This window comes from Neolamprologus brichardi, chromosome 15 (genome assembly GCF_056152115.1).
Source record: "Neolamprologus brichardi isolate AB-2024 chromosome 15, ASM5615211v1, whole genome shotgun sequence".
In the NCBI taxonomy this organism is placed as follows: Eukaryota; Metazoa; Chordata; class Actinopteri; order Cichliformes; family Cichlidae; genus Neolamprologus; species Neolamprologus brichardi.
The window spans coordinates 25,022,734-25,094,822 of NC_142118.1; the positions used below are offsets into that span (position 1 = coordinate 25,022,734).

Genomic DNA, 72,089 nt, shown 5'->3' on the forward strand with positions numbered 1-72,089 from the left:
AACAGTGAGATCTTGAGAGATCCACAGCCTATGGCTCTTCAATGGGGTGTCACAGGGTCCCCAGGAAAAAAAATTGTAAATGTAAAATAAATATTCTTCTGTAGCAATAACAAAGTATAACATAAATTATTCTGTAGCAATTACACAAGAATATCCAGTAATGTCCCTGCCTACAATTAAACACATTCAATTACCGAAAATCGGGGGCATCTGCTGTGGCAAATGGGTGCAAGCCTTTGACCACAAACTTAGTCACTGCTCGGTGAGATTCGTCTATCCTGGCCTGAAAGGAGACGCTACCGGTAGACTGCAGTGAGAACTGCCAGCATCTGAGCCAGCCAGACTCTGTCTGTCTCTCTCATCATTGTCACCTAAATGGCAGGTTTTGTAATGAGGCAGATCGCGCTAACATAATATGCACTGTTAGTTGATTATTTACCTGCCGCATTAACGGGAGAGGACGTGTAAACGTTACCGCTGCTGCTGGGTTGAGATTCACGAGTCCGGAGCGGAATTAAAAACACGACATTCATTTGAGGTTATCACGTTTTTTGTGAGCAAATGCTTTTGCATATTCGTAGTGTTTCCTCCCTTAAATGAAATATCTACTTTGCAAGTATTGCAAGTTGCCCTGTTGTCATCCGTTCTCGTAAAGTATAATCAAACTTTTGAGCGTTTGAGCCGCTTAGTCGCCGTGTTTCCTGCCAGGTAAATGACGCTCCGCAATGTAGTGACGTCATTCGGGGTGACTGGAATCGATAAGGGAATCAATTGCAAAAATGGCAAACAATTCCAAGGAACTGAAACAGTGGGAACCGGTTCTCAACAAGAACCGGTTTTCGATTCCTATCCCTAGTGGGCGCCATCTCTGCTGAGTACTTTTTCACTTTTACTAGTGTAAAGAAGTTGTATCACTACTTCAACTTTAATTACAGTATTTAAAACACTAGTATCTGTACTTCTACTTCAGTCCTGAATGTCGGTAATCTCGTCACTTCTGCTGACGACCCAGACTCACCTTTATTAACACTCACAGGTGTGAAACATCACCAGGCCACATCAGAGATGAGCGCTTCACTGCAGACACATTTAAGCTCCCCCTGTGCGCTCTCTGTGAGGTCAAAGGTCATGAGATCCAGCAGTTCCTGCAGATAATCAGAGCAGATGTTAGATCAGACGTGATGTCTGAGACTTGATTGGAGCTCAGGTTTGTTTATCACAGCACTAAAGTTGTTGTTGTCCTCCTCCTCCTCGTCTTCATCAGATTAAATATGGATGCTCTCGTTGGTTTTCTCGTTGCATCAGCCTTCGCCGTAGCTGACTTCCTGTTTGATCAGACGTGCCTTTAAAGCGGTGACAGCTCAGTTCAGCCAGAGTTCAGCTGATGCATTAGAATGAACAAATTTTAATGGCAGAACTCGGAGACGAAGAGGAAGACGAGCTGCTCGCTGTCCTTATAGCGACATCACCACGATGCTCAAACACAACCTTTCATCACTGAGCTGTCAGGAACCTGAAGTCTGCAGCTCAGACTGAAACGTCAAACTGCTGCTCCACTTCTTCAAAGACTGCTGCCGTCAGCACACAGAACACTCTGCAGACTCTGAATGACTCTGATAAATGGTGATGGCGTCCAGCATCAATGCTGAGCCGATCCAAATCGCTCCACATCAGAGGCTGGAAGCAGGCCGACTGCCTCACTGTTACGTTTTTATTGTTGCTGGACGTCAAAGGTGAAAGTGCTGGTCCAGCCTCAACGATTAAAGACGATCCACACAGAACCAAGAGGAGACACACTTCCACTGTCAGGACTCACCTATACCATCACTAAAAGGACAGAGGTCAGACTGTATGGAAAGGCAAGAGAGCCGGAGCTGCAGACACATCTGATTAAAATGACACAAAACCAAAATGGTGTCTTTGCCACAAACTAAAGTTTTAATGTGCCTGTCTTCTTACAGTAACGTGTTCGTGTTACCTGTGCAAACCTGTGAATATTCAGTCATAAGCTCCTCCCACATTTCTGACCGACAGGTGTCAGACTAACTGACTAACTCCTGAGATTTGCCTGTTTGTCTGTAACTGCACCACCTGAAGTCTGAACGCACCATCAATCCACCCACCTGTGCTGGACCTTCACCCTGCAGCAGCATCACTGGCTCGTACACTTCCTGGTTCAGCTCTGGTTGGCTGTTTGAGGTCAGGGCTGACGTTGGTAACCACTGGTTGCCAAGGCAACATGTAACGACTTGTCAGCGAGACTTTAAAAGTGTGACACAAACCGGAAACAGAGGATGTTCCCCTTCAAAGTAAATGCATCAGGATGAGCGATTTCGGAGTGTTCGCTCCCGACTTCCTGTGAAGTTTGCACTGTGTGAACATTCGGGGTGAGCTAACCAAAGTAACCTGCAACCGCCACACACAATCGGACTGACAGTTCAGCAGTAGCACCGAGACCATGGCGTGCTTTTACAGCGACTGTAAGTTACTGAAACATCATGTGGTTGTCATCTGTGACACTTCACAGATCTGGATCCCTTTGACATCAGAATCCGAATCTTTTATTAATACCTAATTTATGAAACAAATGAAAACTTTCACTGATCTTAAATGCAAAGACAAAATGTTACATAATCAAATCTGGAATCTCTGAAGCGGCTCTGCTTATATTAATGATTATTGTGAAATGTTTCCATGTATTTGTACTATTAATTATTAATAATGCTGTTTCCTTGTGTCTTTAAAGCCTAACCAGGGTCCAGGTCTCATATACATATGCACTGATTAAAGCAACGTTAACATATCGCTCCTGTAGTATAAATCAATACAAAAAGGCATCCACCATTTCCAGTTCTTCTTTGTGTAGTGTTAGCAGCGTGTTCCTCCAGATCATGGCAGCAGTCAACGGGTGACCACGGGCTTCGTCTAGCAACCACTCGCCAAACGGTCGGGGTCTGTGTGACTGAGACCTGGACACAGCATGTCTGTCCTCACATGTCCATCTTTAAACCCAGGCCATGATCACATCACGGGTCAGCTGTGTTCACAAATATTCCTCTCTGTGAACATCTGTCTGTGATGGCGGCGTCAGACACGCCACACAAATCTATGCAGTGACACAAAAACCATCAGTGATGCTGAGTGAAATCGTCTCTTTAAACCCAGGTCACAGTTTATAATCAACTGACAGCGAGCGTTTCCACAGCAATCAGGTCAGGTGACAAATGCTAATTACGAGCCATCAGTGAGGAAGAGTGGAGGAGGTGAGGTTGTTTCCACCTCCTGAACGACGGCTAATTTAGCAGAAACGAACTGATAAAAAGCTTTTTCATCTGTGTTGCCATGGCTGCGTGAAGCCTGGTCAAATGAATTAACAGGAGCCTTTGATTTAGAGCAGGAAGATTATTACTGAAAGGTGAAGAGAAAAAGTCAAGGAAACAGGGAAACTCCACTGAGCAGGAGACAAACGGACGCTCGGCCTCCGAGATGTGATTGGACAGAGGCCAATGGCTCACATGCCTTCAGAGGGAGCTGTGATCTAATCCTTTCAGGCCCTGCCCACAAACACTGAGCTGAGGCGGAGACTGAAGGTCAGTCTGGTGCAGATCTTTGGCGGTGCAGGTGGATGTGAACTTCACATAAACTAACATGTTTGAAGCAGAGCCGATGACACCTGTCTGCACACCTGTGGGCATGCTCAGTCCGGCCTCACGTCCTCTTGTCTGACATTTGTAGACGTTTTACCTCCTCATACTTGACCACTGCCACCGAGGTGTGAAGTCACATGACAGAAAGTGAAATGTCAGGCGTGTGAGAGACCTGGAGATGAGAGGAGCAGAAACTGTCGAGGAGTAGGAGGGGAGGAGAAGGAGGGGAGGAGGGCGAGAGGAGGAGGAGGGGAGGACAAGAGAAGGATAGGGAGGATAGGAGGAGGAGAAGGGGTGGAGTAGGAGGAGGCAGGCAGGAGGAGGAGGAGTGTTTCCTGAATGATGATGTCTCTTGTATGGAGGACTTTAAACAGGCGACCTGATGAAGCTGAGCTCTGTTGGGTCAGGTTTGATTTACAGACTGGCCGTATGCTGACGTGCGATTGGTAAGTGCTGCAGTGTAACGAGTCCACCAGCTCAGCCTGGAGCACAAAAAGAGTTCACCAAATAACAAAAACATGAGATGAAATCTTTGAATCTTTATTCATGTTCCTGATGCTGCCTCTGCGCCGACCCACGCACTCCTCTTTTTTTTTTTTTTTTTTTACAAATAGTTAGAAAACTGTACAATACAAAAACAAAGAAAAGGAAACAGACGGTTAACACGCCACATAAGCAGAGCGATTTCATCAATTTAAAGAAAAACACGAAACCTGATGAACAAAAACAAGAACACAATGCAGAACAATGCTTCATGCAGCCACTTCAGAAAGGGCCTGAGACGGGAAACGTCGTCCACTCTCGACGGACTGAGTCTGAATCTGAATGTGTCAGTTCCTGCTGCACGTCACACGTGTGATGGAAATCTGCAATGTGAAATTTTACATCCTCACAGCTGACTCTGAACTTTTATTTTGTATTCTTCAGAGAGTATAATGTGTTTGGAGGTGGGGTCATGTGTGGAGCTCAGAGTTTGATGTTCTTCGCTCTGTCTGAGAAAGCATCTGGGGACAGTTTGGAGTTTCAGAGACATCCTCATATGGCTGTAGAACTCGTGGACGAGAAAAGATTCCGATGCATCATGACAAGCTAACGTTTCAGGGTCCAACAGGAAGTGAGTGTGCATAAACGTGGCCGCAGACCATCGATCAGCCAACCACAAGTGACTGACAGTTTATAAGTGGGTGGGGCTTCAGTCAGAGATCTGCAGGTTTTACACATCAGTGTCTGGACCAGGGGTCTCAAACTTAAATGAGCTGTGGGCCACTCCTGGCACCGTCATCTCATTGGAGGGCCACTTTAGCGTTCAGGTAGTAAAAAAGAAACAAAGAAACAAGAAAACACCCACAAATATTTCTGAAAATGTAGTATTTTGTTTGTTTGTTTTTTTTACATTTCAGATAGTGTATAACAAGACAAAACTGCAAACGTGAACACAGATTCTTTTCCTCACTCTTAACTAACTAAAGCCTTTCATTGAACTACCAAATAAACACATTGGTCCTCTCTTTCTGGCCAGACACGTGGCAGCACTTCTGCTATCATTTTGTTCGTATTTAACAAAATAAAAATGCAGACGTAAGTATACACATTTGTTTTTGACTATCTCACTGAACTAACATAGTCAATCTCTTAGTATGTTTGCATTCTCTGCTCATATTGCCTTCATATTAAATCATTTTTGGCTTTTTAAAGAACTTATTTTAACATTACACTTAACAACAAACAAATCCTCCCTAACAGAAAAAAACTGAATTATATTTCTTCACATCAATATACGGACACCCCTGTTCTGGACGCTTCGACTTAAAATGGGCAACTTGTGATCGTCGGTCACGTGATTCGTGACATCACCTGACCGAGATTCTAGCTTTTATTCAGTGATTTTAAAATTGGATACTGTCAGAACATTGTTCTCTTTTAGAAACACATCCGAGTTGTTATTTACCGAGAGGAGACCATAGTGTTTCAGTGTTTCACGTCCCCTTTAATGTGTGTTTGTCTGTCTGTACATCTGTCATTTAGATACCATTCCTGCTCTGTGGTTCTGGCTGCAGTGCAGATGATGTCATCATGTATGTTGCCACAGATGTTTTACCTGCTGAAACATCTGTTTGAGTCACTGAGAACGTGAGCAGGCTGAACACAGGGTGGACGAGGCGGTTTCCTAAAACCAACTTCAGAGTTCGTTCACTTCAACTCGAGTGCTTAAGTCGTTGAGCGGGATCAAACCCACGGCCCTGCTCTGGGTTCTTCAGGTTTGAGGCTCGGGGGTGGAGCTTACAGGTGAACAGAGTCCATGCTGGAGCTGAATCATTTTTCCTAAACTCGGGTCTGCTGCACAACGGATGAATTCAACACCATAAAAAACACCACGACAAACAAGCTCACAGAGTCGTCGAGCTTGTGAATAGAAGGCACTTGATCTCCGATCAGCCATTTGCTGCTCTGCTCCTACAGGACATCTGCTTCAATCTTCCGTTGGTGAGTCAGCGAACCTTTCACACCTCCACCTCCTGACGGCCCCCTTGCGCAGCGTCACCTGCCGTCATCACGGTGATGTCGAAGCAGGTCTCCATCATGAGACGGGACTTGCACAGGTTGACGCAGTACTCCAGCTCCCCCGTGGCCTGAGCCAGAGCCTCTAGGTACTCCTGGGACTCGCAGTCCAGGTCCTGGTCCACGTCAACTGCAAACACGGAGAGAGCGGTTAGTTATTTAGATGCATGCGGGCCGACATTTGTACTATGACATCACCACGCTGCCTCAGCTGCTTGTGCACAGCATCTCTGAAAGCTTGGCCCGGTCTCGTCGGTAAGTTCAGTTAATGACAAACACATGAGTAATCTATTATATGAGTACCAGCTCCCTCCCGCTGCAGCTCATACTCACACTCTCCACTCCACCTGCTCGGGTGGAGCATCAGCCAGCTCTTGGCCTCTTCCAGCTCTGCCTTCAGCCTGTCGTGTTTGCTCTTCAGCTCTTGGATCTGCTGCTGCCGCTTCTCCAGCATCCTCAACCGGGCATTGAAGTAGAGCAGACCCTGAGGAGCGAGCTCACAGTCAGAGCCTCGAACTGCACACACCGGCTTGTAGGGGTGTGGACGAGGACGAGGAAGAGGAGGGGGGATTAGCACGAGGCTTCGAGACTCCAGCCTGTGTCTGGCTTTAATTAGGAGTCAGTGCAGTGCTAATCTGTGATCAGAGGAGGATTAAGGACAACTGAGGACAAACAGGTGACAGAGAGGTGGTTCAGACCTGCGCTTCATTACAGCTGCCCCTCAGAGAGCTTTATTCTGAAAATCCTGGGATGTTTCTATTGTGAAAGTCTGTAAATGTGGGCAGCTGAGCAGTAAAGAAAGAGTTGATCATCCAGATGATAAGTGACCTGAACATTAACTATGTGTTTATGTTTCATTTGCAGCAGCTTCTCTGTGACACGCAGCCAATGAAAAAGGCCAGATTCTCAGGTGAAGTCAGACTGACTGACTCCAGTTAGACCATCACAAATTGTTCATGTGGGGCCATGACACAGGCGTGACCAACCTCAGCGAGGCCCATGGGAGGGGAAAACCAGTGAAACCAGCGAATTGCTGATGTAAAGCCAACTCAGGTCTCCGTGTCAGCAGCAAGAAAGCCTTGTTTCATTTGGAGCTACAGGACAAGTTGGGATTTGGGGAAAGCATGCAGGTGTAAAATTTACATGAACAGATGCAGCAGGACAGGAAGCACCTCCGACGGGTGAAGCGAGCAGAATGAATCCAGTGTGAACAGGTAAACACAAAAAGCATGACAGGCAGACAGTGTGTGAGACAAAAGTTTGAGCACAGACAAGCGACACCACATGGCCTCCATGTTGGCGTCTCTACACAGGCCGCCAGTCAGACCGGCACCCTCTCTGAACTTTAACCCTGCACTCTCCGGTGGGATCACAGAGGTCCTCCACACCAGGACCGGTTCGAGTTTCATGTCATGGATGGTTTGTTTGGAGGAATGTAGGAATGAACGTGTAAAGGACAACTCACCTTCTCAACATCGTGGAACGTCTGCTGGGACACAAATAGAATAGAATAGAATAAACCTTTATTATCCCACGGATGAGAAATTTTGGTGTCACACAGCTCTTACAGTAAGGGAAAATAAAATATAAAAGGAAGACACAAGGTGGTCCTATAAACATAAGCAACCGAAGTCCATATATACAGGTAACAATGTACAGAATATGTATAAAAAAACTGAAAAATTGTACAGTGTAAGTATAAAAAACAAAACAAAACAGATAGAAGCCGATTATTCACCGAGCAGTGCTCTGGATATGAAGAGCACGTCACCTTCCTCTAATTGAAAATGAATCAGAGCCCGACAGGCCGCTCTGCCGAGGGTTAATGACCCGTTAACACTGAGAGAGGCGGCTGTCACAGAGACCAGACAAGCCCCCCCCCCCTATTTTAGGACCACGGTCTGCTTTATATATGTGATTTGGATAAAAATATAAAAAGCTCCTCTGAGTGCACTCAGACTGAGGCTGAGGGTCCAGATGAAACTCCACCTGCTTCAGGAGGCTGTGTTTGACTCATTCTTGTCAGTGCATCGCGGAGAAGTGAGTTTTTCCTTTCCAGTCACCTTTCTCACTCACTATGTATTAACAGACCTCTCTGTATTGAATCGTATCTGTTATTAATCTCTGTCTCTCTTCCACAGCATGTCTTTTATCCTGTCTTCCTTCTCTCACCCCAACCGGTCGCAGCAGATGGCCGCCCCTCCCTGAGCCTGGTTCTGCCGGAGGTTTCTTCCTGTTAAAAGGGAGTTTTTCCTTCCCAGTGTTGCCAAAGTGCTTGCTCATAGGGGGTCATATGATTGTTGGGCTTTTCTCTGTATCTATGAAGCGCCTTGAGGCGACATTTGTTGTGATTTGGCGCTATATAAATAAAATTGAATTGAATTGAATTGAATAGAAGTGGAGGGTTCTAACACGACCTCCACGTGAGGGGACTAAACTGGCACGCTGTGATGCTGAATGGCATGTGAGCAGCACGTCATTATTTAATCAGGTGAGGACTCACCTCAGATCCCATCAGCGCCTCCTTCCTCTTCTGAACACACTCAACGTTGTCAATCTCATACACCTTTATCTCAAACTGCTCCTTCAGGGTGCCGCCCAGCGGCGGCAGGTCCACCCACTGACCACCCAGCTTCCTGCCCAGGGAGGAGGTGTCCGGCAGGGGGGCAGGGATTAGCCGCCGCCGCAGGAACCCTGCAGGTGGAAAAGGAAAGGGATGAAATAACCCATGATCAGTAAATGCAGCAGACTGTGTGTCAGGTAAAGTTCACAGGGTGCAGGTGTTTCCAGCTGTGTAAGCTAACATCAGGGCCCGTCGGGAACCCTGCATTCGGAGACTGGTGTTTGAATGCTCACTGAACAGCTTCAACACAGCCAGCTGACTCACTCAGTTAAAGCTGCAGTCAGCGAGGAAGTTAGTCACACCAGGGCTCTGAGCAAGTAATGAGTCAGTGTCAAGGAGCCGGTGATGTCATTAAAAAGACAGCCAATAGCACTCAATAACAGGCAGGACTATCAAGGCCGTAACGCAGCTGTACCACATGGCCTTAAACCAGACCTGGGCATTTCACGGGCCGTGGCCCATGTCAGCCCAGGTTGGCCCACATCAGCCCATGTGAACCTTCCTGTCCAGCCCGCGTGACTTTCACTGATGTACAGATGCACGTGCAGGTAAATGTTTACTGACCAATCTGCGATGCTGCGTTTTTAACGAGGCCCAGACTAAAAACTCTTTATTCACTGAAGTCAAAGGAAAAGCTGTAAGCTCAGTCTGTGGTGTCATGTTCAAGAACCATATTTTAAATCAGCACTGTAGCTGGGCATGCACAAACTACAAGAACGTGTGTAATGAAGGGCGGGTGAAGGAGTCGCACGCTTTAGCACAGACTGGTGACTGTAGTTATGAACTGGTACCAAAGGTAGCAGCTAGCATGCTAATGTAGTAAAACCCTGTTTTTTGTGTTTTTGTGTGTGTGGAGTTTGTGTTGGAGTGTGTCAGGCGGTTGTGAGGACTCGGGGCTGCTTGGCAAGGATAAATGTCACATCCTGTGGATGTTTCTCCTTTACACAATTCAAGATTCTTTATTTGTCACATGCATCATGCAAGTACAACACACAGTGAAATGTGTCTTAAACTGCTCCTTTGACTGTGCAAGACATTATTAAACAATAGATAAAGAGTCAAATATCAGCCAGCTGTCGAGTCTTATCCTTTATTTACTTTGAATCTGTCCACATTGGCCATAAAAACATTTTTATGTGTAATATGTGACGGTGCCTTTAAATACCAGCAGCAGGTGGTGATGGACCTGAAGTCACAGCTGGAATGTAAACGCTCGCCAAACGCTAACAGAAAGCTGTTTGTCTGTTGTGAGGCGAGCCAGTGAAATATCACAATAAGCTCAATAAAGGTTGCTGATTTCAGCAGACAGCCCACGCAGCTCATTAGTTTTAATTAGCCTTGTCTTCTTCTGTGGTGCTTCCTCCTCTATCAACATCCATTAGTGCTGCTGATCAGGTTTTAAGGCCGCTGCTGTCCACCTGAAGACCTCACTCGTATTTTTAACGACTTTGTACACACGGCTGTCAAATTAGGTTCCCAAGTAAAAGCAGAAGCAGGCGTGTGCTCCACAAACAAAAAAACGTTATGGCTTATTAAAAACATCCAGGCTCACTGATGAGGATTCAGACATGATGACAGATCAAGGAGGAGTGGGTGTGAAGGCTGTGGAGTGCTGTGGAGTGGATGGGAGGATGTGTGGGTGATAATTGGAGTTGGATATGTACACTGGGAATTGTCCTCATGAAACATTCATGAGGCAGAAATAAGGCGAAATCCACAGGCCGATGGCAGACAGATCACAGGAGTGCCAATTCTGTATGCATCAGGCCGCCGGCTCGCCTGCCGCACGAATTGCAATCGGCTGCTGGGAGCTGGGACGTGGCAGTGGCGTGCCACATGATGTGCGCCCATGTCAAGTTTTTGTACAAAGACACCAGCTGAGAGATAATTTCACACGATATCAAGGAGGAGAGCTGCCTTTGATAGATGCTCCCACAGCAATAGCACCTGTACTCTCGGTGTGCTCAGCATTCATAGGAATATTGTAGCGAGCAGCCATCATCACACACTGATGGATGCTGGAAAAAGCCATAAATATGTTAATTCTTCAGCAGAGATGAGTTTTATTGCTCTTTCACTTTCTGAGTCAATGCATGGAGAAATAGTTGCTGAATATCAAATCTGAGATTTAAATTTTGGCCATCAGCTGTAATGATTTCACAGGTTATTTAAATAATATCTCATTGTGATAGAAAAGCTTCCAAGTTCCTCTGCACGAGCCGCTGTTTCATAAAACCCATAAACCTTGCGTTTTGCGTTTCCATAGCTGCTTAGATATACCGTCCCTTGGAGAGGAAGGGCTCGTTTAAGTCTATGTGAGCTGCCGTGAGGTTAACATGGGAGCGACCGGGACGGATCTGCTGACAGACACAAAGGGGGGAGGAGTGGCCAGACATCGGTGTTTATGTGGCCCTTGATGGAACAGCAGCTGACATACCACATAATGTTTACAGTAATAATGTTGGGCCAAAAAAAGGAAAAGCACTTATCTGCACTTATCTCACATATGCACACACACACACACACACACTCATACATCATGCTGCTTTTTGCACAATCCACTGTCATTGCTGCACTTTTCTATTGCACTGTTGTGGTTGTACTGTTGTGTCGGCACTGTTGTCTCTGTATTGTTCTCTTCTGTCTTTGTTTTCTTTTTTTGCACACTTGCACTTTATGTAGTCCTGTGTTGATTGTCTGTTTTATGTAGCACCATGGTCTTGGAGGAACGCTGTCTTGCTTCACTATGTACTGGCAATTGTCTTTATGGTTGGAATAACAATAAAGACAGTTGACTTGACTTGAAAAGACAATTTTAAAAAGACTTTAAAAAATCTTCAGCTTCCACTGAGCCTTATTCATGTCATATTTAGGTGATGAGCTTATTATATGCGCTCTACATAGAATTCTATGATGAGTACAGAGAAGTCAATGAGTTAAAGATTTTTGTTCTTCAGATCTGATCACTGTAAAAAAGGGGCAGTGCTGCATGGAGCAGAACCTAAAGTGTTACCTGTGTTACGTTACCCCATCTCTGGCGGCGGCATGCACTCACCGTTTCCTCTCTTCTTGGGCGATTTAGAAACTCGGCTCCTATTTGATGAGGATGCTCCACTCTCGCTCATAGAGTCGTGTGCCGAGGAGGTGCTGCCGGTTGTCTCGCTGTCTCGGATCATGCTCTCGTAGCCGCTGCTGCCCCCGCTGTGGTAAAACAGAGCGGTGCGTCCCATGGCGGGGGGCAGCTCCCCACTCAGGATGCTGCTGTTGTCACTGCCGTGCCCGCTGCTGTAGCGCTGTGGCCTCCGAGGCGCTGTGATCTTGCTGTAAGGTGATGGCAGCGGTGCGTTGAGGGGTGATCCGGTGATGCTACCAGTCCTGCTGCCAGGGATGTCGCTTCCTGTTACTCCAGCTCCACCACCAAACATCTTCCTTTGGCTACCTGAAACCAACTCGCTAATCCGGCTGTTGGCTGCCCTGCCAATGGCCTGCTTGGTGCCCATAATGGTGCCTTTTACTGTCTTGCCTCCGGTTCCAGAGCGAGATGGGGACTTTCCATTGGAAGGTAGGTTGGTGTTCCACCCAGCTACGTTCTCTGGCAGTTTGGGGGAGGAGCTCGGGCTCTTCGAACTGCTGGCAGACAGCGTTCGAAGTTTCAGTCCACCAGAAGCTGCTGCTCTTGATCCGCTGCCACTGCGGACCTGCCACAGTTTGCTGGTTGCTGCAAAAACACCAGCTGGAACTTGGGACGGAAAGGCCAATGTGGAGGTGGATGCTGGATCACTGAGTCTTGGCACTGATCTGTTGGATCTGCCATTTCCTCCAGATGTAGCGCCACTGTTCTCTCTGAACAGCTCAGGTTTGGACCCAGCTAAGGTTGGGCTGTCGCACCTTTCCAAAGACATTAGACTCCCAAAGTACCTGGAAGAATCTGCTTTGGCTCCTTGCGTCTTCAGGCTTGAGGATGTCCTTGCAAAACTGTGTTCAGTTTTTAAACTGGATGTCCTGTGGCTGAATGAACCAGCTTTGAGCCTGACATGCACTTCATCCTCTGAGGACTTTCCAGTGTTGCTGCTTGTTTTTAAGGCACTTGGAGACAGCACAATTCTTAATTTTTGTTCTTGACTCGACTGTCCAGACTTTGTGCTGCTTTTTTGTCCATTTGCCTTTTTTCCCAGGGATGAAAACCTCAGTGTACTGATCACTGAAGCAGCTTCTTGGGGGGTGGAAACGGTTCCTAGAGTTGTTGCGCCCCGAGTGAGTCGTGGCAATTTGATGAGAGTGTCTCCTCTCCTGCTGCTGGACTTCTCACAGCCATCAACAACCCTCTGGGCTGAAGAAGACATCTGTGTCTTTGGTGGGCGAGGTACACTGTTGCTGTTCCCTCCGGACCTCTTGGAGGAAACATTAGTCACACCACTTCTTGTTGGCTTACTTGCAGAAAGAAACTCTGCCTCTCTGGTATCACAATAACTGCTTCGCTGAAGCAAAACATCATCCTGCCTGCCTTCCTGTCTGCTACAGCCCACAGCTGCAGATGAGGTAGGCTTGGTTTTCCTGGGAAGACTGGAATGGGTGGCATGGCGGGGAATCTGTGTTGACACTGATGTGTTCAGGGTATTGGCTTTCACCTTCAGAGAACCTTTTAGAGATGCTTTGGATGACTCGGGGGAAGGAGGGCACTTAGTAAAAGATGGTTTGTTTGGGGTAGCAGGGTCGCTTTCCAGCTCTGAGAAACAGACACCGCTGTCATTTAAGGAGCTCCTAATGCCATGCTGTAAGAATGGCTGTTTATGGAATATACTTGGTGAGCTCAGCAGGGCAGCGTTGTCCATTGTTTTATCCCTCAAGTAAAGCCTGCTTTGTGAATGAAGACCATCACCTTCAGCTGATTCACAAAGCCATGAGTCAACAGACGGCTGCTTTTTGTTGTGGGAAAGCAAACCTTTTTGGTGTTCGGTGCCAACATCAGTGCCTGGTCCCACAGCTCCTTGTAGAGAGGTGTAAGCATCATATTCATCATTAATACTACTGATGATGCTGACCGGGCGAGAGCCAGCAGCTAAAGCCTGTGGAAAGCAGTCGGTGTTAAAGCTGAGGAGGTTGGAGGGACGGCCATTATCTGGGACAAGGCTGTGCGGGAGCTCCTCTATAACTGTGAACACGAGCTCGTCCTCTCCATTCAACTCCACGGGCTGCTGCAGAGTGATTGTGGTCCTCAGAAAGTCTCCGTCCAGGCATCGTCCTAACAGAGAGGCCCGGAGGTTGTTCACCTCTGTGGGGTACCTGCTTATGTGAGCAGCTCCATCTGTGTTTAGGTTAGGGCTTATAGATTTGGGTGGCTGGTCTTGCCTCATTGCTTGTTCACTCATACCGACAGGGGGAGTCCTGCCAAGAGCCTCCTTAGGCCGAGGTTCCGTCCTGGTTGTCCTGGGTAAGGACGGTGAGGCCAGTGGCTTGGGTACAGCTCCTCTGAGGTAGACTTTCTCTCGAACTACAGGCTCTGAGTCATGGGTTGGAGCCCCCCCTGACTTTACCACACATGGCTGAACGGGGGTGCCTGAAAGCTTCTCTCCATCTGCACTCGTCCTTTTGGACGTCTCGATGAAGCCACCAGCTGAAGGTAGTTTGGGCTGATCCTGATCTGATTTGTCTATGCATGTTGTCAGTGTGCTTTCTGAGAACATGTGGGACGAGTTCTTCTCAGATTTGGGTGGAGACGTTGCCTCTGTGGGTTTAAGAGGGCCACTCTGAGCCTTCAGCGCTACTGATTTCTTCTCTGTGCCGAACATGGCTGGGCCCTCGCTGCCATCAATGCAGTCAAGTCTCTCCTGTAGTTCTGCAAACGTGTTACACTTAAAGTGGTCACCGTCGGACTTGGGTGCATCTTTGACTCGCTTTTTGTTCAGGGACGGAATAATGGGAACGAAGGAAGGCGGACCCTCGTTGTCGCTCAGCTCTCGGTCTGAGATTGCCTTCCCTCCCGGCCCAACGTAGATGACAGTGTCACAGGAGTGCTCACTGCTGGAGGAATAGTCGGGATCACTCGAAAGTAGCAGCGGAACATCCGGGTCGAGGGCCACGGTCACAGGGTGGAAGGGTCGAAGACGAGGAGGCCGACAGGATGGGCCTTCCTCACAGGAGCTCTCCCCTCCAGATGAGCTGGAGGCATTCTGCGAATAAAAGAGAAATAATACAGAATTAACCTCCTAAAGAGAGCTGGAGCATGCAGCGATTAAACTGAAGGGAAATCATTACATGAGTGCCCATGCACTGTGTTACATTAAAATGAATGTGAGTGAGATGCATATGCTGCTAACTCTGGTTTCCAATCTTCAACATACGAATACAGCGTGTAAGTCTGCCTAATGAGTCCCATCTCAGCACACAAACGCTCATTCCTGTAGATACATTGGTATTGATTAGGAACTATCATCATTTAAGAACTATCATCCGAACGTTTCCCAACCAGAAACCGTGGGTGGATAAAAACATCCACGACGCTCTGAGATCACGCACCGCTGCCTACAATGAAGGGCTCGTCTCCAGTAATATGGACCTGTACAAGGCTGCGTCCTACAACGTGCGCAGCGCGGTCAGAAAGGCAAAGCGGAGCTATGGGGAAAAACTAGAGTCACAGCTACGACAGTGCGACTCTAGGAGCCTGTGGAAAGGACTGCGGACTATAACGGACTATAAACGACCAGCCTCTTCAATGATGAATGCCGATGCTTCACTGGCTGATGAGCTGAACACATTTTATGCTCGCTTCGATGCCGCAGCAACTAAAACAACAAACGGCTGCGCGCGCTCGGAGTGCACCAGTGAAGACAATGCATTCATCATCACAGAGCATGCCGTGAGGAACACCTTCAGGAGGGTGAACACCAGGAAGGCAGCAGGACCAGATGCAATCCCTGACCGGGTCCTGAGAGCCTGCGCTGACCAGCTAGCACTGGTGTTCACAGAGATCTTCAACCTCTCCCTGGCCCAAGCTGTGGTTCCCACGTGCTTCAAACAGTCCATTATTGTTCCTGTTCCAAAGAAACAACAGCCTGCTTGCCACAATGACTACCGTCCAGTAACACTGACTTCAATTGTGATGAAGTGTTTTGAAAGACTGATGAGAGATTACATCACTTCTTCACTTCCTGCCACCATCGACTCACTTCAGTTTGCTTACCGGACTAATCGTTCCACAGACGATGCCATATCTCACCTGCTCCACACATCCCTGAGTCATCTGGACACTGGCAGAGGGAATTATGTTAGGATGCTGTTCGTGGACTACAGTTCAGCATTCAACACAATAATTCCCTCTAAGCTTTTCACCAAGTTGACAGATCTAGGACTCAGCTCATCACTGTGTCAGTGGATCCTCAACTTCCTCACAGACAGACCCCAATCAGTGAGGGTGGGAAAACAAGTCTTCCCCTCCATCTCACTCAGCACTGGAGTGCCTCAGGGCTGTGTTTTAAGCCCCCTGCTGTACTCACTGTACACTTATGACTGTGTAGCCACATCAGACACCACCTCCATTGTCAAGTTTGCTGACGACACTGTTGTTGTGGGCCTGATCTCCGACAACATCGAGACGGCCTACCCGGAGGAGATTAGGATCCTGGAGAACTGGTGCCAGGAGAATAACCTCCTCCTAAACATCAGCAAGACTAAGGAGCTGATTGTGGACTTCACTACAAAGCAGGTGAGGAATTACAAGCCCCTCATCATCAGTGACACGCCAGTGGAGAGAGTGGACAGTTTCCGATACCTGGGTGTCCACATCACTCAGGACCTGTCATGGTCCTGCCACATTAACACCCTGGTTAAGAAAGCCCGTCAGCGTCTCTTCTTCCTCAGAAGACTTAGAGACATCCATCTGCCACTGAAGGTGCTCAAGACCTTCTACTGCTGCACCATCGAGAGCGTCCTGACGGCAAACATCTGCACCTGGTTTGGGAACAGCACCAAGCAGTTCAATTCAATTCAATTCAATTTTATTTATATAGCGCCAAATCACAACAAAAGTCGCCTCAAGGCGCTTCATAGATACAGAGAAAAACCCAACAATCATATGACCCCCTATGAGCAAGCACTTTGGCGACAGTGGGAAGGAAAAACTCCCTTTTAACAGGAAGAAACCTCCGGCAGAACCAGGACAGACAAGATCTGCAAAGAGTGGTGCGCTCAGCCGAACGCATCATTCAATCAGAGCTCCCTGACCTGCTGTCCATCTACACCAAGCGGTGCAAGTCCAAAGCTAGGAAGATTATGATGGACCTCTCCCATCCCAACAATGGACTCTTCTCACTGTTGAGGTCTGGGAAGCGCTTCCGCTCCCTTAAGGCCAAAACAGAGAGAATGAGGAGGAGCTTCTTCACCCAGGCTATTTGGGCCCTGAACCAGGTGTAGGACTGGACTCTCCCACACACATCACTATAAGACTGGACTCTCACACACATCACATCACCACACGCACCACCACACATTTCCTATAATCCTATAGGGGGTTTTCTCCAAGCATGACATCCCGGTGTACTTCAGACCCAGCAAAACACTCAGACAAAAACTGGTTCACCCGAAAGACAAAACGCCAAAACACAGACTGCCGTACAGTGCAGCGAGTATGCCGTACAGTGCAGCGAGGAATGCCCAGACCTCTACATTGGAGAGACCAAACAGCCACTTCACAAGCGCATGGCACAACACAGAAGAGCCACCTCCACAGGACAAGACTCAGCTGTCCATCTGCATCTTAAGGATAAAGGACACTCTTTCGAGGATGCCAATGTTCACATTTTGGACAGAGAGGACAGATGGTTTGAAAGAGGAGTGAAAGAAGCCATCTATGTCCACTGTGAGCGACCACCTTTGAACAGAGGCGGTGGTTTACGACACCAACTCTCTGCCATCTATAATCCAGTTTTGAGATCCCTTCCCAGACGCCTTAACGCCCACTCACATCCTGGGCCATCTGACCTCAGGAATTCGCATGATAAGGTGGGGCCAGGTTTCACAATGAACTCACCCGAAACTCTGGCTGATTGGGACCCACACCCAGTTCCACACCTTGGCTCAGGCGATTAGAGGATCATCAGGGGGTCCTTTTGTCCCTCTGTGGGGGGACACTCCCACCAGGTTTATATCTGGGACTCTCCACCATTTGACCTTAGAACTGAAGAAGCTTCTCGGATGAGAGGTGAAACGTCTTCAAGTAACTTAAAGAAGTCCAGACGCTTTTCTTTACAAGCTCCTTTGACTATAATCCTATAATTCCTATAATTTATAATCTTTATAATCTCTTTCTGCTATTTGCACTTTTTTTTTTTTATAGTAAATTCCTAAGTTAATTTGTAAATTTTGTAGTAACCTGTAAATTGTAAATACTGTAAAACTTTTTTCTGTCATTTAATGGTCGGGCATTGTACAGCTACAAGCATTTCACCCCCATGTCATACTGTGTATGGTTGTGTGTGAGTGTGACAAATAAAATTTGAATTTGAATTTGGAAAGTCGGTGCATTATGAGCACATGACACTCTGAACTCATTAATATAGATGTGAAGGGTTTATTGTTATCAGCCTCAAGAAATTAGTGAAAATTCATTTAGAGGCCAAAATGTATGGAAATCGCAAAGAATGGTTTGAAGACTTTGATAACTTTTAAACCTCAGTTTGTCCTTTGAATTTGTTTTGCCTTCAGTGTTATAGATGTTTAATGTTCAGAGACAAAGACTTGAGATTTAAGTTTGAGGTGCAGTTTTCTGTGAACTTCAACCTAACAACCATCAGAACCTAATCAATCTCATCCACATGTGAGTAAATGGTTTCTGTATTGGTGATATAACATTTGGTGTTTTGCACACTGTACCAGAGATCCGTGACCTCCGCCACAACGAGCTCCAGAAAGAAAACCTGAATAAAGATGAAGCACCTTCGACTTCTTCTTCCTCATGCGGTGGATGCGGGAGGCCAACTGCACCGTGGTCAACGTCTCCATGTAGCCCGCCGGGGAGTCGGAGATGTGAGCGATCATGGTGGTGCGGCAGTTGATGTTGCCCAAGGATTCGCGGAGCAGCATGGTGAGCTTGCTGTCCCTGAATAATACATTAAAAAATGCTTCGTTAGCTCAAGAAAAGGATGACGTGCTGCGGGCCTTATAATCCCCACGGGGCCGCAGATACCATTCATTACACCGCACAACAGTTTGGCACAGATAGGCAAAAAGGAATAGGAACGATCTCTCATTTCACATTAATGAAGTCCGCTTTGAACTACACGCCACATGTGATCCAGAGGCAGAGACAGACTGAAATGTTCATGAAACTCTGCCTTTGAAAAGACCTGGACTATCGCTACAGAAGATGGATCAAACACAGAATTTACATACTACAGTCTAAGCTTTTTCTCCTTTTTAACCCAACACAACTGAACTCCAGCCACCGACTGACCTAAAATATCACAAGTCCTCGTTTGGGGGTTTTCTTTGGTTCAACTTCCACTCACTAACTTCACTCATGTAAATGTGTGAAAAAAAATCTTATTAATGGATGTGACTGGAACATCAAACAACTCAAGGGTTGTTTGTCATTAAAAAACATGAAAACATAAAGATATCAAAGATTCTTCCATCGACAGGCTTGTATGTTAGTCTTTGAAGTCTGTGATAACTGATGAGATTCTTTGGTGCAGATATTCGCTCCATGAATAAAACACGTGTGATGCTGATGGCTTCACAAACGAAAAGAAAAGGGGACGAAGAAGCGAGGTGAAAGTTCACCAATATAATTAAAAATTAGCATCCAGAAATAAGTATTAAACAGAAAAGACCAAATGTGAGGAGCAAAAAAAGACTGAACATCAGTTATCATTACTGTGACTTATTCATCAGCATAAACAACCATTTAACACTGACTGAAAGCTCATTAAAGCTCACAGCTTGACCCCCACCCCTCACCCCCCTCACAGGGATCATTGATCCATCTGTTGTTTGGCTGCTGTGACTTTTGACCCCATTGAGCTCATCAAAATGCCCGTACCTGTAGGGAACGTGCTTGGCTCCATTGGCAAGGGCGAGGATGACATTTCCCAGCGCCGAGAGCGACAGACACTGACCCCCGCCCCCCTCTCGGGTCCTGCTGATGTCCGTCTCGCAGCTGCCCAAATCCAGGAGGTGAAGGCGACTCCGACCGGACACTGCCATGCAGATTGGGAGGGCTTTATAGTGTATGACACTGCCTGCTTAACTGCTCATTAGTTCTGAGACAACAATCTATTCATTAGTCTATAGACAGAAACATAATCAATAGCTTTGGCAATAACTTATTGGCTGCTTTGAATCATTTATCAGGAACCAAGCAGCCGTTAGGGTAAAGACATCTCTTCCTTATCTGTGAATGATAGGAATCATGTAAAATGCCTGTGGGCTGTGTGCGAGATGAAGTAAAGTCCTGCAGCAAATCTCAAGTCATCAGATTATGGCTCCAATACATTACTAACCAAATGTAGAAACATATATACGCCTGCATGCATGTGCAAATGTTAAAGAAGCTTCATCTGAACACGTCCCAACTGCATCCCGTTAAGCTTCAGTATCAGTCTGATCCGCTCAGTTTAACTGCCTGCTCATTTCATTAATTCAGAGTAATGATGGCGAGAACCATTAACCGGCCACATCAGCAAGATTTAGAAAGTGCTGAGCGCCACTGAGTGGATGCTTTTCCACAGCTCTATAAACACTGCAGGATGCCAAGCCATCAGGGCTCGTTAGACATGCAGATTTATTCCAGCATAAAAGCCCAATAACGGAGGAAGCGGCTCTGCTGACAGGTAGACATGGGTGGAGGCAGCGTTAGTGTAGCTGCTCTGCTTGTAAACGCTCCTGTTGAGCATGTTAGCAATTCAGCACCAAGCTAATTAGCAGCTACATGTTTGGAGTGTGGAAAAAAAGAGCTAACGGCTAAGTGAGCTGCCAAATTTCACAGCTGCATGGTTACTAATGGGGGCTTTTATTCTTGTCCCGGGGTCAGAGCCTCTAACCTGCTGCTGCTCCAAGTCCTTGCTGAGCTGATGAGTTTGCAGCTGGAGCGTGTGTGCAGGTCTTTGTACTGCTGGGAGGTTTAAGGATTATCACATCTCGCTTCTGCTGAACCAAATAAGCCTTTCAGACTTCATTTAGGGTTTTCAATGACATGCTGAGTACCAGTTTCTCTTCAAAGCGCCCTGCTTTTTCCCAGATCCACAGTTTGTATGGAATGAATTGCAACCTGGCCTTCACCTTCAGAAACGTCTGTGAACATCTCAACAGGAAGGGAGACCAAGCACAATGCTAACGCTAACCATGGAGGCACAAACTCAGAGAGCTCCACCCAGCCTGAATCTCTCAGCCATTTCATCGGAGCATGTCCAGTTACTTGTCTGACACCGTGTCAGAAGTGAACCATGTAGAGCATTAGTCCATCATGTATCTGCTTAACCTGCCATCAGTGTTCTCTTTGGTTAGTCTCAGCCTTCAAAACGTGGAGTCCACAAACCAACAGGTGTCAGACGAGTGAGGTGTATGTTCCTGATATACTATCAGTTCCGTCAGTGATCTCAAGTGTGAATTTTAAAGGGTTTAGGTTTTATTGCTTGAGGTTCTGCTTCCTGATAACAAACATACTGAAAAGAGGAAGAAGCTGAGAAACTGGGCCACAAATATGAGTAGAGTTTTAACGTCACAGCAACTTTTAATAATTCTGGCAAAATATCAGTTACGACCACGCACACACTCACTGGCTGCCTTGTTGCTCTTGTCCAGCCTCTCCTGGTAGAGGTGCAGGGTAAACAGGAAGTGGGAGTTCCTTTGGACTTCCTGGTTGTTCGGCATTCGGTTGCTCTTCCTTGCTGCCAGGGCAGCGTCCAGGAAGGATGCTGCTCGCTCGGCATTGCTCACCCGAAGTTCCATCTGGTTCTGCAGCTGATAGAAAGAGCTAATGAGATGCAGATAAGCTGGGACTGTGGCTGCACAGAACAGAGGCATGATTCATGGTGAAATGCTGCGGGCTAGCATGAAAGTCCATGTTTTCAGCTTCTGCTTGCAGGTGTACATGATGAAGATCCTGCAGTAAGAAAGAGCTCTTCTTCTCTGTTCATATAAAGCCAACTTAGATTTATATATACATAGAGTCTGTGAGCTACCACAGGACAGGGGGAAGAGGATGGATGGATTCACATTGAGATTTCACTGAGCTATGACCCTGATGGAAGCTGTATTTATCCAATATTGATGTCTTTCTCCTGACTCAGTTTAACATCAGGCACGATTAAAACACATAGGCATCTTGCAATCAGGCGCAGACACCACCAAGAGTTTACCCCATATTAGTCAGGCTCGGACTGAAACAAAGCTTTAAATCATTCTGCAGCACAGAAACCAGACTGTGATCATCTTCCTGCCATCTGCAGCTCTGTGATGTTCTTCTGGCTCAAAGTAGAAATCCTTCTTTACTCTTAGAGAGAAAATGAACGAGATAAAAGTTAAAGTAAGACAGAATGAGGTTTGATAAAGGAAAAAAAAGGAAGGATGTCAGAATGAGAGGAGAAAAAGAGAAAGAAAATTAAAGTGAGCGCAGATAGAAGGAGCCCGGGGAGATAAAACAAACTGAATGAGTTGGAGGAGGAAGGTCAGGACTAATTGGACAGATGTCAACAGTGAAGAAGTCTCTAGAGTGAACAGGAGTTCAGTGAGTAGGTCAGGGACAGACATAGAGAAGGAAAGGAGGAGATGGCGAGGTCTTTTGGAAAGGGAACGGCATGAGTGGCCTGGATGACTGGATGAACATATTGGATATCATGTTGAGCTGTAATCATTAGTTATATATCATCTAATCACAGTCCTCGGTTTATATCAGAGGCCAGTTTGTGTGATTGGTTAAAAAGTGCTCAAAGTTCGAGTTGTTTCCTGTACCTGGGATCCACAGATGGGATCTTCTCTCAGCAACACGGCGGGGCCTGGTGCCTCCTGGTGCCCTGCCGCCGCCAGTTCGGCCAAGAGGTCGGTGAGCGTCTCCTCGCGGCCGGAGATCTCCACAGCCGACACTCTGACTGAGAAACAAGCTCCGGACTTTTCCTTCCGGTCCTCGATCACCTTGAACAGCCAGGAGATCGCCGTTGGAGCCACACCCAGGCTTTGGGTGGAGCAGTCCCGACCAATCATGGTGTACGTCTTACCTGTGGAGGCAGGGTCAACTCAACAATCATGTGACTTTTCAGAATTATGTCTTTGTGTGTGTGGGTGGCGTATCATGTGTTTACCCAGGTGAGCATGCCCGAAGCAGAAGATGCAGCCGTCCGCGCCATTCACCACCGACTGGATGACCTCTGCCACCGTTCCTGAACACACTTCTGCCTAGAAGAGAGAAGCCAGCGATCACCTTGGAGTGCTGCCACTGTCGCAGCGCCTCATACATAATAATAAACACAGTACAGTATTTATGACAAGCTTTAGGTCAGAGATGTTGGAGCACTTGGTGTACCGAAGCCCGCTGCTGACATGCCAGTAACAGCATGGCAGGTATGTGACCTGCTGCAGGTAACCAGAGCAGGAAAAGTCACTTAGGACCAGCTGTGAGTGACAAAGTGAATCCTTCCCCATGTGGATGCCTTGACTTTAAAGCTGAGCTTACACACCTGAGGGGTGTCCTACAAAGGAAGTTCAACATATCCAGGCTTCCTCTGAGTTAGCTAACTCAACTAAACCTGGAACCTCAGTCAGAGATCATGGGTCTCATCACTGTGGTTATCAACTTTCTCTGTTGTGGCTCTCTGCTCCCTGTGAGCTCCACCTTCTCCAATCAGAGACGATATCAGATGAGACGATGATAAAATCTAACAGTAAAATAGTCTTAAAGATAAAAGTGGCAGAAACTGGTTAATCTGGTGATTTGTGTCACACAGCAGTAAATTCAAGATATGAATGGCAGTGAATGATGTGTCTGGGTATGCTCAGTGCTGCTGTTTGTTTCTAAGGTGATGGCTGCACATATAACATTCATATCACACTGAAAGCAAGATGTAAATAAGAGAATTTGTAAAAATCTAGTGCTTCCAGATGATTTTAAACCAAAGGAGTGTTCAGCGTTCATTACCATGGTGATTTAGGAGGTAAAAAAAAAGAGACAGCTCAGTAAATGAAATAAATCATCAGCAGGAATACATAAACGTGTAGAATTACAGGAAGAGTTCTGATAAAAACAAACAAACCAAAAAACAGTTGTTGTATATCTATTACTTAATTACTTTGATGGAGTTTGAGTATCTTGACTTTTCTAGTGCCTTAAATACAATCTGGCCCTGTCTGCTCCAGGAGAAAGTGAACAGGATGCAGGTGGACCCCTGCCTGGTCGCTTGGAACTCCAACTACCTCACTGACAGACCACAGTACGTCAGGCTGAAGGACATCACGTCTGACACTGTGGTCAGTAGCACAGGGGCACCACAGGGAACTGTGCTGTCCCCTCTTCTCTTCACCCTGTACACCTCTGACTTCTGCTACAACTCTGAATTATGCCATATTCAAGTGTGCAGACGACACGGCCATCATGGGGTGTACCTGGGATGATCAGGAAGAGGAGTACAGGAGTCTGGTGAGCAACTTTGTCAGACGGAGTCACACAAACTACCTGCAACTCAACACCTCAAAGACCAAGGAACTGGTTGTGAACTTCGGGAAGTCCAGACCAGGTCCACTGCCAGTTCAGATAGAGGGAGAAGAGGTGGAGGTGGTCAACACATACAAGGTGGCTGTGGGTCAGGTGGTAGAGCAGATCAGCTACTAATTGGAAGGTTGGTGGTTCGGTCCTTGGCTTCCCCAGTCTGCATGCCTTGGGCAAGATACTAACCCCAAGTTGCCCTCCGATGCGTTCATTGGGGTGTTAATGTTTATTACTTTGCACTTGAGTTTAGAAGTGCTTGTATGTATGCATGTGAATGGGTAAATGAGGCATGTTGTATACAGTGCTTTGAGTACTCCGGGAGAGTAGAAAAGCGCTATTTAAGAATCAGTCCATTTACCATTTACAAGTACCTCGGGCTCTGGGTCGACAACAAGCTGAGGTCATCACAGAACATACTGTTCTATGCTGTGGTGTGCTGGAGGAGCAGCACAGCAAAAAAGAACTACTCCAGGCTGGAAAAACTAATCAGGAAGGCTGGCTCTGTGGTCGGCATGAAGCTGGACACTCTGGTGACAGTGGCAGAGAAAAGGACATTAAAGAAACTGCTGGACATTATGGACAATGCTGGGCATCCTCTGCACACGGTCATAAATAATCAGAGGAGCCTATTCAGCGACAGATTGCTTCTCCCAAAGTAAAAAACCAACAGACTTAAAAACTCCTTTGTCCCACATGCCATCAAACTGTTTAACTCCCCGTTGGAAGGGAGAGGGAGGGGAGACAGGAGGACAAAGGATGACAGGAAACAACTGAGCTGTAGTGCTTTTTTTCACTGTGCAATATTTGCAGTATTTTTTTCTTACATACGACTGTGCAATAATCACTGTGCAATAGACTCACTCAAATGTGCAATCCAGTCGTATTCCTATTTATCCCTATTATATATTCTGTATTTATATGTGTGTTTATATGGTATATTTATGCTCATATCCTTACTCTCATTCCCCTTTATTGTATCTGTAACATGCAACTTCTGCTGGTGCTGTGCTACTGGACACTGAATTTCCCGGAGGAACTCAGCCGAGGGATTAATACAGTTTCATTGAATCTCTAATATCTAATAGAGTATCTATCTAATAGACTCCAATTTGTTCATGTAAATGGAGAGTCCTCTTCACACACTAAGGTTAATTATGGAGTTCCACAGGGTTCAGTGCTAGGACCAATTCTGTTTACATTATACATGCTTCCCTTAGGCACCATTGTCAGAAGACAAAGCATACACTGTCTCTGTTATGCAGATGACACCTAACTTTATCCATGAAGCCAGATAACACACATCGATTTGTTAAACTGCAGGAATGTCTTAAAGACATAAAGACCTGGATGACCAGGATTTTCTGGATTTTCTGCTTCTAGATGCAGATAAAACTGAGGTTATTGTACTTGGCCCTGAAAATCTTAGAAATATGGTATCTAACCAGATTCTTACTCTGGATGGCATTACCTTGACCGGCAGTAACACTGTGATGAACCTTGGAGTCATTTTTGACCAGGACATGTCCTTCAATGCACATATTAAACAAATATGTAGGACTGCTTTCTTTCATTTGTGTAAGAAGTGACTTTCACAACAACAATTGACTGTTGAAGAAACTGTTGGTGTGATCTAGTGCTATATACATAAAACTGAAATGAATAAGAATGAGGGAAGTCTCTTATTGGTGCACTTTGTCCAGCAGTCAGACACCTGAGCGTGGACTCCACACTGACCCAGGTGTTTTTTCTAATTCTCCCATAAAACTCGTGTTAAACATGAAACCATTATATCACCGATGCAGTCAGGTGTCTAAAAAGAGAGAAGATCTGCAGCCCAGCAGGCACGATGATGCTGAGTGCCATGTTGTTTGTTTGGAGAAGCTGAAAACTGAACATCATAAACATGTTTTTATGAATCTATCTGCAGGTTTATGTCACATCACAGATACAAACATTCTGCACTGACACTCACACACACACACACACACACACACACACACACACACACACACAGCGCTGTGATCTGTCTGCTGCTGTCATTGCTCTTTGTGGGTAAACAGCGTGCTGACACGTTGCTGATGAAGAGCTCAAACCTTCGTGCGTGCCCTGAATTTAGATTTTTATTCAGAAAACTCTGAAAGTTTCACTGTAAACTGTTCATTCTGCGTCACCAGCAGCAGGTCTGTGCAGCTAAATTATCAGCTGTAACGTTACCCACACTAATCCCCGGAAGAAGATATGGTAAAGTTCCTGATGCTGGAGAACTCACCTGGGAGGCGTCCTGCGAGAAGATGGCATCAAAGGTGAAGGTCTTTGGCGCTGAGGCTGAGGACCGTCTCTGGGCCGACGTCTCGCACAGCGTGAGCTGCTTCTTCCTGCCGTCGACCTTCAGGAAGGACATGGACTCCGAGGACTCATCCTGGACCGAGCAGATCCGGAGCATGACTCTGACCTGAGGACAGACAGGAAACATGAAGCACAGAGAAGACTGCTGCGTTCATCAAGTCTCTGGCTGGACAATGGAGTTGCATCATGAAACGTTAAACTAAGCCAGAGGTGCTCAGATAGTGATAGATGCTTGGCCTGAACGTGGCCACGTTTGCTACGCCTGCAGCCGTTCGTTATCTTGGGTACAAGCGTTCAGAGATATTGACACCGAGTTGGAAGGAAACTGTGCTTCTTTGACTTTGTTTAGTTAAACTTTCATTTGATTTTTTCTACCTGCTGTTTAGTTTTGTTTTCCATGTGGTTTTCACTGAGTTTGCGTTAGATCACCTGATTCAGATCACCTGATACACACCATCAACTGTTTGTGCTGAAAGAAGCTCAGAATCAGCCGTAAAGCCTGCAGAGACGTCCTGAGCTCTTCTCCAGGATGACATTTTAGACTCTCAGAGCTGGACTAAGCAGGGAGTCACACTGCTTTCCTGACCTTTGACCTTCAACAGCCCGTGTCCCTCAGCCTTCTGAAGGGTTTTATTGTGCTGTCATAGAACTGCTGAGCTGGTGGCGAGGAGTTCGAGTTCACAGCCAATAATGAGACGGAGCAGTTTTTAAACGACGAGTCTCTGCGAGGCAGCTCCTCTGTCACCACGGATACAGAAAGGAAGCAGCTTGAAAGTCACCATCTGATCCAGTCACAGCTAATTTTATGTGTTCCAGTCACTCGGCACTAGGGGTGGGTTTTGATTATTGATTTTCAGATTAAAATCGATTCTAGCTTGAATAACGCAATATCGATTCATTAAAAACTTGAATGAATATAAATTTAAATATAAATTTATTATGCCCAAAATGCCAGAATCTCAGGTTAAACCTCACAAAATTTTGACAACAACCAAACAGCTAAAAACGTAAATGAGAGCAGGTACATGGATTCTGCACAAAGACCTAAACACAAAGCCCGGACCTGCCGTCAGATCAGAATTTGTGATATGTCGGCTTTCTCGCTCGACTGCATGTGCATGGACACGCCGTCAGGGCTGAAAGCCGACAGCTCACAGATTCGGATGTGTCAGCGGGTCTGTGCATTGTGTTTACGTCTTTTTTTGCGCTAGATTATTAAGCTGTAGGCTATGTCTCTCTCCAACCAAATTTGACTGAACCAGCAGCAAAAGAAGATCCAAACTACGCTTCATATTTCACTTCACATTTCGCTTCACATAAACATCGTCATGAATTCTCTCTTTTGCTGTTTTGCTTCCACCACGGTAAAATGACACTTCATGCACAGCTCTCTTTCTCTCAGTGCACTTCAAAAACACTTTCCCATCTAAAAATCTCTGTTTTCTGCATTATTTGCTTGCTTATTACGCACAAGTCTACTGTTATGCACGGCGCTGTCGGCCGCTGTTTTTTTTTATTTATTTAACTGACTTCTGACAAGAAAGCCCCATTTCTTTTGTTCAATACTGAAGAAATGTAAACTTTTTAAAATTATGCGATATTGCAAAGCACTTAACTGTGTCTCTAATTAAACCTCTGTAACTTTTCTTTCACTTAAGCAGCATCAGGTAATGTTCATATGTAGATTAATGGTTTTCTTCTGTTTTTGTTTTTCTGCAGAATATTTTTAAGGTGGTTATCTGCTATAAAAAGACAGGTCAGGAAATTCTCCTTCATGTTTTTCTGTGTTTTTGCTTTGTTACTTTGACACAAAAGCATTTGCTGTGATGCTTACACAAATGTCAGTTTTCTTTTTAAAGATATAAAAATATGGATATGTACTGATAAATGATCATAATTATAATATTTCTGTCTTTCTGAGGCAAATTTCCCCGATTCAAATCAAATCGAATCGAATCATGGATCAAATCAAATCGGGACCTTGTGAATCGGAATCAATTCTAGAAATCAGTGACAATACCCAGCCCTACTCGGCACATTTATGTTCAATCACAAATGTTTTTACAGGATTTTTTCTTCATTTTTTCTTTCACCTGATCAGTAACATCCAAATAAAACCCTAAAACTGAAGCTCCACCTTCCTGGACAGTCTGTTAGTGCAGACGTATGATGTCATTAAAAATGCTCCAAAAAGCTCCAACAGCACAAACACAGCACAGAGGTCCAGTTTAGCTGAAGCTAGCAGCTACAACCACTTGTGTCACCTGTCAGTCAGAGAGGCCACACCCCTAATAATTCAAACACAGCTGTTATAGAGGGACACATATTTATAGAGACCAAACAGTTTGTGTATCAGGCTGTAAACTGTGGGCACTGACTTCCTGCTGCCTCTGCTGGACGTCAGAGGAAGTGCATGTTTCAGTGCAGTGTTGCAGAGCAGGCTGGGTCAGATCCTCGCTGTGATATTTTCTGATTAAAGGTACAGCATCAATAGATATCAAAGATAGTAAAGATAGAAAATAGCAAAAATCTGAAGGGCTGCTTTCAAACTGCAGAGCTTCAAACAGAAACAGCTCTGACCTCAGTCTGAACTCAGAGTTTGATATCACTCACGATGAAGTGTTTACACCCAGAATCCAGCTCAGGCTCTCTCGCCCACACAGAGAGCAGCCAGAGGCCATGGTGAGAAGTTTTAAGACATTAAAGAGAATAACTGCAGGTTCAGAGGAATGAACGCAGCGCTGAATGCAAATGAGAGAAGAGACGGCAGTCAGAGTGAACACTTCCCTCTGACTCTTCCTGTTTCCAGGAGTTCATCTAATGCAGTGTTGGGGAGTAACGGAATACATGTACTGCCGTTACGTATTTAAAATACAAAATATGAGTAACTGTATTCCGTTACAGTTACCATTTAAAAAGGTGGTATTTAGAATACAGTTACTTTGTTGAAATAAATGGATTACACGGCGGTACTTCCCTGTTTCATATTGTGGCGGGTCAGGACTGTTTGGGTTTTGTTTGACAGCAACGTTCTGTTGTTCCAGGCGGCAGCGTTACGGTTGCCATGGTTACAGGGTGGCGCTCTCTCTCTCTCTCTCTGTGTGTTTCCTGGGTGAGAGAGCGCTTTTTTGTTGTTGTGCTAAGCTAATAGGCAGAATGCTACAGGCATAGCTCTGAAGAATGTATCATCATAGGCAGTGTGCAGGAAGAATGGACTGCCATACCCGTTATGTGTCTGTGAGCGAGGGAGGGAGAAAAAGGAAAAGTACGAGTTGTCATCGAGCAAAAACGGGAGCTGGAAGCATGTAAATATAATAATAACCACTGCAGCCAAGAAGAGTGCCTGACGAGCCCAGTTGTAAGTAAGCTATTAAGACTTCACTGTATGCTGTGTTCATGTTTTCCTCCGAAACAATAAGTTGCGTTGGAGCAGCCTTTCAACGCCTCTCTCTGTCACTCGCAAGCAAAGTTGACCCAGACAACAAAGTAAAGCTAGTTTTCGGCTACGAGCCCGACACGGAACCCAACGTATTAGCCAGAGGTCCCTTTACTACGGTTCGGAGCCGCGGACCTTCAGTAACAGTAATAAAACATTAATGTAGTTGTAAACAGCATGATAATATATTAAGTAATCCAAAGTATTCAGAATACGTTACTCTCATTGAGTAACGTAACGGAATACGTTACAGAATACATTTTGGGGCATGTATTCTGTATTCTGTAATGGAATACATTTTAAAAGTAACCTTCCCAACACTGATCTAATGTCACTAAATTCTTACAAAGTCAAATCAAGAAGCATGTGCAGAGGAGGGAGGGTAGAGGATGGAGATGGAGTAGCAGAGAAAGCTCATGGATGAAGGAGTAAATGCAGAGGTGGATGCTAGGATAGGAGGAGATGGAGGCAGGTGATCTGCTGTGCAGACCATTAAAGAAAAAGAAGAAGAATACGAGCAGCTTCAGTTTTCTTAATGAGAACTTTGTGTTCAGATCAGAAGGAAAGAAGAAGGAGAAAGATGAAATGATGAGCTGCATTGTGAGTAGTTTGTAAGTGTTGGCAGTGAGTCTGTTAGTTCAGTGTAAGGTGCAGGAGCAGAGACGTATGATCCTCCTAACTTCACCGTGTCTCCTTTAAAATGCTCTTTCATTTCTGTCCTTGCCTCATTAACCGACGCCCACATGTTGCATTGGCAGGATGCAGATGTGAGCTCCTGCAGCTGCCAGCGGATGGAGATGAAGAAAGCTGAGCTGCAGCGAGGAGACATGGAGTCCCTACGTGCCTGCAGGGCTCTGAAGCCAGCAGCACACCCTGACCTGTGGGGACCTCACACAGAGCCCACCTGCTACAGGAGACATCACCTGACATCTGAATGCCAGCAGAGAGCTTCCTCTTCAGGATTCAGGCACACTTACTGCTGCAGTCACAGCAGCTGGCAGACTCTCAGAGTCATAGGAAGAGTTTAGGGGGATGATGAGGGCTTCACGTGGACGGAGAGTCATCAAACTCAAACACGTCAGTGAACCATGTATGTCTGCGAGTTCTCAGTTCGGTGCTTCTTTGTGTCAGCAGAGATGAAAGAGCACAGAAATGAGGAGCTCACGCTCATAACAGATATGATTCAATGCAGAGAGGTCTATTAATACATAGTGAGTGAGAAAGGTGACTGGAAAGGAAAAACTCAATGCATCATAGGAATCCCCGGCAGCCTACATCTATTGCAGCATAACTAAGGGAGGATTCAGGGTCACCTGGTCCAGCCCTAACTATATGCTTTAGCAAAAGGAAAGTTTTAAGCCTAATCTTAAAAGTAGAGATAGTGTCTGTCTCCCGAATCCAAACTGGAAGCTGGTTCCACAGAAGAGGGGCCTGAAAACTGAAGGCTCTCCCTCCCATTCTACTTTTAAATACTCTAGGAACAACAAGTAAGCCTGCAGAGCGAGAGCGAAGTGCTCTAATAGGGTGATCTGGTACTACAAGGTCATTAAGATAAGATGGGGCCTGATTATTTAAGACCTTGTATGTGAGGAGCAGGATTTTGAATTCAATTCTGGATTTAACAGGAAGCCAATGAAGGGAAGCCAAAACAGGAGAAATATGCTCTCTCTTTCTAGTCCCTGTCAGTACTCTTGCTGCAGCATTTTGGATTAGCTGAAGGCTTTTCAGTCAGTTTTTTGGACATCCTGATAATAATGAATTGCAATAGTCCAGCCTGGAAGTAATAAATGCATGAACTAGTTTTTCAGCGTCACTCTGAGACAGGATATTTCTAATTTTAGAGATGTTGCGCAAATGGAAGAACGCAGTCTTACATATTTGTTTAATATGTGCGTTGAAGGACATATCCTGGTCAAAAATGACTCCAAGGTTCCTCACAGTGTTACTGGAGGCCAAGGTAATGCCATCCAGAGTAAGAATCTGGTTAGATACCGTATTTCTAAGATTTTCAGGGCCGAGTACAATAACCTCAGTTTTATCTGAATTAAGAAGCAGAAAGTTAGCGGCCATCCAGGTCTTTATGTCTTTAAGACATTCCTGCAGTTTAACTAATTGGTGTGTGTTATCTGGCTTCATGGATAGATAGAGCTGGGTGTCATCTGCATAGCAGTGAAAATGTATGCTATGTCTTCTAATGATACTGCCTAGGGGAAGCATGTATAATGTAAACAGAATTGGTCCTAGCACTGAACCCTGTGGAACTCCATAATTAACCTCAGTGTGTGAAGAGGACTCTCCATTTACATGCACAAATTGGAGTCTATTAGATAGATATGATACAAACCACTGCAGCACAGTACCTGTAATACCTACAGCATGTTCTAATCGCTCTAATAGGATATTATGGTCACAGATTTCTGCTGATTGCAGATATCCTGCCGAGGGACAATGGCTCCTGAGAGACTGTCCCCCTGCAGCCAGCCCATAACCACATGAGCGAGGTAAAGCATCTTCACCAAACCTGAAGAAGTGCGGTTGATTCTTTCCGAGCTCCTTAGAGCTTACAGTGACCTGGTACCCTCCCTTCACCTACACCCCCACCGCTGACTTCAAGGCTCGACTCCATCAGCTGAGCAGGTAAAGTCCCAGTAGCTACATCCATCAGATCCAGACTAACACCACACCATCTCACCTTTCCCATCCCCGGCGTGTCCTTGACCTTTGACCCAGCTCGAAGGAGACATGGTGGGACGGCAGGCGGGGAGAGCTGCAAGGCCCCGCTGAAGCCCCCGGTGTAAAGCAGCGGTTCTGCGGACTCGCCGGGCGGGGAAGCGGAGCCAGGTGGGGACTTCTTCCTGCGGGACAGACTGAGCTTGTGAGCCGCCCTGAAGACACAAAACACAGAAACAGAGTCAGAGAGCACCGAGCTGCACCCAAACACATTGTTTAACAGGAAATAAAAGAAAACATAAAATAAGATCAGAGAGAGAGAAGAGCTGATCTGAGACTGAGTATTAAGAGATGAGTTTAAGGTCCATGTCAAACACAGGCAGAGAGAGAAGGGAGGAGGAGGCTCAAACTCTTCCTCCCGGAGCCTCCTCCCAGACAGATACTCTGAAAACAGAGCGTGTCATTATAGCCTCCAACCACCGGCAGGACTCACTGCCAACGTCACATTTACCAGAGAGAGAGAGAGAGAGAGTGTCTGTGTGTGTCTGTGTGTGACCGTGTGTGTCCGAGGGTGGAGCAGCAGCATCTCCTGATGGCTTGGAGATAGATGGAGCAAAGGTACAGCAGGACATGCAGAGAAAGAAAGAGGATGAAAAACGTCCCGCTCCCATCAAACTGCAGCGCTGCATCACAACAAGAGAGCAAAGCACTCTGCGAAAGTAGAGCCACCAGCGACCAGGGCCACAAGGAAGGCACCTGTGTTTTGGTCTTGGGTTGTTCCCCACTGCAGGGACCACAGCTGGCGGTCACACAGGTCACCTGATTATCTTATTGAATTGATGCTTTTGCTCTAAAGTTCTTTTTACATTTCAAACTTCTCTCAATTTTCACCTCAAGAAAATTCAAAGTAAGTAAAACAAAAAATCAACTTTGATTATTTTATTTGATCCCAGTCATGCAGCTCTCTCTAGGCTCAGCATTAGGATGCTAATGAACTTGCTCCGTGGCTCAGAATCATCAAAGCATGCTTAACATTCGGTTACTTCACAAAGAAAATGTGAAGCTCGGCAAACTTTCAAACTTTGAAGTTCATGACCTTCATGGAGAGGAGGATCATGGGTAAAAGAAGAAGCTTTAAGGTGCACCGCTTTCTCTAAAAATGTGAAATACGTTATTGACCTTGGTGGAGGATGCACTCTGTGACTGTCACAGATGTTGTAACCATGGTGATGAAGATACCGCCATAGAGTGTGCAGATCGTCCACACATCTGCTCAGGTAAACGTGAACACAGTTTATCTGTTTACGCACTGTGGGAGAGCCACAGCCTAATCGTTGTGTTTAACCAGGTACATATTAACCTGTGCTAACCCTCAGCATACCCGACATTCTCTGTGCACGTCACCTAACAGGAACTCATCCGCAGTGATGGCGGTTACGTCCTTCTGCGGCTGACACACTTCTTTAAAGGACTTTTTAATGCTAATGCTGTACTTCTACCTCTTAGATATGTACTTCTACCTCTTAGATATAGCGATACAAGATGGATAATGCACTTTTTAAAACTTCTGGAACCAGCTCCTTCATCTACTCGAGAGCGGAGCTGCTGGCTCTAAGAACAAAGGGACAGACCGGCATGCGACACAACATCCCGGCTGAGATAAAGAGGAGCTACAGAGGCTGCAAGGCTGGAGCGAGGAAAGCGGATCACCGGAGGCGATTCAAACCATCAATCCCGACAGTGATAATGGGCAACGTGAACTCGCTACCGAATAAAATGGACGAACTGTGTGCTCTGAACAACCACCGACTATACCGTGAGTGCAGTTTGTTTATCTTCACGGAGACGTGGCTAACCGAGCTAACGCCACAGGCTAACGTAGACCTATGCGGTTTCACATCCGTGAGAGCCGATAGGGACACGCAGGCCAGCGGAAAAAGCAGAGGTGGGGGACTCATTGTCTACGTTAACAACAGATACTGCAACCCCGGACACGTCTCCGTTAAAGTTTCGGTATGCCGTCCGGACCTGGAGCTGCTAGCTGTTAGCTTGCGGCCATATTATCTACCTCGGGAGTTCAGTCATGTGATCTGTGTGTGTGTTTACATCCCTCCGAGGGCCGACGCAACAGCTGCCTGTGAGAAAATACACACAGTCACAGCAAGACTCCAGACACAACACCCCGAAGCTTTCATTATTATATCTGGAGACTTTAATCATGCCACACTGGATTCTACTCTGGCTGCTTTTCACCAGTTTGTGAATTGTCCCACAAGGAGCAACAGGACAATTGACCTACTGTATGCTAATGTGAGAGATGCATACAGAGCCACCCCCCTCCCCCCACTAGGGAAGTCAGACCACAACCTGGTTTACCTACAGCCACAATACACACCCCTCGTCCAAAGGCAGCCTGTCACAACACGCTCCATCAGGAGATGGACCCCAGAAAAAGAGGATGCTCTGAGAGACTGTTATGACACCACAGACTGGGACGTGCTTCTGAGCCCACATGGTGAGGACATAGAGGGGGCGACACACTGTCTTACAGACTACCTCAACTTTTGTGTGGACACGGTCGCCCCTGCTAAGACGGTACGGTGTTACCCTAATAACAAACCGTGGGTAACACAGGAAGTCAAAGCTGTCCTCAACATGAAGAAGAAGGCTTTCAGGAGCAAAGTGAAGGAGGAGATGAAAGCAGCACAGCGGGAGGTGAAACGCTGCCTGAGGGAAGCAAAGGACACCTACAGGAGGAAGGTGGAGCAGAAGTTGGAGAGGAACAATATGAGGGAGGTCTGGAATGGTGTGAAAACCATCACAGGCCACAACACCAAGAACAGCACAGTGGGGGGGACTGTGGAGAAGGCAAACGAACTCAACAACTTCTTCAACAGGTTTGACCAGCCCACAACCCCCCCACCCTCACCCTCACCTTCACTACAGAGCCCTCTCCCCACTCTCCTACCTCCCTTGCTTCCCCCCCTTCCTGACACTATGATGACACCCCCCTCCTCCAATCCCTCTCTCAGCAGCAGGACATCTTCCCCCCCCTCCTTCCAATCATCTCCCAGTGTCACAGTGGATCAGGTCAGGAGACAACTGAGGAAGCTTCGCCCCAGAAAGGCAGCAGGTCCGGACAAGGTGTGTCCGAGGATGCTAAAGGCGTGTGCTGCTGAACTTGGGGAGCCGCTACAACAAGTCTTCAATCTCAGTCTGCGACTGGGGAGAGTGCCCACCCTATGGAAGACATCCTGCATCGTCCCGGTCCCCAAAAGGAACCGGCCCAATGAGCTGAATGACTTCCGACCGGTGGCACTGACATCACATCTTATGAAGACTCTAGAGCGGCTCTTCCTCAACCTCCTCCGACCACAGGTACAACAGGCCCAGGACCCACTACAGTTCGCCTACAAGTCGGGTGTGGGAGTGGAGGATGCCATCTTGTACCTCCTGCATAGAGCCCACTCACACCTCGATGGGGGAAAAGGCACGGTCAGGATCCTGTTTCTTGACTTTTCCAGTGCCTTTAATACCATCCGGCCCTGTCTGCTCCAGGAGAAACTGAACAGGATGGAGGTGGACCCCTGCCTGGTCGCTTGGATCTCTGACTACCTCACCGACAGGCCACAGTACGTCAGGCTGAAGGACATCACGTCTGACACTGTGGTCAGCAGCACAGGAGCACCACAGGGAACTGTGCTGTCCCCTCTTCTCTTCACCCTGTACACCTCTGACTTCTGCTACAACTCTGAATTATGTCACATTCAGAAGTTTGCAGACGACACAGCCATCATGGGGTGTATCTGGGATGATCAGGAAGAGGAGTACAGAAGTCTGGTGAGGAACTTTGTCACATGGAGTCACACAAACCACCTGCAACTCAACACCTCAAAGACTAAGGAACTGGTTGTGGACTTTGGGAGGTCCAGAGCAGGTCCACTGCCGGTTCAGATAGAGGGGGAGGAGGTGGAGGTGGTCAACAAGTACAAGTACCTCGGGCTGTGGGTGGACAATAAACTGGACTGGTCATGCAACACAGAGCACCTGTACAAAAAAGCCCAAAGCCGACTGTACTTCCTCAGGAGGCTGAGGTCTTTTAACATCTGCAGGAAGCTCCTGAGGATGTTTTACCAGTCGGTGGTTGCTGGAGTACTTTTCTATGCTGTGGTGTGCTGGGGGAGCAGCACAGCAAAGAAGGACTCATCCAGGCTGGAAAAACTGATCAGGAAGGCTGGCTCTGTGGTTGGCATGAAGCTGGACACTCTGGTGACAGTGGCAGAGAAAAGGACACTAAAGAAACTGCTGGATATTATGGACAATGCTGGGCATCCTCTGCACACGGCCATAAACAACCAGAAGAGTCTGTTCAGTGACAGGTTGCTTCTCCCAAAGACAAGAACCAACAGACTTAAAAACTCCTTTGTCCCACACGCCATCAAACTGTTTAACTCCTCTCTGGAGGGGAGAGGGAGGGGAAACAGGAGGACAAAGGAGGGGGGAACAACTAAGCTGTAGTGTCTCTCCACTTCACTGTGTAATACCTTTGTGCAATACTTTTTGTTAACAATCATACTTGAAATGTGCAATTCACTTGTATTTTTATTTTTATTTTTATTCCTATTTATTCTATTTATCCCCTTTGTATATTTTATCTATATATGTCTTTGTATTTATATATGTGTGTGTGTGTGTGTGTGTATATATATATATATATATATATATAATATTCTTGACTCTGTAACTTCTGTCGGTGCTGTGCTTTTTGGAAAACAAATTTCCCAGAGGAACCTACCCGAGGGATTAATAAAGTTCTATCTTATCTTATCTTATCTTAATGCAGATGTGCTGATGCTCTGACACCATCACCATCCACACCCACCCGTGATCTGAGACACGTGATCTATATCTACACAATTTCACGTGTTAGCTCGAATGATGGTGTTTCAGTGATGTCACAGGGTTAGGGATGACTCCATCTTCTCTGAGTGGATGTCTGACTCCACAGGTGAGCAACCACAATAGATTGGACAAAGGGTGGAATATGTTTAACAGCCCTGAAGGAGAAACTGAAGAGACATCAGAGACTCGTTGAAGCTGTTATTTTACACTCTATGCTTCACGCGTCTACAGTATCAATTACATCTGGACTTCATTTATCACCACGAGGACGTCTCTCCACTGCTCTCGGCTTTTGCCTTCCACAGAATTGTCAGTACCTCAAACATGAAGCTGGACTGAAATGAAATAGGATTTAAAAATCACTATTATTATTACTCACAGTTCCTTCCAATCCATTATCTGCTCAAACTTCTTGATCTTAAAGAGGAACTGGGACCAAGCTTCTTTTCGTCCTCATTCACCATTGTAAAGACCCAGATCTATTCAAACAAAGTGTTAAAACCACAGCTGTAAAGGAGGGACACCCGGGCCGCATCATCAAGGCTGACCTATGAAGCCTTCTCCAGAAAATAGATCCAGTGTCAAACCAGAAATCTATCCAAGATCGGCGGACACTCAGCTGATCAAGGAAAAACGCTGATGGTGGTCCATATCCATATAGTCCATTTTCACTGTCTCAGGTTTACCCAGATGTTTATCCAGATGTGTCCTCTTTTAAAGCGCTTAAGGTTCTTCTTTTGTTGTCCTTCTGCATTCAGCAGTAAACATCCACGAGTGTAACATTTCGTAAACTCTACAGGTAGAACAGGTGCCTCAAAGTCCGGAGAAGGTTTCTCCAAGGCTTTAATTCATTTTCATGCTCCCAACAAAATGGCTTTTCATCCACCAGTTTGACTTTCCATCCCCCCTGAACTCCAATAAACCACTCTTTAAAGCGAGAATCATTTTACTTTTGAAACAGGAGAACACTGTCCATGCATCCAGACAATGATGATAACATGATGTCCAACACGGTTTTTCCTAAACTCGCAGAGTTTCTTGGTTCGTCAATCACAGCATCAACAGTGTGTCTGTCCTTTCAGAGGGATTAAACATTTTAACCATTTCCATTTTCAACATCTGGTTTTTACCAAATCCATAAAGAAGTTTAGGGGTTGAACCTAAAAGATCTTTAAAACTACCAAAGTGCTGCGGAGGGATCCCAAACTTATGTTAATCCTAAAGCATTCAGTTGAGTACATCAGATTTATCACCATGTTCAGCTTTCAGCAGATTATTATTCCTACTCACTTCTGTCAAACAATAAAGATTCAGTCTGTCCGTCAATCAAAAATAAGACAGGAAACCAAAAAACTGCTTCAGGTTTTTCATGATTGTTCCCATTAAAGCAATAACTCACATCACATTTATTTCATGCATGAATGAACATCCTTCTGTCTTTGCTCCCCTCACAGGTCCAAACATATCCTCAAACTCTCCCAACCCCATCTCGCTGTCATCAATCCAATCATCCTGTGCTGAGTGATGTTCAGGTGATCAGAGTTTTTCTCACTAAAGTCCAACAACATGTGCCGAGTTCCTGATCAAAAATACATCTAACTGCTGAGATTCATCCAAAAATATCTGACAGTATTCATCTGTAAACCAGCACCTCGGCATCTCAACATGTTTTCCTCAGTTTGTTCCATATGGCTAAACTCCAAATCCATCTTTCCGTGTTTCGGACAGGAAGTGCAAATCTGATCACGGGACGTTTTCATATTGGTTGGAGCAAAGTTCTGCAGAGACTCCTGGAGGATGAGTTCACTTTGTTTTATGATTGTTATCAATCCGCCTGCGATGGTGTGTACTCCACAAAGCTGTGCATCCCTCCATCCTTCCCTCCGTCCTCACGCCCTGCAGCCAATCTGTAGAACTCGCCTCACTCGGTCCCAAATGAAGAGCCTCAGTCGGCTTTCCTTCCTTCTACTCTTTCCTCGTACTGAATCATTCTTCCATCTTTCTGACCCTGCAGCAACTCATTCTCCACACTCTCACTTTCCTCTCCTTCTTCTTTTACCTTTCCTTCTTCATTATTTCCACCTCTCCTCCTCTCTCCTCTCGTCATCTCTCCTCTCCTACTCTCTCCTCATTTCTTCCTTTTCAAAGCTCCACTTCTTTCATTTCGCCTCCTTTCTTTTCTTCCCTCCTTCTCCCACCTCTCCTGCTCATCTCCTCTTTCTTCTCTCCCGTAGCTCCTCAGTCTGTTCCTGCAGTATCGCAATGCCGCTCCTCTCCACCCCTCCCACCTCCCTCCTCCTCCTCTAACTCCAGGAGCGAGAGAGAGGGATGAAAGGAAGTGGCATCAGCAGAGGAGGAATAAAGGAATGAAACAAGAGGTGGAAATAAACGAGTGAATGAGAGCAGGAGGATTCCTGCCTCTCCCTGCCGTTGTTGCTGGGAAACACTGGCAAAGCTCCAGCCTCCCTCCTTCCTCTTCCTCCCCTCCCTCCGTCCGTGGGTCTGTCTGCCTTGCTCACCTCACCTTCCCTCACTCTCCTCGCTCACCCCCTCTCTCTCTTTTCACTGCCCCGCCTTCTCGGTGTGTCGACACACAGCAGCTGTGAAACCACTGTTCACCCCACCACACGCACACACACACACACACACACACACTTGATATGCTACATGAATACTTCATGAGATGACAGACACCCCCACTGCTGGACTTCAAAGACACTCCGCATGTGTGTGTGTGTTCGTGTGAGTGTGTGTGGTGTAACCTCTCTGAGAACCTGCAGGCTGGGTCACTGATATGAAACCACAGACTGACTGAAGGAGAGCAAACAGGAGACTTCCGTCTGTGAGGTGCAATCACTGATCAATCAACACAAATTAATCTATTTCAATAATTAATAAAAAAGTAAATGTTTTTTTTAAGTACAAAGGAAAAAAAAACTTTCAGTTTAATGTAAATGGGATGTCCAGTTGTCCAACACTGCTTCTGTGCACATAGGCTGAATGTGTGTGTGTGTGTACATGTTTAGACATCATTGTGAGGACATAAAATTGGCATGCTACTATACTTATGGGACAAAGTGTGTGTCGCCACAAGTTTGGTGGCATTTTTGAGGCTCAAAATGTAGTTTTAGTCTCAGGCCAAAGGCATTCATTTTTGATGGTTAGGGTAAGTAACTAGGGAAAGTAAAATGTCAATGAGATGTCCTCAATATCGTATGAAAATGAGTTTGTGTGTGTGTGTGTGTGTGTTCCTGTCTGGCCATCTTTGTGAGGACCTAAATCTGCATTCTACTGTAATTGTGAGAACCAACAGTCACTTGTAAGGACACACATGCCGGTCCTCACAAGTTTGAAGGCCTTTTTGAGGCTCAAAATGTGGTTTTAGTGTCAGGGTTACAATTAGGTTATGGTTAAGTTTAGGGTAAGGGTTATGGTTAGGCAATGATTTTTAATGGTTAATGGTAAGGGGCTAGGGAAACCATTATGTCAATGAAGGTCCTCGCTAAGATAGCTGAACGGGCTTGTGTGTGTGTGTGCGTGTGTGGGCACTAAAAATCTTTCTCATCAAATCTCATCACAATGTTATGCACACGTGCACGAGCCTTGTTCCAGCTTTATGAACGAACACCTGTGCAGACACACTGGAACTCTTCATTTGCAGGTAAAATGTGTAGCTTGCAGAGTATGACATGGAAAAAAAAGCGACGATGAGAGTGAAGGATTGTGGGTATGTAACCATCAGAGAGATGTAATCTCTGGAGCGTGTCCAGGCTCTGCCCCGGGCCTCCTCCTGCTAGGACATGCCTGGAAGACCTCAGTTCCCTCCTTTCGACCCTTCTCTATGGGAAAAGGAGTGCTCCCCTCAGCCTCCTGGTAGATCATAGATGCACATGTGGTAAGAGTTTGACAATCCTCTGTAATCGTGGTCACAAAGTCAGGTGTCTGCCCAGCAGGATGACAGCAACTCCACACCAGTATTTTATGGCAGAGGGGTAAAAAACCCTCCATAATGTAGCCAAACGGTGGTGACACACCGTTCCGGTCCAAAGCTGGTTGGCTGTTTCCTGAGCAGGAAAGTACATAGAGTTCACTGTCAGAAGTGAACAAATCAGAGCTGAGGAAAGCAGCATGAGGAGCTCAGCTGCTCTGAAGTTATATTTATCATAACTCCCCTTCAGGTCGTCTCAGGCCAGACAAACCTGCCAAAATGTGCCTGACAGCAGTTTTACTGTAGTTCCTACCTGCTGCTGCTCTCTGGGGACACGTTTGAATGCATGCCCAGGAAAACAAGCAACATGTGAGTGGAGAGATGATTATTGATCAGAGGAGGAGCTGGAGAGAGCTGTGTTATTGCTGCAGAGAGCGAGGAGAGGTATCAGAGCCACAGATCCATTTCCAGATCAATTCTCTGAAGCAGACGCCAATCGATAGGAGCAGCCCAAGGCCATCTGTCACAGTTAACCTGCAGGCAGGTAATGATCAGCTGTAGTCTCAGGTTCACTCACTGAACGATTAGACACAATTAAAAGAACCACGTCTGTGAGAGCGTGGAGCTAAAAGCTCAGAGGCTCCACCGCTCACCCTTCATATTTACAGTTTTTTTTATTATTGACTGTTTGGTTTCATCATCTTCTCTGTCTGTCTCCAGGTGTGCATGTTAGATTGACATCACCTTCTGACCAATCACAATAACACAAAGTGGCTCTGTTTAGACCTGAAAGACCATGAATCACCCCCGACTGCTAATCAGTAACATCCAATCAAAACCCTAAAACTGAAGCTCCGCATTCCTGTACACTCTATTACTACAGTAACCTAGTGGCAGGCATATTTTTGGTCACATGATGTCATTAAAATGCCTCAAAAGGCTCAAACACGTTCTAGACGTTCTAGACCTCCAGTTCAGGTGAAGCTAGCAGCTGCAGCCTGTGTCCACCTGTCAGTCACAGAGGCCACGCCCCTAATAATGCAAACTTTAGGCTTTATTCTAACATAAACAGGTGTCTTATGGTGTTATTATCGTTGTGAACCTGGTACCACCTTCAGTCTGACGCATGGTTTGAACACGAGGACGTCCTTCTCAATGTTCTTTTTTCCAGAATCCTCTGATGACTCTGTGATCAGACGCCCTCTGAGGCAGATGTTTGTCAGGCCCAGGGCCCTGCTGTCAGTGTGTGGGTGCAAGCTCCTTTGGTCCAGCTTCTCCTCAGAGTGCCGCTCCAAACATCATCTCGGCCCTTGTTATCCTGGACAGCCGTCAGCAGCTCCACCTCTGCACCACCAGCTTTTATCTTCCTGCCATACACCCCGCACTCCAGGCCGCTGAAGTCCGACTGTCTGACAGTGAGAGATAAACTCTGAGGCTTAAACCCAGAGAGGTGCAGCAGTGGCTCATTTGGAAGACGCTCCAGAGAAAACTGAGGTTTCTGTCTTTTATCTGCTGCAGGAACAGGGACAACAGTGGGCAGAGCTTTTGTGCTCAACCGTCACAGAATCACAAACAGTCGTGACAGCGATGACTTTAACGGGAATGAAATTGGCACAATCAGGATGGACTGCGGACAGTCTCATGCACTCCATGCGAACCGCTGAACCGCTGTTTGTTTCACACAGTTCAACATGTGATGGGACACATGTTGAACCTGCAAAATGTCAGGATGTTCATAAAGTTTATTGACAGTAGAATGCAGAAAATATGATCTTTAATCAAATATGAACTCGTTTTCAATCTGAGGGCAGTGTCATTGTCTTCAACATCAGTCTGTGAGCTGAGAGCAGCTGCTGCACTGTGAAACATTTAAAACATGTCAAACGGTTTCTCAATTTAGACATTTGACATGTTTTATAAGCTCTGTTGATAATAAATTATGAAATCTGGAAATCATCACCTTCTGTTTCTTTCAGTTTCACATTCATGATTACATGAGGTTACACAAGGGTAATTCTTCGGCATGAGACAGGAAACTGTGAGGCGGTCTGGACAGGAAGTCCTGGGGTGGGCAGCAGCAGGTACCAACCCTCCGTCACACTCATGTCTGCAGCACGGTCGGCTCACCGAGGACTTCAGGACTCAGCTCTCTCTGGATGTGGGTCACATTACTCCTCAGCTTTCCACTCTATCAACACACTGGGTTGAAGGTTTGATTCCCAGCTGAGGCCCAGGGGTGACTCTCTGCTCTGTGTAACCTCCTTACATCACTTCCTCTGTCACTCTGTATTCCATGCGTACAGGGATCAGGGACACGGGTCATTTTAAAGTCTCACGTCTGCAGAAAGCTCAGCCTGCCTTAGTTACTAAGTAAAGAGTGTCCTCCTCACAAACATGCTGAGCTATGAAATAAAAGCCTGAGACGATCCATATATCAAAGGCTGATCCGTGTCTCAGAGTGTCTGAGGACTGTGTTACTGCTGATTCCCTCCAACAGGACATGATAACAGAATCTAACCTAAGTGGAAGATGTTTACTTCAATGACTGCAGGTATTCTGGCTGTACTTGCGACTCTTCAGGTCTGTGGAGTCCCACAGGTGTTAAAGGCAGGTCTGCACACTAGCAAAGAGGACCTGGACAGGTCACCGTCATCGAGGTGGAGAGAAGTTTAAACTGTCCAGCGTGCAGCGTCAGGTGACCTGTCGCTGGTTAAACCACAAGCTCTACCTATCTGTGCTCTGACTCCCGAATGTCTTCACGAGGCTCTCCCTGCACAGAGAGCAGCAGAAGTTTGTGCTCCATGTTCACTGACTTTCTCAAAGTCAGCAGCAGCTGTGATTGAGTTTCACTGACACTGGAGCCAGTTAACCAGCAGTCCTTCTCCGGGCAGACTCTGCTGCAGCGCTGCGGCTCTGTTGGGTCTGAGCGGTTTGGGAGAGGCTCTGTTCTGGACAGGAAGTCGATATAAAAAGCTCGGGCCGCAAGCCAGAAATCCACTTTGGGGAACTTGACTCTAATAGTGGGAGCAGGTCTAATCCTCATTTTATTTTGGGGTTTCACTGGGAGTCTAAGCTGCAGGAGGTGTGGCTCTGCTCTGTGCTCCAGGCTCAGCGCCAGTCCGAACCTTCGGCCCCATGTCCACAGCGTCTCCATCACCTCCGACAGCACCACCTCACAGCACAGCAGCATCAGGTAGCCCTGACCGCTGTAAAGGTGCTGCATCAGGCTGAGCTAAGCCTACAGCTGTGACTGAGCAGCAGCAGTGAGCAAACAGCGAGTGGGGAGAGCAGCCCGAGGCTCAGGTGTCGTACCAGCAGACGGCAAGGAGTCGACAGTTGGAGGGGATCCCCGCATTAACATAGCTACGTTTTTGATTGGATGTATGTAATAAACACGAACACAAATAAAACGCTCTGACAGTGTTTTGTTCGCGCCCTGAACAGTCGGCTAGAAAACATTTCAGATAATTTGTGTGTCCGAACAGGAGGACACACCGCCTCCATTCCCTCTGTGACCCTCAACATCCAGAATGGGTCAGAATACCAGATTCGAGCAGACAGACGGAGTCAAAGCCCCCCTGACCCCGAACACCACCTCTGACAGCTTGGACAGGAGGAAAAGCTGCCAATTAGATTCTGCAAGGAGAGAATCTGAATCTTGAGCACTTTCATTGATCCCTGAGGGAGACGTTCTTACAGCAGCAGCATCTCCATGTAAATCCACACATGAGGTTCTGCTGTATGAGCTTCCCTCACAGGACAAACACAACTGAAGCCCACAGAGCTTCATAAGATTCACAGTTTTCCCTGCCGATAAGGAGCTCCCTCATAAAGCAGTGTTTTGGTTTGTCCACAGTGACCCAGGTTTTCTGTGAATTAACAGAAGTGTGAGCGTGTTTTATCGCTACAGTCTGAGCTACATTGGCTGTAATGTTTATTTCGTACAGTTTACATACAGAGAGTTGTGATGACTCTGACTGAGCTTACAGACTTCATCCAGTCAGACCACAGGAGTCGCCCCCTGCTGGCCAGAATGCAGGTCTAAAGCACGTTTGTATTGGTTAGCCACACTGATCTATGTGCAGCATGTGCTGCTTTGCGTCTCTCTGTCGTGTTGCGTTCACTGACCTGATCAAGAAGGCGGCAGCGGCAGACGGCGGCTGGCTGGTTTGGGTGCTGACGCTGTGGGCTGCTGGTTTAACGGGAACATTCTGGGCTGTACCCGTCACGGTCAGATGACCTCCATCTGCAGTCAGACCCTGACAGATGAGACAAATATCAGCCAAAACATGAAATCCAGCATCACCTGAAGTCTCCTTTTGATGTTTGTTCTGTTCTTAAATTAAATCATTTATTTTTTAATAAAACTCATCACATTTTCCATAATTTACATAATTAATAAAAGCAGGCAGTCTCCTTCAGACTGACACCAACTCACAGAGGATCCCGATGCCGTCAGACGCCGTCAATGCTGCACCTTTAGAGAAACATCTGTACTCAGACTTTGATATTTATGTTTAAATATATTTTTTGTAGCAGTATAATATTTATAGTAAATAATGCTGATATCCCAGTATTATTTTTATTCAGAGATCAGACTTCCCCCGACGCTCTTTATTTATCAGAAATTGCAGATGAGTGCCGTTAGCTCCTGGCTTCATCAGCAGCAGGAGGAGGAAGCTCTGGATGAGGAGATCATTAGTTAATTACCTCAGGTCGTTAGCCTGATCGTTGCCATCCAGACTTCCTGTTCTGCTCAAACATGGCTGCTTCAACCACTGAAGGTTTTTTCCGGTTCACCGTGCTTAATGGCTAGTCCTACTGGGCTAATGACCGGTCAGCTGGTCTGCTGCTATAATTACAGAGCAGCTTGTTTTGTCCTTTTGTGCTTTCATTCCAGGATAATGGAGCCACACATGAGTGTGATCTCAGAAACATCCAGCTCTTTGCAGCTGTAGTAGCACAGCTCCTGTCTCTGGCCTCAGATCCGTGGCCTAGTTATGGTGAATTACCGCAGTGGCACACTGGGGCAGATCCACTCTTCAGCTGTGTGACTGCGACACGCTCGGCTGGCTAACAGGATTACACAGAGAGCCGGCAACGGGATGAGCCAGCCCCAAGATGCCATCCTGAGTGAGACCAATCAAACACGAGGGCCACAGAGCACGCTGCAATTACCGCCTCACGGCTGTGCAGTGATGGTTTCCATCCAAGTTTGGAAGAGGAACAGACACGGCGAAGGTTTAAAACATCAGAGCAAAGAAAACATGCTCTGTGACCTTTCACCTTCTGCTTATGTCATCACTGTCATCATGTCACACCTGTGTGAAGGTTTAATGAGTGAATTATTGTAACTGTGCTGAACTTGACCTTTGACCTGTGGGATATGACTGGCTCTGAGGCATGTTGTGTGTTCAGGTGTGTATGTGGCTGAGCAGGATCGATAAAAATCATCCATAAAATCATGTGACACTCGTTTTCATTGTCTTCACCTCAGCTCTGACTCTGTTTCTCTTTCTCTGTGTCACCAAGTCAATGTTCACCCTTTTCACAATAAAAGCCTGGTCTACTAAAATAACACCTGCTGAAAAGCAGCCACTGAAATGCAGTGTTAAGGACATAACATCATCACAACCTCTCCTCACACTGTGATCGGCAGCCATGTTTACTCCTGCCCAGGCGTAAGACTGAATGCCAATCATGGAGCTGAGATAATCCTGAATATGATTGTCTGAGTTATTATACAAGAATCCATGAAACAAACGATCCAGATCTGAAGAGGTGCATTGTGTCATCTGTGGGACTGTGAGGACGTATCCCCGTGGATGATGACGACCTCGGCGAATCGTGGCGTGACATCTCAGAACGATCACATCACTGCTGTAGGAGAAGGAGTAAAACGGAGCTGGTGGAGGATCAGAGGCCGCCACGATTAAACTCAGCATGCTGATGGCAACTAATGAGGTACATGATGAAGACCTGGCTTCCTACCGCGCTTTGAGAGTTTTTAGTCCCGCTGCCGTCATCACGCTGTCACAACTGCTCCATCAAACACCTGAGACTAACTTTGTCTTTTTCCAAAGGTTGCTGCTGAAGGTTGGGAACACCGGAGAAACTAGAAATTTCAGTCTGTTATAACTGCAGCTGACACACACACACACAAAGAGTTGTAGCCTGACTTTACAGCTGCATTAGAATCATGTGCAGTGTTGGAGTCAAATTGTTAAATGTCGTCATTGTGTTACTTAAATTTGTAAGTCTTAGTTCAAACTTATGGAATGCCAGGACTGCCATAATGAATTAATTAAATACACCATTAAATTATTAATTAAATGTGGCAATAATTAATTAAAATTGTAAATAATTAAATTAAAATGGGAAATAATTAATTAAAGTCTTTCCAGTCACCTTTCTCACTCACTATGTATTAACAGACCTCTCTGTATTGAATCATATCTGTTATTAATCTCTGTCTCTCTTCCACAGCATGTCTTTTATCCTGTCTTCCTTCCCTCACCCCAACCGGTCGCAGCAGATGGCCGCCCCTCCCTGAGCCTGGTTCTGCCGGAGGTTTCTTCCTGTTAAAAGGGAGTTTTTCCTTCCCACTGTCGCCAAAGTGCTTGCTCATAGGGGGTCATATGATTGTTGGGCTTTTCTCTGTATCTATGAAGCGCCTTGAGGCGACATTTGTTGTGATTTGGCGCTATATAAATAAAATTAAATTGAATTGAATTAAATAAATATTTTTGATGCATTGAATTAATTAATTATTGCAACATTTAATTATTTATTTATTTAACATTTTAATTAATTATTGCCACATTTCAATAATTATTTAATGTTGTATTTAATTAATTCATTTTGGCACAGTTGACTCCTTCAGGTCTCACCATGAAATAATTTTATCTGTCAACCTCATTCATCAAACCCAGGGGGCGGGGTTAACGCTGATCAAGTCAAAACCATTGCTTTGGCCTTGTGGCCACCGTTGTTAGCACACAACAACCGGCATGTTGAAACTAACAGAACTGAACTTTGAAAAAACCTGTTTGTGTGTCATCAAATACCGTTTTAATATTTTTTAGCCGAGAATGTAGTGGCTTAATCTTCAGATGTCTGGTCGGTTTGTCAAGATACAGCCTCTTTGCAAAAGTGCTTTGATGATTTCGGAGATGTCTGCCCAGCCCAGTCTGAACATCAATTGCAATTGAGCTGTTATCACCGCCAACAAAATGCAGGTCCCAGTACACAGCTGCCATAACCCCCGCAGTACACTGACTTCATTTACTGAGGTTATATTTATTGGGTTTTTATTTCCTGATGTTTATTTGTGTCATACCTGTTTCAATTCTACATTAAAAACATGTTTAAGGAGGAGAGAGTGCAAATAAATCCGATTAACATCTGATGTTTGGGTTTTTGTTCAATAATGAGCGTGACTTGCATATAAACGCATAAAAGAAATAACATTGGTGTTTCCGTCATGTAGTAACTGCTAGGTTTAACTGTACAAAGGTTGTTCGACACTATGAAACACATACAGACTTCATGATGTTCAGCTAATATTTTTAATGTGAATATTAATCATGAGGGTAAACGGCCCTGTACACCACGGAGCGAGGTCAGCATGTCCACGATATCTTCAGCTCTCTGAGTTAACACACAGTTTCCCAGCTGACTAATCTAATGGTCATCTACGAATAATTCACGGGTCATATCAATATGATTTAACAGAAAATCATCCTTATTACTGCCAACTATTCCAGAGACGTGAAAATCTACAGCATAAAGAACAAAAAAATATAGCAGTCTAATGCAACAGAGATGTAACAGAGATGTAACAGAGATGAACGCGTCAGTTTGTCACAGATCAAAGTGGAATGAAAGTGATTGGTTGAACAGGTGTTCGTGATCTGTGTTTTCTGCATTTTCATCAGCGTAAGAGACTCAGCAGCAGATTAGAATAACATTTGTACATTTAACAAATCACCAAATTAATACACAGAAGAAATGATCAAACCTGTTCCGACAATTTGAGTTTGTATTCCCTCACCTGCAGACTCGCTGCTGTTTAAATGTTTGAGAGAGAAGATTAGATATAAAAAAAAGTCAAACATAGACTCAGTCTGAGTTCACATTTGATATGAGGCCAGGACGTAAAGTGGCTGTGCCCTGTTTTAAGATCATATATGTAAAATTGTTGTCTGACCTCTGTCGATCCGGCCACTCAGAGTCCGTGGTTACCATGGTTACTGCATAAGTAGCTGTAATTTAAACAGCTGGCACTGCGGAAACCTACATGAGTGTTTATGTTTATCATTGCAAAAGAACTGTCTGAATGGTTAACTGAAGTTAACTTATAAATTATAGTTAAGGAGTATCACAGATACCGCCCACTGAGCTTTGTGACTGTACACCACTACACTGAAATAAGTGTGACAGAAAAACGGGGTATTTTAAAACTTTACACCACCACTATTACTGCCTGTGATTTGAAATGCATTCTGGGATACCTGGCTTCCCCAAGTCCACACAAGCAATCGATTATCTAGGATCGACCTGTCTTGACTTACTTTGCACAGCAACCAATCAAATGTTAGAGAAGCTGCAGTGGCAACCCCGCCCACTTAGTTTGATGGGTGAGGCTGACAGATAAAATTAGCTCAAAGTGAGACATGAAGGGGACAATAGTGCCATAATGAATTAAATAAATAAATCGGTAAATAATTAATTAAAACTGTCAATAATTAATTAAATGTGTCATTAATAAATTAAATATGTCAATAATTAATTACATGTGTCATAAATATTTATTTAATTAATTATTTCTCATTTTAATTAATAATTGCCACATTTAATTAATTATTTAATGGTCTATTTAATTAATTCATTATGTCAGTCCTGGCATTCCCTACAAACTATATATATCAATGACATTCTTTTGTTTCTGTTGACTTTCCCAGCCTGTTGAACGGTGGGGGAGGCTATAGTGTTTTATTATGAGACATCCTATGTGAGAGTTCTGTTTTCTTGTTTAGTAAGCTTCCTGCTTTTATGACCCTTTGGTGGGCAGGAGGTCACACAAACGCACCCCAAACACAAACACACACGTGCACACACATACACACATAGTACCTTTTAGAACCCCAGGGGGGGTTTAGGGTGGTGCTTGTGTGTACTGTAACTGTTTGTGTGTAACAGAATAAAAGGCGGCCCCTGCTTAGCAAGTGAAATTGATCGATCGCTGATCGTCTTGCTTCCTTGCGTCGCTAATAGGAATACGTTTCTACACCAGCGGGGCCTGTGGAAGCGCAGACCCAACATGCAGAAAAAAATGTGAGGCTGAACCCTTTGGTTTCTGAGTACAGGTGTGCACAGGTGTGTGTGTTTACAGCTGTGCACAAGTGAGTACAGGTGGAGCCATACTGAGCAAACTGGTGTGAGATAACTGAACAGTTCATATGGAGACCAGCAGAGAGCGCACGTTTGGAGAAAATACAATCCTGACCCAGGTGACCCCTGACCCTTGACCTCTGTGGTTCTTCTGAACAACTAGCTAAATAGGGTGCTTACCGTACAGTGTCGGAGCTCAGGTGTGCAGCAGGAGACCCTCCACACCCCCTCCAGGTTCTGAGATGGGTTCAGGGGAAGGGGCGTTACTGTGGCGAGCCCTTTAGCTCCGCCCCCACCGAGGTAGGTGCTCTGCACTATGCTCGATCTCCACGGGGCTCCTCCCTCCTGCTGCTGCTTCTCGTGCTTCCACCTCTGCTGCTTCACTGGCAGCTCGTTGCAGACCCAGCTGCTCTCTGAGATTGGGGCAGCGCTGGAAGTGGCAGGGCGTGGTGCCATCTCCCTGCTGATGCCCAGAGCCCGCCGCAGAGCGAGTTGCCTCAGTTGCTGGAAGGAGGCACCGCATACATCACAGTGGGCTTCGATAGAAGTATGGCGAACACGGCGAGGCAACTGGAGACACTGGAGCTTATTAAAGAGGAAGGAGGCATAGGCCAGGTCCTGGAAGAGGTGAAGAGAGAGAGGACAGTCATGTGGAAGGTTGGACAAAATAACAGGAACACCAAAATCCAGTTACTGACACAGCTGAGGACCATGAAGAATTAAAGCTGGCAGAAATAATCTCGAAATAAGTTTGTTAGCTCACTGCTGGTACAGCTGAACGACAACATGAATCAAGAACCAAAAACTGTCAGAGCAGCAAGCTTGGAAAACCTACACACACACACACACACACACACGTCCGGTATTCAGATCTTGTGGGGACATCTAATTGACATTTTGCTTTTCCCTAACCGCTTACCCTAAACCAGTCTTTCTCAAAGAGTGGTACGGCACACAGGCTGTCTCTGGTGCTATGCGGAAAATCTCAATTTTTTTTTAAAGATTAAATAATATACTATTGTGGAGGTATGCAAAGATGACACGAGAGTTCCCGAGGCTTTTCCGGGAGGCGGAGTCAACCAGAAAACGTGTCGCTGAGCGTGAGTCCTCTATAAAGAGTAGCCCTTCCTTATCGCCAGCGGTCGTGGCCGCTACGGAGCGCTGGCGGGAGAATTGGTAGGGCCGCGGGAGATGCCGCCAGTGAATCGGAACTATCGCCTTGATGCCAAAGCTCCTGGTAGCCAGGAGAATGCGATCCGCTTCTTCTGCAAGTGAGTGGTAATCCTTCGCGGCCAGCAGCAGGTAGTTGGGGAGGCCAGCTCGCATTGGCACCTATCGTAGGAAAACGTGAGTGAAGAGGAATCCGCCGTCATCCGTTCCTAGCAAGGACAGTGTGCCCTCCATAAGCTTGAGTGCGGTACCATCGCCCAGGCCCGAGAGAGAGAGGAGTTTCTCGGTTACTCACACACACAGCTATGTTAGCATAATATAAACACAGTGGAGCTGGAGGATGAACACTAACTTTTTTTCCACTCAGTGAGGGTTCCCGATGGTTAGGATCAAATGTCAGGAGAACAACTGCAATATAATGTACTGCAATATAATAATACTGCTGAGCTGTAGTTACATCGTAAGGTTTTAAAAACTGAGCTTGAAAATGAATAGTGATGATAAAAACTGAAAGAGGCCGTCGGTGATCACTGACTGCAACTAGGTTTCTTCGGGTCATCACTCCAAGATCCCACCTGTTGCAAATGTTTTAATGCAGTACAGTTGTTATTATTATCACATGTCACATCCTGTTTAGGATATAAGAAATAAAATTGTCTTGTGTAAATTGTATGTGGTGTTAAATAGGCCTATTCTACTGTACTTTAATGTCGGTCATAGGGGTCGTACTTCAAGAGCCATATATTTTAAGAGGTTGTACTCATTGTGAAAAGTTTGAGAACCACTGTCCTAAACCTAACCATAATCTAACTGTAACCCTGACACTAAAACCAGAAGTCTCAAAAGAGTCTCAAAAATGTCTTCAAACTTGTGGGGACGGGGATTTAGGTCCCCATAAGTGTGTAGTAAAGTAAACTTCCAATTTTTGGTCCCCACGAGGATACGAATACATGCTCATATGCACACACATCCACACTCTCACACACACATACACAGCTGTCAGCCTCAGATTTACAGTTGGTGTGTCAGGGTATGACCTCCTGTTGACTCGAGTCACTGAGCATCAATGGAGGTTGGCGCCCTGCATGATTGGAATAACTTCACATGACCAATCAGACAGCTGCAGCCCAACAGCCCGAGCTGAAGAGCTTCACCCCAAAATCAAATGTACACGTTTCCTCGGCCCTGCAGCCGTTTGTCCTGCTGGCTGCTGCGGCAAGCTCCATGTAGGAGTTGAACTGTGTTCATGTTCACGTGAAGAAATTTCTCTCTTTGGCCCAAATAAAGAGTCTCTCTCTGGAGTCACTTTCAGAAACCAGCTGCTCCGACACAAACAAATCTCTCTGACTTCTGACCTCTCCCATCTGCTGCTGCAGAGCAGCTGGCAGGATTTCAGTTAAAAAAAACCTCATCAGCAAGAACCACTTCTGAACTTTTACAGCCTAATGAGAGAGAGGAAGTAACAGAGGAGGCTGACAGATGGAGAGAGCCAGATGAGGTAAAATGGCGAAAAAATATGAAATTAACATTTCTCATCAAAAAGCAACTTCTTAAAATTATTAAAAAGATCATCCAGTCAGAAGCTTTCACGTAATGTGACCATGTCCAGGAGATGCACAGCTCAAGCTGAACAAGATCATTGCAAACAGACACAGAGCAGAACCTCATGAACCCACCTGACTGAAACACGCACAGCAGGAGCTGTAGGTGGAGCTTCAATCATGACATCATCACTGAAATCATCTGGAGCTCAAACTCTTTGTAACGTCAAACTATCAAACCTTTTCTACCTGCTGACACCTTACCGCTCATCACACACACGAAAAGCCGACACACTTGCAAACAGACTGACAGACCGATCCCAGTTCCCTGGACAAGCTGACCCTGGTACACACATGACAGAGGACTGTTCCACGAGCTGGGACCCTGCATCTGCAGCAGGCCCTGTGCTGATGTCACTTCCTTTTCTCACTGTGGTCAGTCACAGCTGTGGCTGCATGCTCACACAGGATATCTACGTTTTAAATATGATGCATGAAATCCCTTCAAGAGTAATACCTGCTCTGAAGCTGAGGTGGAGGTGTTGGAAGTAGTTTTGGAGGTGGAGGTGTCGAAGGTGTTGGAGGTGAGAAGATGTAATGAGGTGAGCTCACTCAAAGTGTTTCAGGGTGTTATATTATTGACCACCAGGACCGCTGTGTAGCTCCTCAGGAGCGCCCTTTACTATCCGAGCATGCTCCTCACGCTCACTTTAATCACGTGATTCATAGTTGTTATTAATCTCTGGTTCAACAAACTCAAAGTTTTCCAGAAGCGCTGCCTTCGGCAAATATTATGAGTATCACTTCCAAGACCCCGAAACGAAGACATCCGACGAAGATGCGACAACCAACTGCCAATCGAGGGGCAAATTCAAGAAGAATCTCTGGTTCTCTTCCACAGCATGTCTTTTATGCTGTCTTCCTTCTCTCACCCCAACCAGTCACAGCAGATGGCCGCCCCTCCCTGAGTGATTTTGGTCTTACTGAGTGAAACATGAAGTCTGTATGTTCTGGATTATTCAGAGCATGCTCACTCTGGCTAACTACCTGTCAGTCACAAGTCATCAGCCAATGAGAGCGCTGGCTCACAACTGGATCCACCGCTCAAGGATATTGCAACATCCATCTTTGATATACAGTCTGTGGTTTAAAGTTTATCTAAAGACAGAGTGAAGCTGCCCCTGACCTTCTCTAAATCTCTGCAGCGCTCTTCCCCAGCACAAGGCCACACTGCTGCTTCTCTGTGACAGAGCTAAAACGTTTTAGACAGAACAGGTCACCTACTGATCGGAAGGTTGGTGGTTCGATCCCTGGCCCCTCCAGTCTGCATGCCAAGTATCCTTGGGCAAGACACTAAACCCCAAGTTGCTCTCCGATGCATCCATCGGAGTGTGAATGGCTGTGTCCGAATTCAGGGGAAGGATGCTTAAAATGCCATATTTGGAGGCAATGACGTCACGGCGACGAGACGAAGGCTGTCCGAATTCAAAGAGTGCTCAAAATGTGGCGACAAATGCGTCCTACTGGTCGTGTCCAAATTCATGGGCTGCATCCTCCTGAGGACCCGGCCTTCACGGTCTACGTGGGCCGGGTCCTCAGAAGGTCGGGTAGGCCGGAAGTAAACAGCCGTGAAATTGGACGGTCTAGCCTTCTGATTAGCATCACCGCTGTCTCGGTGGAGTTTAATAAACTCAGCCGTCTGCTCCTTGCTATCTAAAATATAACAGGACACTGGCGTAAATTCTCGACTGTCTCACACTTCTGTTTAATCAGTTTTCTATTTGACGTTTAGTCAGCTGTGTAAAAACCAAGGAGGAACCCACCCGGGGGATTAATAAAGTTTTATTTTATCTAATCTAATCAAATAACTTTAATCTCAGCCAAACCGATTTACTCACGAACAAACAAAACACTGAAAAAAGCCCAACAATAACATTTTTAGGTTGTCTAAGTGACTTATATATTACGTTTAACCCGAGCAGCGAAAGTCCGCAGTGATCTGAAAATGATGTGCCGGGAGTTGTGCCGTTCTCGGCCGCATCAGTGACCCTCGAGCTCCCGGCTTGCTATCGAGCTGGTGGGTAGCAGACGTCTCCGAAAACGTCAAAGCACTTTTGCAAATATGCGATATCTTGATAAACCGAGCAGTTATTTGATGTTTACACAGCTACTTTCTCTGAAAATATGTTAAAAGTTTATTTTGTGACCCAGAAAGATTAGTATGAGTAATTTTTAAAACTTAGTAGCGGCCCCCATTGTTGGAAACTGGAGTTTGGCTGGGGCGCGCTATGAATTCTGGGATATGGTAGGCCACGAAGGACACACCCGACCCATCCTTCAAATTCGGGGAAAAGGAGGACGCATTTGTCGGCTGCATTCGGAGGAGTCTACGAATTTGGACAGCCTTCGGCGCGTCGCTGTGACGTAATCGGTCTACAAATGCGGCCTCAGGAGGATGCAGCCCATGAATTTGGACACGACCACTTTGCCCTGAATTCTAAGGATGGGTCCGATGTATCCTTCATGTCCTACTATATCCCAGGATTCATTGCAGGTCATACAGGAGATTTGTTTCCGATAACGATGGGGGTCGAAGCAGGAGAGGAAAACACTTTCAAATGTAAGTATATGAAAATCTGGTTGTACAAAAGTTAAGTTTTTATAGCGGTTGTGTTGTTAAGTTTTGGGCATCTGCATAGACATGTTTCTTTTAATTAAAATAACCGTAAACCAGCTTGTATTGCGGGTCCTGCGGTTTTTCATGTATTGCCGCTTACATACAGCTAATTTAGATTTTTTCGAATTGGTGATATGTTATGGGGAACAAAGACCAAACGGCTTAATTTATTAAAACAAGGAGAAAACGATCACCTCTTCACTGGGGTGAAGAATTGGGCCGCTACAGCGTGGAGATACAAGAATAAATCAATGTACACATCATATTCATATGAGTACGGTCCTATTAACCTTCATGCTGTACAGCAGCGGTCCCCAACCTTTTTTGCGCCGCAGACCGGTTTATGTCAGACACGGAGCCTTTAAGGTATCGCGGATGAATACAACCACATAAAATGATCCGACCCAGACAAAAACTGTGGTATTTTGTAAATATAATAATAAACGTGAATGTACTGTGTAATTGTGTAACTTTATTAGCAGCGTCCTCCTGAAAATGCGCCAACATTTAGAGTAACATCCTCCTCTCTGCCGCTTAATGCTCTCTGGTCGCTATGGTAACCTGTAAATATTTATTTCAAAATAAGACACACAGCTACAACAAGGGAAAGACCCAGGGAAACCGAGTCAACGATAATAACCCTGAAAACCATAAATTTCACAGCAGAGCCTCAACTCTCGTGGCCAGGTACCAAACGACTCACAGACCGCTGCTGTACAAAACCTGTGATGTCCAGACGGTGTTCCTCTGGTGTTCTGCTGTAAAAACTTTTGGGTTTAGGGATTAACATAGTTGCCATGGTTTCCTTTCTTCTCTTATTTGTTGTGTGTGATCAGGACAATTCTGGAGAAGATGGGCCTGCAGGGGAAAGTCACCCCCTTGCAGGCCAGAAGACATGAGATAACTTTAAAAAATACAAAGTACATATGTGTGTTATCAAGAAGATAATTCTTAAGAACACAAGTTAATAAATGTGAAATTACTAAGAGTTGTTGTGGTGTTTTTATTTGCCTGATGTCATTTTTGGTTTCCTCTGCCTTTAGGATTGCAAGTATTCAGGCTCAGGAGAGAGAGTCAGTGGGAAGCCCACTGCTGCTACTTGGCCCTGGTTTGCCCTCATGGATGAGGTGATAGGACAGATGCCTTCCACTAAGCCTCCTGTCCTAATGTCCTCTCTCCCTGAGGACACCCCAGGGCCAAGCACAGCAGTGGGTGACCAAAACGACAGCGATGACAAAGCGGGTCAGCCACCTACAACAGGGAGAAAGAGGAAAAGAGACAGGAATGATGAGCTGCTAGACCTCATCAGAGAGGACATGAGGGAGCAAAGAGAGGCTGAGGAGAGGAGAGCAGGGAGAGGATGGACAGACTGTGTTCACTTCTAGAAAGATTTGTTCCAAAATGCGTTATGTATTGAAAAATTGATTTATTTGAATATATTTGTTATATTGTTATATGTGTTGCATTAGTTTAAAGGTTTTATGTTATTAATAAATTGATTCAAATAAACAGTAATTGTCACTGAACTCAATTTGATTTACAGGCATTTTTAACATGTATGAGCATAACGCTAACTTTGAACAATATTACTTGGATATTTATTTGATAGCAATAAAGTAAATAACAAAAACAATTAAACAAGAATATTTCAAATACACAGTATGTAAAGATGGAAAAACACTATTTTCAGTTGTTCAAACAGGATTAAGCTGAGTGACCTGTTCCTGGACCGTTTCTTTCACAACTGTAATAGATTACAGGAAGTCTCTGGCAGTGTTGCTGAATCTGCCCGAGCAAGATCAGACATGGATGGGGTGCTGCAACTGAGACCTGCGGTTTGTCTTTTCTGGTCAGCGAGTGGAGAATCACACAGGGTGGTCTGCAAAGAGAGCTTTAGGATGCTTCCTCCCACTGTCCACTGCATCGTCCAACCACAGGGTTTGCAGGGCTGGCTCACTCGTGGCTGCCACACCACTAAGATGTTTTCAAAAATATGCAAGCAGGAGATGGTGGATGCTATACTTGTAACTCTGTAGCAGACAACAGTTTGATAAAGTGCTATGTAAAAAAACCAAACAAACAAAAGATTAGATTCTATACGTTTCAAAGATATTTAGTTTATATATTTTATATGATACAGTACATGTGTAAGAATGACCGATGTTGTGCCAAAAAATGATCGTCTGCCAAAAACTGATTTCCGGTTTTTGCCCTAAACTGATTGCTCGTATGTAACCTGCTATAAATAACTTGTTGTTCTATAATATGTGAAACATATGTCAAATGTATCCCTCATTAATGATATCAAGTCACCTTGAGCCACCAGCAACATTCCTGTAACAAGGTAGAAGCTGCAATCAGTTTTTGGCAGCGACTTTTATATATCTTTTATTAATCCAGTTCACAAACAATCTTGTTGACATTACAAATTTATTTTTAAGAGTAATCTGGCCAAGAGGACAGCAGACAGCGCAACAAATATATCAATTGTACCTACATTAGAACCACAGTTATAAAGATACTTGAACAACAGGTAATTTTGTATATATATAACCCCTTTGTAAACCACGTTCACCGAAGTCTATTTACCAACATCCATAAAGATATTACACACGGAAACATTGGAAATCAGTTTTGGCAGGCGAACACTTTTTTGGCACAACGCTGGCAATAATTCAATTATCCGTGTAATTAGCTAAGTAATTCCTAAATGCCTGTAGATTAAAGGAAATTATTTTACCTGGATATGATTGTCTCTGATGAGCCTAAGGTACAAAACGTGCGGGCGACGACGATAAGGTTTTTCTAGCTCCTCAAGAAATAAAATTGTCCACACAACGGAGCAACATTTGTGGGTCCATTTTAAAGTTTTCGCGCTGTGGCGCTAGCGACGGAAAAACACGCAAGTAAGGGCGGAGTTGAAGACTAGGAGGCTGTCCACAGCCCATCTGTTATGTTGGATGCTCATTGTTTGTTCAATAAAGTTTCTATGGAGAAAAAAAAGGGGGCTGTCCACAGCCGCTCACTTCCTGACTACCCGTCTGTCTAAGGACACTACCTTGTGACGTAGGTAGGTAGTGTCCTTATGAGCATCCTTCCCATGAATTCGGACACAGCCAGAAGAGTGTGTGAATGTTGTTAGAAAAGCACTCAGTTTAGAGTCAGTGCTTGGGGGAAGAGTACTTTGAGTATTCCGGGAGAGTAGAAAAGCGCTATATAAGAATCGGTTCATGTACCATTTACCATGAAGCTCATGTCAGACCTGGTTCTGCCACACCTACATACTGTATTGATATCTGTGATTTTCACAGACAGAGGTCAGAGGAACAGATCCTGACGGAGAAGAAGAGATTGTGTGGTTGTAGCTGCCAACAGTCTAAATGCTGAAGAGTCAGCGTCTCTCCAGTGGCACATATTTGTCTTTATTCTCTTAGAGAAAACTGATTTTCCTCCTCCAAGAATTAGAGCACATTAATCAGTGCTCTAATTCTCCCGCGAGGCCGTGAGAGAGTTTTCAGAGCTAATGGCTCTTTTGAGCGTGTTTAAAGGCAGGAGCTGAACTCACCTCCCTCGCCGCTAATTAACTCATTAATCATCAGTGTGGCGACAGAGGAGCGCCTCCTCGCCGAGATTCACAGGGACCCTGCAGGCGCGTGCTTCAAAACAGTCCTGGCTGTAGCTGTTGGAAGTTGGTGAAGCAACCTGCAGCAATGCCGCAGCATCAACAATGCTCTGCTTGTGTTGTTGTTGTTGGTGGTGATGTGTACCGCTGGCAGCGGGAGAGCTGCAGCTGTTGAATGTACTGTTACAGCAAGTACAAGTGATTATTGTAATCACATGTACTTGCCTGGGGCTCGGTCACTATGGCACAGCTGGATGCTGGCAGAACTCAAGCTCCGCGGCTGCTGAGTGACCCTTCATCTGGGGCTCTCCTCAGCTCTTTCTGGGATAGTGACGCGGCTGCCCCTCTGTTGGTCTTCCTTGGTCTCTTGTGTTCTGAGGGCCTCTGGATGTCTGGAGTTTTGATCTCCTCCATACCTGCTTCATGCCCTGGTGGACAGGGCTGTGGCTCCCCACACCCTCTAGCAGATGATCACATGAAGGAACCTTTTAAATACAAGCGTGCTCATGCTCACAGGTGTACACACGGGTGCTCACACACACAAACTACACCCTTTTTGGCTCCTACGTCAAAGCACACTGTGCGCTGTCGATCTTACGTGCTGCACAATAATGTTTAATATTTAGTATTTACTGTTATATTCCCATAGATCATCGTAATGTTGTTTATTATATTGCTCTCTTTTTCTTCTGCTTGTTTTCTTTTTTTCTTTCTCAACAGGTGATCCAGGTGATTGAAATACGGTATGTATTTTTTGTCTGCTTATTTTGTTGTTTTTTGTTTTTTGCCCTTTATCACCGTCCCTCTTCTCTGCTGTTTTTCTTTCCCTCTTTCTTTCTCCCCTTTCTTTCACAGTCAAGTCTGTCCCGTATTTAGCAAGTGAAAATAAAATAAAATAAACAATAAAAGGTGAATCAAATAGACTGGGATGGTCCATTTGGTAAAGTAAATCCGTTGGGCATCTTTCTTCGCCTTTAGACCATAATTCTGATGGCAAAAGAACCAAACGGGACAGGCAAAAAAAAAGAAAAAAAAAAAAGAAGAATAAATAGTGATGCAAAGCATTAAGCACTAGTAAACAAATTAAAACAAACAAGTACCGTTGAGAAACTATAATACAACAATTACAATTAAAATTCTCAACAAAAACAACTGGTGAAAATATAAATAATATTTAAACCACTTTATCACCAAAGCAAGGCAAGTCACGTGACAACGCAATATCTAAGCACAAGAGGGGGGAGGGGGAGCAAAGTGTGCCTGCTCTGTGCTGACACAGCCGCGGTGAGTCCGGCGACCTGGCTGTTTCGTCTTTGCCGAAAGCACAACATTGCAAACAAGAGCGGAACTTAAAGTAAAGAATCAATCTCACCAGGCTAGTATCAATCCGATACTTATGCCGACTTGGTATTGGCATACAATTGATATTTGGATTGATCCGCCCACCACTAATCAGCAGTGCTAAAAACAGTTTGTCTTTATTACAGTCAGATTTTGCACTTGTCTGATTCATTAGAATTTAATTTTTATTTGTTACATTTTTATTTTGTTGCAAGTTAATGACATTTTTTGACAGAAATTCAAATGCTTATCAACAAACATGAATTTTACTGCTCATCTGTAACCACCAATTAGCTGGACAGTGATAGTCTTCCTTTGAGCTTTGAGCTATTTATTGTGATTGGATAGTTAAAGGGACATTTGATCTCAGCAATGCTTTTTAAAAACAATAAGAGTTGTCCTCTGTGGTTTGTGTGACAGTGTGCAGAAGATTTCTTTTGTCAACATTCATGCTTTAAGAAATATTTCAGCTTTTCTTCCCAAGCAATCAGAGAGACGTCAAATTATCAACCTTCACTCAGGAAAAGATCAATGTGAGCCCAACCTGCTTTTTGCCTTTCAGTAAGAACACACACACAGACACACACACACTGATCTGTTAATTAAGAGTAGCTGGCAAATTAATCAGAGACTGCGACACATGACTGAGTTCATCACCAAGAGAAATGAAAACTGACAGTGGGTGAAATGATATGGGGGTTGGGCCACACAGAGGGCACCGTGGATCAGTGTTCACACAGAATGCTTTCAGGATTTAAGGATGAGCTAAAACGATCTTGAAACTGAAGCCAGAGAAGTTTCAGGAGCTAGAAACATGTAAACACAGAAACACATGAAAACAGAAACGTGAACACAGAAACACCTGAAATTAGAAACACGTGAACACAGAAACACATGAAAATAGAAACACGTGAACACAGAAACACATGAAAATAGAAATGTGAAAATAAGAAACACATGACCATAGAAACAGAAGATGGTAAATGGACTGGTTCTTATATAGCGCTTTTCTACTCTTTCTGAGTACTCAAAGCGCTGTACACAACTTGTACATTAACCCATTCACACCCATTCGCACAAGCACATCTTTCTAAGTGCTTTCTAAGTAACATTCACACACACATTCATACTCTGATGGATGCATCGGAGAGCAATTTGGGGTTAGTATCTTGCCCAAGGATATTTGGCATGCAGACTGGGGAAGCCAGGGATCGAACCACCAACCTTCCGATCAGTAGATGACCTGCTCTACCACCTGAGCTACAGCACAGAAACATGTGAAAACAGAAACATGTGAACACAGAAACTGTCATGGTCCTGAGCCTGTGGACTCAATGGTTTTGGTTTTTATTATTATCTTATGCTTCAGGTTAATTCTTGTTAGGATTCCTTGTTATTAAGTTTGGTTTCTGTTTTGTATTTTGAGCTCCTTTTGTTCTGTGTCTCTGTGTCTCTGTGCCTCCCCTGGTCCCACGTCTCTGTGTTCCCTCCCCGTTGCCATGTCTGATGTCTTATGTTAAGCTCATGTCTGTGCATACCTGTTGTATTTCCTGTTTTACTTTGATAGTTCCTGTCCCTGTCATTGATAGTCCCCAGCTGTGGTTTCCTCTTGTCTCCCATTCCCTGATTGCTCCTGTGTGTATATAAGCCCTGTGTTTTATTCTGCTTCTTACTGGTCATCCTGTGTTCCTCCCAGTATGTTTTCCTGTGAGTTATGGTTTCAGATTTGTTGGTTAGATTGTCCCCATTTAGGTTTGTTCTTAGTTTCCGTCCATCCCATTCTCTGCTCTGTCTGTATTATCACCTCATGTAAATAAAGCCCACTCTTTGCATCATTAGTGCCTGCGATTGGGTCCTTTCCCCTTCAACCCTACACGACTGCCACCGCAGCTGTGACAGAAACATTTGACCATAGAAACACATTAAAATGGAAACGCATGACCATAGAAACAAGTGAACACAGAAATATGTGAAAATAGGCACACGTGACCATAGAAACGTTGAAATAGAAACACATGAACACAGAAACACGTAAAAATATAAACATGTGACCATAGAAACACGTAAAAGTAGAAACGCGTGACCAAAGAAACGTGAACACGGGAACACGGGAACACAGAAACACGTGACCATAGAAACGTGAAAATAGAAACACGTCACTACAGAAGCAGAGTTTTATTCTCTCCCGCTCTGCTCTTCTCAGCACAGGAAATAAAGTTGAGTAAAGCCTTTAACTCGTAAGACCTGATCTCTTTAATGACATGCATTTTTAATTTCTCTTTGCTATTTGGGCAGATTGGGACCTGATTAATTTAAAAACAAAGAATTATCTTTTGGATGTAGGAGATGTTCCTTCCCTGCTAACCTCAACTAAACCTCTGACAGGATGTTCGCAGGGCTACGATGTGACTGTGTATGAATGGATATGAATGTAAATTTGTGCATCTCCAGTCTTTTCTAAAAATAGAAAAGGAGAAACCTCAGCTGCTCTGAAGCTGTGAAATCTGTCTGTTTGTTCACAGCCTCAAAGAAGAACCTTAGATGTTTGATTGAAGATCACATATTTTGCATGTTTTCTGTGAGGGTGAAGATGTTCCTGTTACAGCTGGTGGGGTGAAGGATGGAGTCGATGAGCGGGTCCTGCAGAGAGCATCATCATGGTAAATGGGCTGGTTCTTATATAGCACTTTTTCTACTCTTTCTGAGCACTTAAAGCGCTGTACACAACTTGTACATTCACCCAAGCACATTTTTCTAATGTGTGTGTGAATGTTTCTAAGTAACATTCACACACACACACCGAGGGATGCATCAGAGAGCAATTTGGGGTTAGTATCTTCCCCAAGGATATTTGGCATGCAGACTGGGGAAGCCAGGGGTCGAACCTTCCGATCAGTAGATGACCCGCTCTACCACCTGAGCTACAGCCACCCCATCAGTCTCAGTCGGTGCCGGGCTGCATTAGCAGCTCAGCGTGGACTCCATTTGTTGTCTCTAACAGATCTGGGGCTTCCCTCTCAGGAGGTGGAGCTTCCTCTGCCCTCCATCACACAGTCATTTATCTCAGCAGGCCTCCTCGGGGTCTCAGACTCTGAAAGAAATGGTCTTGTAGTCCGCATTTCAGAGCATTATGTTTCAGTGTCTGTGTCCCTGCAGTCAGACAGCAGGGTGGAGCTTTCACTGACTCTGATGCTTATTTAGAGCTCCTCAGGCTGAGGATCAAACTTTGAGAAGACGCTCAGACTCCAAATCAGAGCTGCCGGCTGCTTTTATGTGCAACACACAAACAGCCTAGAAGTTTCTCTTTAAGCCGTTCTTTCATGCTCTGAAAATGATGTGCAGCAGTGCCCCCTGGTGTGTGCATACAGGAGTCCACAGTGTGTTTGCCTATGAAACCAGCTGCTAATTAATCAAACCTATAACCTGAATCATAGAAATTATTATCAGCTTGTACGCTCTGAGCATCAAAAACAGAACACCATGCAGAGAATCAATTAAGTAAACTGGGTTTATATATTTAATGATGGAAGAACTTCATTAAATTACTATCCTGCTCACATGACCCGTTTGAAAGCATTAAATTGGGTTTTTAAAGTCTGAAGACCCGAGCTCAGAGTTTATTCTCCTCAAAACCTGCAAAACTCCCATCACCATCATGAAGTGAGATATGTGCTGTGGTGATGATCAGGATAATCTTAGGCCTGAATGCACAGGCAGAAGTGACGCTCAGCACTTCCTGTCGGGCTCTTGAGGTCAGGCTTATAAAGCTGCTGCTGACACAGCACATCCTCAGGGCTTTTACTGGAGCGAGACCTTTAGCAGTAGAGCATACCGTAATCAAACAGGATTCAGGATTAAAGCAAATGTGAAAACTTGTAGAAATTTAGTTCTAGCGCAGATTTACGTGAAATCAGAGAAGAAACTGATAAAATTGTTTTTGCTTGCCATACCCATCACCATGCCCATCACCATGCACGAACTAAATCAGTCTGACACCAGGAGACGTTTCCGGGTGGCTAACTAATGAGCTCCGGATAGGCTAACAGGAAGACATTAACAGGAATATGGAGGTTGAGGGTTAAATTGTTCACATTGAGGGTCCCTGATGGGCAGGAAGAAGACACAAACGATGCACCGAAGTCCAGCAGAGAGAACGTCTGAGGCGATCCATCCGCAGCATGAGGTCAGCCATAAGTCTGCTGCTGATCCTCATGTCCACACTGAGAAGGATTCTTCGGATATTTAGTGATCGGGACACCATGAGTCCCATGGCTGCAGTTACATTGTACTTCCTTTAAACTTGGAGCTAGAACGACCGCAGAGGAGTTTCTGTTCAATAAAAGAGACAAAGAGACGAGAGGCTTGTCCAGTGCTGGAGATGCTCGGATCGGAAACACTTTAATCCGTCGGACTGTCAGTGAACAAGGCTGTTCTAATTCAGCTAACACAAACTGGCGGTCAGTGCTCATTTTAAGGATTTCAGTATTTACAAGTAATAATTTACAATTTTTCCTTCCATACATGATCTAAATACTTCCTGCATACCAGGAGAAAATTATTTTCTCTGGATGTAATATATACTTAAAATACACATAACAACGAGATGGAGGGGGAAAAGAGATTAAAGAGGCGAGTGAAGAAACACAAGTGATTCAGACTTTGTGATGTTATTGTGTTCAGCAGAGCGAGCAGCAACTCGGTGACCAGAGAGATCATCAGAATAATCACAGCTACCCGCTCTGCAGAGCGAGCGAGAGCGAAGACCAAAGCTCGCTTGGCCCAATGGAGACGTGAGCCACTCTGATGTTCATGCATTGATATAAAAAAAAAACCTGACAAAGGAGTTCAGTGTCAAACATTCACCAGGACAGGAAGTGGACCTCCAAATCTCCCAATCAAAGTTCATAGCAAATACAGAAACATAAACTCCATCAAACTACATGAGCAAAGGAAACGATGAGAAGTCTGAGTGGTCGGCGTTATCAGAGACCGCAGGCCTGCCTGCATCGACATGCACTCAAATACTGACAACAAACTGAAAACAACTACAGAACAGGTGAGTGCAGTGGTCACACACAGGTTAGAGTCCCTGTGAATCCTGGAGCCTGGAGCCAGCCTCCTTTTAATGGGAACGTTTTTCCAAACATCAATAAAACCACAAACTGTAGCGTGTGGAACATACAGGATGTATATGACGTATCTGTGTGTGCCACAGAGTTTAATGTTTATTCATGGGAGCCTGTGGTCACGCCTCAAAGGTGACTGTGGCTCGCCAGGCGCTGTTATTCGCCCTTGCCACAGGCCTAAAGAGACATTCAGAAACTACATCAGTGATGTCCTTGCACTGGTGCCGGGTTTCATGTTGGGTTTCACGAGACACGTGTGTGCATATGTGTTTCTGACCTTCAGCGCTGCGGTGTCGGCCAGAGCAGCAGCCTGTCGGTTCAGCTGGGACGCCATGATGTGGCAGCGCTGGCACAGTCTCCGTAGCTCCTCCTCCTCGCCATAGCGGCTCAGCTCGCCAGCCGACAGCGAGCCTTCGGGATTGGGCCGAGATGCGCAGCTCCTCCTCAACTCCTCCTCTTCGTCCTCTCCTGCAGAATGAAGGCGTTTCCTGCAACAGGTGGAGCCCAAAGGAAGAGGCGTGTCCCCCTCCACCACCTGCATACAGGTGTGCATATATACATTTAATGTGGAGTGTGTAGAACAGGGCATTCAGAGACACAGAAGTATAAGGGCATAAATACTGAGCACATGTGACAGAAAGGGAGCAATAGACTGTTGATCACTCATACCAGTAGAAACCGCCTCTACTTTCAGCTCTAACTTTTGTCTTGTCTGTTGGTGTTGGGTTTTCTAATTTCAATAGAAAATGTCTTTAATCCAAACTGACCAGGTAAGCTGTGCGTGAACAGCGTTCCACTGAGAACCCAGGAGTGTGGATACCTGAAGAACAGAAGAAACCAAACCCTCGGCGTGCTCGAGTCATGTGGCATCCTCTGTTGAAACGAGTCGGGTTTTGGTCAGAGTAAAATGGATTGTTGTGATTGCAGGAGTCGTCTACAGCGGCACATATTTATTCTGTTGTTTATCAAAATATTTATTTTGATAATTAATTAAAACAAAAACAGGGCAATCAGGTTGTTTTCATCAAGCCAATCAGAGCGAGACATGAAAGCTGCTTCCTCTTCAAAATAAAAGTACAGCAAAGCAAGTTTGACACATTTATACGTGAATTATACTTCTGTGTGAAATATACGTCGCCATAACCAGAACGCCATTTTAACCCTACGCCGTAACCTGAAATGCACCTTGGGAGAAAAGCAACTCCACACCAACATGTACCGAAAAGACTTGAGGATCAGTTCGGACTGAAGTTAGTCTGAATCAAGCTTTAGAAATGATGCCAAGCACATTCAACATTGAGCTCAGCGTAGACCTAGGACAGATGTTTGTGCTCATCTGTCTCACGTGTAGCAAGATCAGAGTGGTTTGCGTTGTGTGATACTCACCGTATATCTCCTGTAGTCCGGCCCGCGTCCCCGAGCCATGTTCCAGTACATCTCTGCTTAACCAGTGCTCAGTTATGAACTTTCTGGCTTGATTTTCCTTCAGCCTCTGAGGAAATCTGTGCTTCCACTGCAGAATAAAGGGACACTGGGTGAGCGCGGGCTGTGGGTGGAGAATGATGTTGCTGAAGCGTGAACCTTCACACAGTGGGACAGGACAGGCTCTGACACGGGCTTACATAACGGCTCATCAGCACACTTCAGCTACATAATGCTGATGGTGCTCTATTCAATTCAATTAAATTCAATTCAATTTTATTTATATAGCGCCAAATCACAACAAATGTCGCCTCAAGGCGCTTCATAGATACAGAGAAAAGCCCAACAATCATATGACCCCCTATGAGCAAGCACTTTGGCGACAGTGGGAAGGAAAAACTCCCTTTTAACAGGAAGAAACCTCCGGCAGAACCAGGCTCAGGGAGGGGCGGTCATCTGCTGCGACCGGTTGGGGTAAGAGAAGGAAGACAGGACAAAAGACATGCTGTGGAATACTGCTTAGATACCATATTTCTAAGCTTTTCAGCGCCGAGTACAATGACCTCAGTTTTATCTGAGTTAAGAAGCAGAAAGTTAGTGGCCATCCAAGTCTTTATGTTTTTAAGACACCTAACACCACCCACAGGAGTTTAAAGTGGGGTGGAGGTCAGTGAGTGAGGAGCCGGTCCTGAGGTCTTTACACCAGGTCCAGGATTAACACCTCTGTCTCGACTCTGCAGGTGGGAATGCCTTCAGGTTCTTGTTCCTTGGTGGTGGGGGTGGGAGGAGCTGGAGACGACAGACAGGTTGGTGTAGCTGCTGTGAAGCTGTCACTGACTGAAAGCAGGTGGGGGTGAATGTAAGTGGCGGTGAGCCTCCTTTGACTTGTGTTTCCTTTTTGCCCTTTTATTTAAGCTGTAGCGTTTATTAAAGTGTTCATTCTGCAGTCTGAAGCTGAACCTCAGTGGATCTTTTTAATTGCTTAGATTAGTGAAATGAATTAAATTCTCTCCTCAGCTAAAGATGAAAGCAGCCCGGCTAATTTCAGCAGATTACTGTTGAAAAACAAGACTGAGTGGAACTGGAGTCACAGAATAAATATTTTTTATGTCTATTTTTTATTGTAAGCAGTGGCGGTCCTAGCCTGTTTGGCGCCCCGGGCGAACACTCCCTCTTGCGCCCCCCCCCCCACACACACACACACACACACACACAAAACATATTAAGGATTGTACATTAACATAAAATTGTTGTCGGAACCATACTGAATTTCACCAGAGAAACACACACTTATGAAGAGAGAGAGAGTATGCATTATATGCAAACGGCTACCAAACAGCCATCATAATTCGTCATACAATGAGAACAGGACAAATCAACAATTGACAATGACTAATTACTATTCAAATCTGTAACTTAATGTATTGTTTGGAGTTTAGTCTGTTACTGTTACTATTTTTACTATTTCTTCTTGGAGCAACAGTAATCCACATTATTTCCTTAGGGATTAATAAAGTATTCTGATTCTGATTGTTTCAGGATGACCTGCCATTATCCAATGACACATCTGCTTACCTGTATCTTTTGCTCGTTTCTCCTCCTCTTCTTTTCTCTTTTTTCTAAACTGAGCACCTGATGGCTTTGAACTTTTCTTATCCATCTTCCATTGGTTTTCATTTTGCACTCCAGTATGAACACCCATCCCTCAACCCGAGGATCACCACAACATAACCTAATAGACCTACACCTTAGTTCACAGATTCACTTTGTCTAAGGTGTATTTCTGGGATTTCACACAACCCAGGATTCAAATCATGAATACATAATGGACTTATATATTCAACATTATGAATGAAATGTGCTCTATTTGGAAGCAGCCGGCCCCTCCCCTTTCGACGGGTTGTGTGTGTGACTTTAAATAATCAAACTGTAAATTATAAATTTTAAATTATTATTGATCCTTTTATCCCTAGTCCCCGGTCTCGGTGGGGCGGTGGGGAAGCTGTGGCGGGGGCGTGGTTTGCTGGCCTGCTGCAGAGGAGGGATGACACAGGCTGTATCCCAAATTTAGGGTCTGCAGCCTTAAAGGCCGCATTTTAAGGCCAATTACGTCACAGCAACGTGACGAAGGCTGTTCCAATTCAAAGGCTGCTCAAAATGCGGCCTGTCGCTACCCGATCCGTACCGGAAACCCTTACGTCACTTCCTCTCTTTGCCAAAATTGCAACATTTAATATATTTGAATGACACGGTTAGCGCCCAGTTAGCTCTTAGCATTTCTCAACTGCTCTGCCTCCTTTTCGACTACCGGGACATTTAAACAATGGATAATCCGTATCCGCAACAAATTTTTGCTTTTCTCCTCAACAGAGAGCGTCCCCCGATTGAACAACAGCGCCGTAAAATAAGAAGAAAGGTGTCTAATGATAGAGTTAATAATACAGACTTTGTAATGTGTCACGTGAAGATTCAGCAGCCAGATGAAGTGTTTACTGGCAATTGACAGTGATAGTGGATATCATCATCACTATTCCAACAATCCTCTCCACACAGACAAGCATAAACACACTCGATTATCACTAAATCAAATTTAACACACGTTTGTAATGACGCTAATTCAGTTTACAATAGGGTTCATTCACTCAGTCAGCAGGTGGCGGTATCCTCGTACACTGGGGAGTAAACTGCCATTAAACGAACAGAAAAAGAAGAAAACCCCTGCACATGCGCGGTACGGATCGGGTAGACCCGATTTGTACGGTCCGACTTTGCACATGCGCAGATCCTGATCTGTCACTATCTTTTTAATTTTTTGTTTTTGTCTACATTATATTAAATGTTTCATTATCGGAAACATTTTAAGAGATACTTGTTATACTTAACATCTTAATAGATACTCTGACCTGTAACTATCGTAAAATGCTTTGACCGGAAGTAGACACCTTTCGCGCATGCGGGGTACCGATCGAGTTTCCGGTACGGATCGGGTAGCGACACGGCCCTCAAATGCATCCTTCATTTCCCTGAATTTTAAGGATGTGGCGGTGTAGACTTCATGGCCCAACATATCCCAGACTTCATAGCGAGGTGGTGGCTGTGGATAATTTTGCCGAAAAAAACAGTGGAAGCGGAGCGGCCGAAGAGTAAACATTCAAAAGTAAGTGTGGGAGCCAAGTAAAGATAGTTCATATGTTTTAGTATTTATATTTCAATGTTGTTAAGCTTGTTTGTGTAATTAATAATTTAAGAAGTAAATGCATGTTTATGGTGGAACTCAAATTATTTTATTGCTGTGTTGGCTTGGTTACGTAGTACCATGAATACATGTGCCTTAAAGACTCGTGTTTATAGTAAAATCCGGGCAACACGGATATATGCAAATTAGCGCATGCGGTGCGGGAGGGGGGAGAGAGAAAAAGAGTTAATACAGCATAAGTTATACGCGGCAGCAGGGTAGAACAGAGCCACACGGTTTTCCTACTGTAGCAGGTTATTTTGTTGAGGATAAGTTAAACCTGACCACTCCTGTAAGATGCAAACTGTGGAATAAATTTTTTGTTACATCTTTTCATATCGGAGTCCCGTGGAGTTCTTTTTCCTCTTCAAACTGACGTACGCGAGTGAAGCACGGGAAAACTGGTCTCACGGCTTATACATTTTGTAGGAAAACCCGCTCGTTGTGGATTAATTCAAGCGACTAAGAAGGAAAAAACCCAAGCTACTGCAGCGACAACAAACGTGAGTAAGTGGAGCTAATTCACGAGGAAAAAAGTGCTGAGTCATGGTGGATGCTGAGCTGTGTGGTAGCCAACCTGCATGATTTCTGGATGATAAAATAAGGATTTTGTTGTTGCTATTCGGGAAATTAATAGCATGAATGAAGAAGAAGAAGACACAGTAGCAGAAATGGAAGCTAGGGCGGTGAAAATCACACCTAAAGCTATGGAGGAAAGGCTGCAACGTGTTATCAATTTACGGAAGGCCAAGCTAGCCAA

At 45.3% G+C, this 72,089-nt stretch overlaps 1 protein-coding gene across 2 annotated transcripts; it reads right to left on the reverse strand.

The window, feature by feature from the left end:
* Positions 1-4,205: 4,205 nt before the first annotated feature.
* kif26aa (kinesin family member 26Aa) lies at positions 4,206-40,353 on the reverse strand. 2 transcript variants are annotated; one of them, XM_087852579.1, is made up of 13 exons: positions 39,274-40,353; positions 32,995-33,187; positions 26,790-26,972; positions 23,121-23,214; positions 22,774-23,036; positions 21,600-21,783; positions 19,865-20,021; positions 18,760-18,922; positions 11,885-14,999; positions 8,710-8,900; positions 7,672-7,695; positions 6,540-6,690; positions 4,206-6,336 (listed from the first exon to the last, which is right to left on the reverse strand). In XM_087852579.1, exons 1-13 carry the CDS (start codon positions 39,360-39,362, stop codon positions 6,149-6,151), a joined length of 4,995 nt encoding a protein of 1,664 aa, XP_087708705.1. In that variant the 5' UTR covers positions 39,363-40,353; the 3' UTR covers positions 4,206-6,148. The 2 variants fall into 2 exon arrangements, with proteins under 2 accessions (XP_087708705.1, XP_006793518.2); XM_006793455.3 differs by lacking the exon at positions 39,274-40,353 and adding an exon at positions 38,254-39,272 and having other exon boundaries at positions 7,672-7,692.
* Positions 40,354-72,089: the final 31,736 nt, after the last annotated feature.

Excerpts from the sequence above, each read along its gene's own strand:
- kif26aa (XM_087852579.1), bottom strand. The coding sequence starts at position 39,362 with ATGGGGTTGGGAGAGTTTGAGGATATGTTTGGACCTGTGAGGGGAGCA. Across the intron at positions 26,973-32,994 it reads ACACGCCGGGGATGGGAAAG|GTCAGAGTCATGCTCCGGAT; the intron begins GTGAGATGGTGT and ends GTCTGTCCTCAG. Across the intron at positions 15,000-18,759 it reads TGAGGAAGAAGAAGTCGAAG|AATGCCTCCAGCTCATCTGG; the intron begins GTGCTTCATCTT and ends TTTTATTCGCAG.